At 33.9% G+C, this 72,089-nt stretch overlaps 2 protein-coding genes and 1 pseudogene across 7 annotated transcripts; all 3 read right to left on the reverse strand.

Moving 5' to 3' along the window:
• Nucleotides 1-3,566: 3,566 nt before the first annotated feature.
• On the reverse strand, nucleotides 3,567-11,150 carry LOC126700159 (uncharacterized). Of its 6 annotated transcripts, XR_007647056.1 has the most exons (19): nucleotides 10,794-11,150; nucleotides 10,308-10,407; nucleotides 8,572-8,629; nucleotides 8,341-8,472; nucleotides 7,645-8,253; nucleotides 7,396-7,542; nucleotides 7,138-7,251; nucleotides 6,591-7,046; nucleotides 6,295-6,468; nucleotides 6,103-6,206; nucleotides 5,932-6,016; nucleotides 5,761-5,847; nucleotides 5,516-5,617; nucleotides 5,299-5,436; nucleotides 5,086-5,195; nucleotides 4,930-4,999; nucleotides 4,659-4,850; nucleotides 3,995-4,044; nucleotides 3,567-3,910 (listed from the first exon to the last, which is right to left on the reverse strand). XR_007647056.1 is itself a non-coding variant. In XM_050398175.1 (15 exons), exons 1-15 carry the CDS (start codon nucleotides 8,257-8,259, stop codon nucleotides 3,882-3,884), a joined length of 2,304 nt encoding a protein of 767 aa, XP_050254132.1. In that variant the 5' UTR covers nucleotides 8,260-8,263; the 3' UTR covers nucleotides 3,567-3,881. The 6 variants fall into 6 exon arrangements, 1 of the variants encoding a protein (XP_050254132.1); XR_007647057.1 differs by lacking the exons at nucleotides 10,308-10,407; nucleotides 10,794-11,150 and adding an exon at nucleotides 8,712-8,727; XR_007647055.1 differs by lacking the exons at nucleotides 8,341-8,472; nucleotides 8,572-8,629; nucleotides 10,308-10,407; nucleotides 10,794-11,150 and having other exon boundaries at nucleotides 5,761-5,823; nucleotides 7,645-8,263.
• Nucleotides 8,347-30,577, reverse strand: LOC126700896 (terpene synthase 10-like; annotated as a pseudogene).
• Nucleotides 30,578-49,621: 19,044 nt separating this feature from the next.
• LOC126700167 (myrcene synthase, chloroplastic-like) lies at nucleotides 49,622-52,897 on the reverse strand. Its single transcript, XM_050398185.1, has 7 exons — nucleotides 52,634-52,897; nucleotides 52,256-52,532; nucleotides 51,560-51,935; nucleotides 50,959-51,177; nucleotides 50,729-50,867; nucleotides 50,369-50,617; nucleotides 49,622-50,107 (listed from the first exon to the last, which is right to left on the reverse strand). Exons 1-7 carry the CDS (start codon nucleotides 52,859-52,861, stop codon nucleotides 49,796-49,798), a joined length of 1,800 nt encoding a protein of 599 aa, XP_050254142.1. The 5' UTR covers nucleotides 52,862-52,897; the 3' UTR covers nucleotides 49,622-49,795.
• Nucleotides 52,898-72,089: the final 19,192 nt, after the last annotated feature.

A 72,089-nucleotide genomic window follows, 5' to 3' on the forward strand; every position in this document is an offset into this window, starting at 1 on the left:
TTCTCAATTTTATTAAGTGTGCCAAAATAGACAAAACGGTACCTTTGCCACGTTCAGTTGTACTCGTATTTTTTCTGACATTTAATGGTACCATTTTCAAATTGTGCAGTACCAAAAATTGCATGTGACTGTACTTTTGTCACGTTTGGTGATTCAATTATTATTTTCTTGCAAATGATGGTTCTATTATTACATTAGGCAGTATCAACATCACATTTGACCGTACTGTTCTCACATTCGGTGGTACTTTTGTCACATTCAATGATTCCTTTTTTTTTTTCTCACCAATTACCATAATATCGATGAAACCTAAAAAATGACCAAAATACCCTTAGAACCTAAAAAATGACAAAATAATCCTAAAACTAAAATAAATAAAATAATAATAATAAAAACTACTTACCAAAAAAAACCCAAAATATGACTAAAATAACCATGAAAACTAAGAAATGACCAAAACACCCTTAAAACAAACAAAATTGACCAAATAATCTTGAAACTTAAAAAATGACTGAAATTACCATAAAATCTATAAAAAAAATTACTAAAATAACCACGAAACTAAAATATGACCAAACTACCCTTAGAAAAGAAAATGACCGTAATACCCTTACAAAAGAAAATGACCATAATGGTCCCTATACATAGAGAATATCTAAAAATACCCTTACAAATTTAACAAAGAGTCAATTCGGGTTAGCGTGTCGGGTTTGTGTCGTGTTGAGATAAGGGTGTTCGACTAAATGACTCAACCATAACCCGACCCATTTAATAATCGTGTCATGATCCTTCAACCCTAACCCGATCTGTTAATAAGACGGGTTGACCTGACCCAATCCATTTGACATGCTTAATAAACGAGTCATGTTGGATTGATATAAATGTAACACAACCCATTTCAACCTGCATAATATTAAATATAACATCCATCTAGAAATAATTTAGGGTTTGTAGGGTTTAGAGATCTAGGGTTTGTAAAGTTTCAATTTCCAATTATATCCCTTGTAAGTATTTGTAATTACTCACTTTTCTTTTTAAATTTAAAAGGTATTTGACAAATCTAAAATAAAATGAATATTTATTTGTTATACGAGTTAAACGGGTTATGTTAAGTGGGTCATTTCGGGTTGACACAAATAAATTGGCGTGTCAAACGTGTCTATTGTGGGTTATGCAGGTTGACCTACTTATGACACGTTTCTTATCGTGTCGCTTTCGGGTCGACCCATTTATGACCCAAACCCATTAAGGCCCAACCTTAATACGGAAAAACCCGTGTCGAGTACGTGTCGTGTTTGCGGGTTGAGTCGAACATTAACACCCCTAGTTAAGGGTGTGCATGGGTTGGGTTGAGAAGTTTTTTCAACCCAACCCACCATGGTGGGTTAAAAAAAAATCCAACCCAACCCATCATAAGGGTTCAACTTAACCCAACCCAACCCACGTGGATCGGGTTGGGTTGGTTGAACTCATGGGTTGGACAACTTTTTTTTTTTTTTTCCATTATTATTAAATTGAGCATTAGACCAACACCACTATAATTAAAAGAAAATTTATAACCAAATAATCATGAGCATAACGGCAAATAAATACAAACTATATAAGAAAAACTTAGGGTTTGGGTTTTGTACATGCAAGTTAGATTTGAACTTATATAAAGGAATAAAATAAGTTATCTAATAGTATATTTACATGAAAAAGTTTTAAGTGACAAGGATGCTTGCTTTGACATGACACATGTTAGAGAAGAAGAAAGTGATAGCAAGAACGTAAAAAGGACACAAGAAGTACATGGAAAACCCTAGGAAAAGGGATGAAAAACCACGGTTTGAGCAAAAATTGAATGTTCTTGCTTTGTTCAAATTTGTATTATGTGGGGAAAAGAGGTCACTCTTGTACAATAAAGGTGTTCTTCCTTAAAGAGAGACCTTGTTTTCTACCTTCCTATCTTATCAACTTTCTACTCTCTTCTTCAAATATTTACTAGGGTTTTTACCCTAAAATATAGCTGAATGTTCCTCTTATAATTTGAGGAATATGGCTAAGTATAAAGATAGGTGTCAAGTCATCATTTCTCTATTTTGGACCTTTCCATAGTTGTGATATGGAAAGCTGACTAGAGGATAGAGATTATGCCAACGTGGCACTGAGACTTGTGGGTAGGTGATTTTGTCACTGCTTGGGAAACAAGTCATGGACATTGAGAGGGACATCAAGAGTACTGTGAATGATACATGTGTCTCTAAGGTAGTCCAACATGCATTCAACCAATAAGGGGTGTCCCTATAGTTGCTGACCTTAGAAAGTCACTATCTCCTTTTTCGTGAGTACTTGAGTCCCATGTTAGGTGCATATTTTACTTTCTTCCCAAAGTAGTCATGCATTTGGCACGGACCAAGAATAGGATCTTTTAGCCAATGCTTCCTCTTCCTTTGCTCACAGCCATTCCAAGTGTAGGGTCCAGATCCAATCACATATGCATCTGGAGCCAATACAATTGCAGCACTCAGACTCACTAATATTCCAGAGAACAAGGGCAAACTTATTGTGGTAATAAGAGAAACATATATTCTAATTCCATTTGGTTTGTATCATGTTATGATTAATACCCTTAAACTATTTTCATCAGAGCCAATTGATTTTGCATAAGATAGCTTCAGGATATGCAAACAAATTATAAAGATCAACTTTATTTGTCTATTATCTTATTCTTCTTTAATTCACAAGATTTATACATGAAATGCGATTAAGGTTATATTCTGAAAAAATAATTCTGTTTCCAAAATTCATTTCTCTACACATCACCAGTTTTGGTTGTGAAAAAGCTTCTAACTCAATCAACACAAGCAAATGGTGTTCTTTATTATCAACATCTCTAGTGTTTATGTTCTTATGTAACCAATTTGATTCAAGTATTAATGCCCATAAATGGCTGTTGATTGTTTGAATTTCAAACTATTCATCCAAGTTTTGGGGAGCGACACTTGTCATCTGTCCTGTTTCAAGAGCTGAGGAAAGAAGCTGAAAACATGCAACTAGTTTCAGTTGACTAAAGCTTTTGATTGGCTTGCTCAACAAAAAAGGAAAGCTCTATTGTGGAACTACAATACTACATATATGCAACAATGTATTTTCTTTTTAATGTTTGGTAGTGGGCTAGAACTTTGTTTTGTTGTAGCATAATAAACAACTGAGGTTGATATCAGATACTATGTACTAAAACTCAGGGTCTTACATGTGTACTTGAGTCATGTGGTTCAATATAAGTGTTACATGTAACAATTTACAGCTATTGGCAATTATGAGATTGTTTTTTACCTCTCTAAAGTGGAGCTTGATAATAACGGTCGTATTTTTTTTTTATTATTATTTTTTTGTTCCAACTTTGGCATGTAACAATTTACAGCTAGAATACAAACACAAACAAAGATTGTTCATGAAAAGAGCTTCCTGGACACAAACATAAGTCCAGACTTCATTATGATTGGTACGTAAGAACCTTTAGACAACGGTAGCTTTCACATGGAGAAGCTTCATTGTTTCTTTAGGACATATCTCTTGCATAGAATATTCAAGCTTTACAACTGAGGCTTTATATAATGCTTATATTGCAGTATAAATATTAAGTATAATAATTCCTCTAGTGTTATATACAAAATGGATTAAATTTAATAATGTGATTACATTCACTTAATAATGTGATTATACAAAACATGTGAAAAAAACATGTAATTCCTCTAGTGTTGAAATATTATATTTACATGTGAACAAAACATGCTAGTTGCCTAGGCTTTATATTTGTAGCATTCTTCAGCCATAGAGATATTTTTTCCTGCCTAGCTCTGACATTGACAACTGCTCCACAAATTTCATCTCCATGATCAAATTCTTATCCAACCATAGCTAGCAACTAATTCCAGCACATTCAGAAAATTAGATACCACATAAAAATGTTGATTAGGAATTTAAATCACTAGCATGGTCTGAAACATACTGTATATAGCCAACAGGTAACAGATTTCCCACCAAGATCCAAACACTAATCTGCATAAAATACAACCAAATCACTTACACTTATTACTCAAGACACAATCTTTAATAAAATATACCTGAAGATGAAGTGCAACTCCAGCACTTATTATTCAAGACACAATCTTCAATATAATATATATTTTGCTTCTAAGCCAAAAGAGATTGCCAAAATAGTTAAGAGTACTTGCTTTACCGCATTAAAACTAAAAACTATAATTTATCACATTGTACTCAATATTCTACAAGGAAGACACATATTTGCTAGTCTGGTAAAAAGGCCATAAACCTTCTCAAGTACCTCTAAAAAACACTAAAGTAGCCAAAACTCAAGATGGGTCTAAAAAGAAACTCAAAAACATCAATTACTATGATATGACCTTTACACAAACCAAAAATCTGTTCAATGCTTCAGATGAAGAGAGTGGGGAGATGTCAGAAGCTCTTTAAACCAAGCAGCTGAAATCAAAACTGTTTGTGCACACAACACAAACGTATGTGCAAAAAATAAAAATTCAGCCTCACATTCATTAGAAAAATAAAAAACAATTTACTAAATTGCTGTATGAAAGATAAAAATTCAATCTCCCATTCATTAAAAAAAAAAATCAATTCACTAAATCACTAACTCATAAATAGTATCCTATTCATTCTTTTATACTAATCTTTGAGTGACCGTTATACTAATCTTTGAGTGACCGAAAATATTCCTGTAGTGGAATGTTTCCAGCAATTTCAACAATTCTTGAACGTTGATCATTATTCTTTGAAAGCACTAGACTTGCTGCCAACTTGTACCGTAAACGTTCCGACCAGCTCTCCTACAAATAATTAGACATGTAATTAAGTAGTTTAAACAAATTATGTGAAAATTTGTATTTAATTCAAATAATTTTTTACCAAAAGGGGTAAATGCCTGCTGGAAGTATTTGTAAACATGTGTTTTATAACATACATCCTGCAATCATACCTGAAAAATGAAAACTGTTAAAATTCTGCAATTTGAAAAATGCATAGAATAGTTATCCATATGTACTAGTACAATTTGGTACCTACCCATTATTTTGTTGAGGATTCGAGACGGGTGATTTCAATTTAAATGTGGTAATACTATCAATATACTTGTCTTTCTCCAAAAAACTCAACAACTTATCAAGGCCTGTAACCTATTGCAAAGTTGGATTTTAACATCAGTTATTTTTAGTACAATACCTAACAAAATTACATTAAAAACAATCATTATTGAGTAGAAAGAGTAAGAAACAATACCACAGTTTTAACATTTTTTGTTCGAATGACTTCACTAGTTGTGCTTTGCAAAGAGTCCAGTATATATATAAATCTTTTTTCAAAATCAATGACACATAAGTACCAATGACTATTATTGTCATTCATAGGGATAAAAATCTACAGGTACAAATGAACAATGTATTAGCATGTGTCAATGTAGTATACATGTGTGTGTGCGTGCGCTAAGTAAAATTACCCGTTCACACTTCACCAAATTTGACATATACTTGTCATCGTCCCTATATGTCTTTTTAAACCATTCTAGTGTGGGATTGCCATCTTCTTCGAGCATTTTTTGCTACAAAAATATATAAAAATTTCAAAAAAGTAAGGTATTAATTAAACACTACAAGCACAATCCAAAACATATATTCAAGATAAATAACTTGTGTATTAATTAAACACTATAAGCACACAAACCAAAATATTACGAAAACTTACAGCAAAATGCATTGGCAAATACCACACAAACATGTCTCTATATCTGTTCTCTTCCATCCTCATCTTGCAAACGAACAAATTAATAATCTAAAATACAACATAATTGTTATAATTATTGTATAAATAAACAGCACAAATATTTATTAGTGTATTTAAATTTCATACACTAACCTGATTGCTTATCCATTGCTTAGGGAGCAAGGTATTGAAAGCTGCACGATCACCATATTCATATTTCATGGAAACAAGAACTTCACTAAACATTATTCATTGACAAATTCTTATGTTAGAGCTTATTCAATAAATTCATTATTTTTAATACCAACTTCAAAAAGGACAAACCTCTCTTCAAAATTTTTATTAAAAATGTAGTTACATATGATCTTCTCCATTTCAGTAAATGGTTTGAACTCATTCATATCCTCGCCATCACCCAGTCTAGATTCCTAAAAGAATATAGTATAATCAAATTAGCATATAACAATATGTTGTATTCGCACCCTTATATATCAATGTACACATTCATGGACTTACCTGCAATGAATCTTTGATTTCTTTCCTCTTTTCGACTTTTGGAACTTCAACTTGTGATGTGACAATTGGGCTACGTTTTTGTGATCTGGTGACTTTAGGCTTGCTAGAAGGTGTAACACGTGATGCTTTAAGTTGAACATTATGAGGGAAAGTTAACTGCAGCATATCCACATCCTGTGCAATAAAAAAAAAAAAAAAAAAAAAAAAAAAAAAAAAAAAAAAAAAAAAACTCATGTTGCTACTAAACATCCTAAACACATTTAAAATAAATAAATAACAAATACTAATTCACTTACCACATTATGAGATAAGGGTGTTTTACTGCCAGGTTTTTGATTAGATTGAGTTAGCCCAGCAATGGGAACATTGCAGTCTTCCTCCATTGACACCATCTTAGATACTTTTTTAATGTGCCCTGTATCATCTTGATCCATTTTGTCTTGAACTGGAGATGTAGACTCTATCTTAGATTCGTTTTTAGCACATACTGTATCATCTTGATCCATTGTGTCTTGGATTATATTTGGAGATGCAGACTTCATTTCTTTTTTAACATCTACAATATCATTTAAGTTGAGGTCATTGGAATGTCCACTATGTTCCCTTGCTGTTTTCTTTAACTCCAAAAGAATGTCATTCTTAAATGTGTCCAGATTGTTTGCAATGTTTGTCACGGTTTTCTGCATGACTAGCATTTCATCTCTAAGACTTGTTATTGATTGCTCAATTCTACAAATTGCTTCAACAGAATCCTGTGGATTAATTTATAGGTACAATCATCAACAAATGTCTAGCACCAAATTATCATCAAATTCATAAGATTTATTGGTCAAAAAAAGATACCATATTTCGCTTGTCTTCATGTTGAGATGGCATAGCATGAGATTCATTAATATCTTGTTTCTCTAGTGGAATACTTTCTGTCGCGTGTCCACCATCCATTTGTGTTACAACCAACTATGATATAAAAAAAAAAAAAAAAAAAAAAAAAAAAAAAAAAAACAAAACAAAAGTGTCAACGACATGGGGATAATAATTCATATATAAAACATATTTAACTTATTTATAAAAAGTCAAACATTAAAAAAAGTCAATTATTACCTTAGGACTGTCAAAACTTCCAATTGACTGTAATTGAAGCATCCTTTGGTTAACTTCTTTTTTCCCCCAATAACAAACACGTGGTCGAAGTCGTTTGGACACATGTTCAAGATTTGTTTCAACATTGACATGCTCAAAATAAAACAACTGCAATATGTATAAAAGGGTCATAGAAATTTAGTCAAAAGAGTCATAGAAATTTGAAAAACAAAATCATATTCTTGAAAGTAACTATTTTCTACAACTTACCATTAAAAATAGCAAGCAACCATTAACGCCAACACTATTCTTTTCTTTATATTTGCGCACACCTCGAATAAGAAAATCCAACACCAACTTCGCCCAATTCAAGTTTTTGAACTCATCAATATTAAGGAGAATTGAGATAAAGGACCGTTTGATATAAGGTTTTGGAGTGGGACATAATAAAGTACCCAATAGAAACAGCAAAAAACAACCAACAAATTCTTTTCCAGATGTTTTCATCTCCTTCAGCTTACCCTCTAAGAGGTTAATTGGTATATCCCCTACCACATTTAATCCATGTTGTTGGCATATATGATTTATCTCTTCAGCACTTGCAACAATAGACACATCTACCCCACTTGATTTTATTCCTAGAATAAATTCTATATCTTCAGTGGATATTGGTAACCTCCTTCCACAAATATCCAATGCACAAGAATTGTGGTCAAAATGATCAACTAACCATTTGCAAAAATCTCTATCCAATTGTATAGACCTTAAATCCAACATACTACCAAATCCCATTTCTCGAATAACAAATCTTTGTCTTTCATTTAAATTTAAAGCCATCAAATGAACACGATTAGGGGCACACCGAGTATATAATGAACCCTGCATTATATAATGAATAAAAAGGGTTTCATTATGAAATTTAATACATAGTCCTGAATGCTAAAAGTTTCATAGGTAAATACTTACTTTACGTTATTTGCGAGGATTATTATGTGACAAATTAGCATATTTTTCAGAATTCTCACGTGCTTCCTTCTTGTACTCTAATTTAGAATCTTCATCAAGATTCATCCACTTTTCTCTAATCTCCGTCTTAACCTGTAATAGATATTCATACTCAATAAAGATCTTCATGAATATGTCATGTCAACTAAACAATAACAATAACCTAAATACTATAAGTATTATTCAACTTACAGTTGTGCTTATCTTAGTGACGATGCCTTTAGCTTTCATCAATTCTATTTGCTTTTTACTGAAAATCCAAATTTAAATTATTTTAAATATAACAATAGGAAATATATTATAAATGGATATATAATGAAAATGAATCTTACTAATAAATTAAAAATGGTCCAACTGGTCTTTTCCGGGGGGGGGGGGGGGGGGGGGGGAACTTGGGCAGCACCCTGGTCTTCAATCTTTTCCACTATCCCCATACTCCTATCTCAATATAACATGAAATAAAAACAAGGTAAGCCATAACATACATTTGAAAAAAAAAAAAAATCACAATTGAAAGCTGTGGGAATTGCAAACTTTTTCCTTGCAAACTTTGTCCTCGACAACATAGATGATCAATGTTTTTTATTTTTTTATTTTTTTATACAATATAAAAATTCTATTATAGCCTAATCTAAGTGCATATGTGTGTGAAGTTTCCTCTTGGAAACTTAAACCCTATCCTTTATCCTCCACACCCCACAAATACTTATACTTGTGGAGTGACTACCGCACAACTTAACATAAAACTTATATCATAAAAAATTAGAAGGCATATACAAATGTTATAATGGATAATAGAATCAATTTTAAAACTAAGATAAATATACCACACTAAGGCTATCTTCATCTTGTGATAATGACAAAAACACATCAGCTATTGATTTGGGTGAACACATGTTCACCTTGTGATTATGATGAAGATGCAACAACCTATTATGATATACCACCCTAAATCTCTTTCACACCATGCTACCAGAACTGCAATGACATTCACCACCCCCAACTCTATCATCATAGCCAAAAAGTAAAGTCTAAGAACTCATTAATCAAAAAAACATTTAGTGAGCAAAGCCTTACTCTAGCTTGATGCACTGTAAGTGCCAACTCTGTTTCACTTGGATGTACTGAGCCATGACATTAGGCATCATTTTAAGAGATAAATAAATAATTACATACACTAAGGCAATCTACTAAGAAAGATTAAATAACTATGACAAAAGTCTAAAATTTCCTATTGCAGAAAATGAAGTCTAAGAACTCATTAACCAAAAAAACATTTAGTGAGCTGAGCCATATTCTAGCCTTATGCACTGTAAGTGCTAGCACTGTTTCACTTGGATGAACCGAGCCATGACATTAAGCATCAATTAATAAGATAAATAAATAATTACATACACTAAGGAAATCTGTTGAGAAATTAAGATAAACTTCAACTAAACATTTTTAACGTGATTATCTTAAGAGATTTTTTGAAAATATTTTGAGTGAAGAAAACATTAAGGCAAATTGTGTAATTGACTTCTAAAAATAAACTCTTGATCACCAAATCTACAAAGCATACATGACACTTTTACCAACCACCAAGGAGTAAATAGTCTAATCAATGGAAAATTCATTGGTTGGACAAAACAAAATGAAGCTTTTTTTTTTCATGCACTTGTTAATCAGTTGAGATTGAGTACAATTCTTAAAAGGGAAAAATCATAGTACATCAACATATATTTGATCTCAGAAGTGTAATTTTCCTTGGGTTCTAAAAACACTGCTTCCATAGAATAAAGTCGTGAGAAAGCTTTTGAATTCATTTGTGCAGCAAATTTATTTTGTAAACAATGACCATTCCAAAATTTATACGAAGAAAAAGTATGAAATGGGAGTTCAGGTAGAAAAATGTAGATTCATTTAGAAGAATTGAGGCGGGGCCTTACCTTCACCTTCAATGCCAATTTATTTCCAGAACAGTGACTACATAAATAACTTCATCGTACAATGAAACTTCTGGACTCGTGTGCTAAATTCCAAGACTCACTGATATAAGGACCAGTACCAAGAAAGTGAGCATAACAGGGAAATTAATATGGGGAACATGAAGAGAAAAGATCTAATTAATAGCAATACTGTATTTGAAATTTTACTTGGGGACCTAAACAGTTGAAAGAAAACAGCAATCATGGTATTGAAATTTTTTTTCTCAAATCGGAGGAAATTCCAAATCAACTTTTAACAAACACCACCCAAATCTCCTATCAAAATAATAAAAATAAAAACCCAAATCAATTAATAGCATTAGGGATTACTTACAATGAATAAAACTAAAGACAAATCATGCGTTGATAGTCAAAGAAACTTTAATAATCTGTATATTAGTAGTAAAATCAACTTCGTCTGTGAGAAACAGAAAGAGAAAGACAAACCTATTTCAAATATCGTCGCCGGCCGATACTGTTTCTTCTTTGGGTTTTGTTTAGTTGCCCTGGGTTCTTGTGGTTGATTAGTAAGAGAAGAAGAAGCCGAATTCTGGGTTCTTTACATAAACCGAAACGGAAGCGTGATAGAGTTCGAAGCGTGACAGAGTCCGAGGCGTGACAGAGAGAAATTTGTTTATGAGAAGGAGAAGCGCACACTTGTGGTTGATTAGTAAGAGAAGAAGACGCCGAATTCTGGGTTCTTTAGATAAACCGAATCGGAAGCGAGATAGAGTCCGAAGCGTGACAGAGAGAAATTTGTTTCTGAGAGGGAGAAGCGCAGAGAGAAATTTGTTTCTGAGAAGGAGAAGCGCACAGTAAATACTGGGTTGTTTTAGATTTTTTACTTATATATATAACTTGTTTGACCGGTAGCAAGTATTTACTCTAAATTACTCCAAATTAAATGAATGGTCCGGATCAAATTTTTATTCTTTTAACGGTTTAGATTTAGGTGGGTACCATACCCCCCAAAAAAAAGAGGGGGTATGGTGGAATGACCCATATATATATATATATATATATAAAATCGAAGTTTTTGCTGGCACCGCAATGTATTATTAAAATTTTTTTTTTCACTAAAACCCAATAATATAAAAAAAAAAAAAAAAAAAAAAAAAAAAAAAAATTCTCCTCTCTCAAACCCGATTCTTTGCCATCTTCACTGTCAATTTTCTCTCCACAACCCAGAACAACCATCAGTCTTTATCTCTAGCCTTTCTCTGAATCTAAACCCGATTCTCTGCCCATCTTCACTATCAATTTTCTCTCCACAACCGAGAACCATCATCGGTCTTTATCTCTCGCCTTTCTCTGAATCTAACAACAATAAAGAAGCGGGCTTAATCTAAACCAGGGTTGTTGACATCGCCACCGTTGAAGGCGAAAGTGGCCTCCACAATCGCCTCCTAGCCCGTCCATTAGTCCGACCTAGCCGATTGAGCCGTCCTTCAGAAAACCCGATCGTTGCTTTGTGGTGTGCTTCTTTTCCTCTTTCTCTTTCCTCTTAATTGATTTTTTGTTTTTTGTAGAGTTTCTACGTCTTATACCACAGAAGAATCATTAAAATCCTGGTATTGAATTTTTTTTAATGCAATTTTTATTGGATTTTTATTTTCCTGGGATTCTTTAATTTGGTTTTGATTCTGGGTTTGTTTTGGTTTGATGTATGGTATTTTTTGTTGTATTTATCTTACATTGGTTTTCCCTTTCTATAATTTATTATACGGGCATTGTAAACATAAGTTAGTTTTGTACATTATGAAACAGTAAACAAGTTTAATGGGTAATATAATCTTTCGGTTTTTTATATGCTAGACTGTGGAATGTTATGTTGGGGCTACTGCTATTTTGCATTTTGTGGTGACTTTATTTCTGTTTTGAAGGTTTGGGTTGGTTAGTATGGTTGTTCAAGATTGCTGAACATGTGTGTCTCATTTTAATTTTTAAATTTTTTTTTTTTTTTTTGAATACCACACAACAACAACAACAAAAAAAAAAAAAAAAACCCAATGATCTATTTAAACCAATAAAATTTGAGAGTACTACACCAGATTTTTAGTGGGGTGATTGATTGTATTAAAGTTTGTTTATTTCTCTATTTAATAAACCAATTTCGTTCGATAGTTGGAGTTAAATTCAGTTTCAATTGTTAATTTGTAATATACACATCTATATCACTGTTTGATGTCGTTTTCATTATTTAATGAATTGTCTACAATGTGTTTTATTATAGTTGTCGATAATACTCACATTGCTCTATTTCAAAAGAAAATCTATTGAAGCAACCAAGATTTAGAAGATTGGACACTACAAGTCTTGAAGGATGGGCTTTCAAGTTAGTCAAAGGTGAAGGTGATTCTCCATATTGTTTGTTCCGTTTCACTCCATTTTTTCCTCCTTATTGTTCGGTTTATTTTCTGCAAAAACAGTACAGAAGCAATGTGTATTATTTGTTGATATATAATTTCAAATCTTAATTACTTAAATCTGAGTTTAATTTGAAAATCAAACTCCAATTCTTCCCATTTTTTTTCTTCTGTTCCAATTCTTCACATGATAAGGTTGGGGCAGCCAAACATTTGTAGAGAAAAATCTTGGTAGATTCTAATTGTATTTTGCAGAATTCAATGTTAGAGTTATATGAATACCATGCGAGCGACACAATATCTTTGAAGAAAAAAAAAGCTCGACTCTTTTCTGGTTCTATTTCTCTTGCTCCCATTCACTTTGAAATTTCTGATTCCACCGAACATGTCGAGCATTCTACCTCCAAGGTCGCCCTCAACTCCCTCTCCAACCATAGTCCTCTCACTCCTTAAAGTTTGGTTGGTGTTTCAATAAGGCCTCACTCCTTAAAGTTTGATTTTCAGGATTGACTTGAAGAATTTGGATTCTTCTAATGTTTGACTATTTTTAATGTATGAAAATTTTTCATTTTGATCTTTTTCAAATTTCAATTTCCTTTGATTGATATGGATTGCAGTGATTCCTCTTGGTGGATTTCTAGATCATCCACACAGAGGTTCCGCACTCATTGTTGTTTTTGATATTATGTGCGTTCATTAATCTTGACTCATTGTGTATGATAATTTGAGTATATTCTGATATATATTCTGTTTTACAGGTTTTTTGACTATCACATACATGTTATAGGGACACTTTGTCACAAAGCTATTCAATTACTTGATTATTATTAGGTTTAATTGTAAAGAAATTAAAATTGGGTTTTTTCGATTTTAGGGAGGCATTAGTCATCAAGATTCTGCAGGCCATAAGGATACAATTGGACCCTGTGATGTGCAGGTAAAGATATATTTTGAGTATGTTGGAAAAATTTGTTGTGTTTTAAGGTCTTTTATGAGAAACAAAGATGGATTTTTTTTTGGTTTGATCTGTATTGAATTTCCCCTTTTTACAGTCTAATTAAATATTTGGGTTTGTTTTAGTTTCACTATTAATCAAATATTTGGTGTAGTTGCACGATTTTCCTGGCCCAACTTATGTTGATTAGGCCTTGGCCCAAAGCGCAACCCATAATAAATATTTGTAGAGGATGGGTCAAAGAACTTAGCCTCAGTGAACTTGTTCGGTCTAATGCATGGACATTATTGTTTGCAAAAAGAAAATAAAAACACAAGAATGGAAATTTCTCAAGTATGATTTTATTTCTTTTTGTTCCTGATACAGTTCTCCCGTCCCCTTCTTTGAGGGACTCCACTACATTATATAGTTCTCTTCTTTTCATCTCAACCTTACACCTGTTGATCATCTAAGCATCCACTTGAGCACCTGTCCCATCAGACGCCCTCATCAGTCCTTTCGTGAGTTGCAGAGGCCAAGGCGGTACTGTTCAGGTGTCTTTTCCTCATTAATGCGGCCAAGAGGGTGGTTGGGGCGCAATTAATGTGGTGGTAGCCTTCCATGAGATATTTTGGATTTAATTCTTTTTATATGTTGTGAAGATGAGCTGAAATGGCTGGGGAAAGTTCCTCGTCTGGGCTTCATGATGTCCGAGGAGGAGTTACTCCTCGGACAGGTTTCCTTGGCGCTATTGGGATTGAGTAACGCTTCATATGAGGCTTCTCTTCGGCCAGGACGCTCCTCGGCTGGGCCTGCGTTTGGAATAGCCCATCATTTTTGGGCCGGGCCCCACATTTGGATTTGTTTTAGTTTCACTATTAATGTTCTGGGATATCACATAAAGTTCAATTTTGTTGTTGTTGTTGTTTTTTTTTTTTTTTTTTTTTTTTTGGTTCTGATATGTGTTAATTGATATAAAAAGAAAAAGAAAAAAAAGAAGAGATTGTTGGCCAATAAATGAGGAAGTGTAGGGCAAAGGGAAGTTAGTATAAATTGGGGCATTGCAAAGTCAATACTCACTTTGATTGGTAATTTGGTGCCTTCTTTGTTTACTGCATAATTTATATTTTTTTAGAATTTGTTATTCTTATTCCATTGATATTGTGAGCTATAGATGGTTCTCTTAAAAAAGAACCACTATAGGCATGAGAATTACAATTTTCATAATGATTTATGCATTAGTTAGAGATAATAAGTGCTCAGGTATAATATTTCCATCATTTGTGAACAAATCCTTGGAAGTTAAGAGTTCAGTACCACTGACATCTACATTCTTTAAATGCTTTAGATATTTAAGCATGCACAACTAAAGACAAATTAGCTATGTAGTAGGAGAATTGTACATATTATTAATTACTCTAAATCACTTTTACCCAAATCAACAAACTTTGAGTTGAACAGCTAACTGAATTCAAATACGAGAATCATGAGTGTGAGCTATTATGTCCTTCACAAATTTGTTAAGAAAATTATTGGACTAGCCTTGGCCCTAATGTAGCACAAAATGCTACAGTAAATGCTGTTACCCAGCCAATTTTGACCAAATAAAATAGTTAACATCATAGCATTATGTCTTTTAAGTTGAAATTATTTTGTATTTCAAAGTTGTTTCTATGTTAACCTACTTCCAAAATGTCCTAATTCTCTATACTTATGCATTTAGACTAAATGCTGGAAGAATTGTGGTTGGATTTGTATCTAATTAAGGTAAATTGGGTCTTTTCTTTTGTCTTTTCTTTGAATTTTTCTAATTTTTTTTCTTTCATCTTCCCCTTTTAAAATCAGAATAAAACTAATATGATCTATGGACCTTCTCAAGAACAATAACTTTTAATTGTTTGCAAAGACTTGAGCAACTGAAATTATTACCTTTTTTATTTCAAAATGGTAGCAACAGTCACCTTCACCTTGCTTCATTTATAGTTAGGACATTTTGGGCCTACAAATGAATATGAGTTGGATGCCTCCTCTGCTTGATCATTTTAGAAGTCTAAGATGTTTAATTTTCTCTATCCAACTTCACTGCTAACTCTTTTGTTTTTTGTTTTTTGTTCTTATTTTTATAATAGTTATCTTCAAATTAATCTGACACTTGGTATCTTTTCTTTTCATCCATGATTCCTTAATGTGATATCTTATAATTGGAACTGTTTTTGGCTTTAAGATAGGAGAAAATTTTAAGATTCAAATGATAGAAAAATTGCCAAATCATTTTTCTCAAACTTTGTATATTATGTTTAGAATACTTTAATTTCATATTAATCTGATAAGATTTTTTAATGTTCCTGCTGCCTATGTCTTAGCTTATGTATTATGTCTTTATATTAACTAATGATATGCGTTTCTATTTGTCTCTATTTAATCATTAGTTTGATAGGCTTTTTTAACCATTAGTTTGATAGTTATATCCTATAGTGGGTTTATGCACGGAGTTTCTGACCATGGAGTGGGACTCTGCAGCTTAAAGATTGCTTTTTTGGAACAGAAATAGAGAAACTCTTTCTATATTGCTTCTTTTAAGGATTGTGATTGTTCCAATAAATTCTTTTTCTACTAGAGTCTTATTTGTCTTTCCAGATTTGGGTGCTTCGATGCTAACATTGTTCCTTTACCAATGAAGGTAAACACTGCATCCCCTCCTATGCATGTAAAGCAATATTTTTGTGGCTGAACCAAGTATATGAGAAGATAAAATCATGAAATTCATTGTTCAAAATGTTCCACCTATCTCATACATTATTTTTTTTAAAATTCCCCATCTCCAATGTGCAATTTCTTGGGGTTTGTAACGTCCTTTGAAAGTCTCTCTGTCTAGAACAACATCAAACTCATTTGACTAAGGCAAATTAAATTTGAGCTGACGTTTTTTCTTTTCATGTTTCCCTCATTAGTCGCATCTATTAGGCCTTTTTAGTTGCCCATGAATTAGACTCATTCATATTTTGTATACTACTACATTCACAAAACCAACATCTTGGATGATGCTTTAGAATTTGAAGTTGTCATTGTAGTGGATATAATGACTCATTTGTACAAAGTTATGAAATGTCACTCCTTCAATTGTTCATTGAAGTTAGTTGTCTAAGCCTTTTGTTGTAAAATTAGTACATTTAGCATTTTCTTTATTTTCATACGCTTTCGTGCTTTGATTGGAAAGTTGTGCTAATGAAGTTCCTTATCAGTTTCTATTGTATTTGGTCTATGTTTTTTTTTTTTAATATATTTTGCTAATAAAGTTTTAAATTTTTTTTTCACATTGTTTGTAGTCATATTTGATTTTCTTTAGTTGTGAAAAGTTTTTGAATTAAAAGTTTCTAGCATGTGTTGGATAGAATTCATGATAAATGTAATGTTTAATGAAAGTCACGTATAGGTTCTTGCATTGATGTTCAATATTTTCAAAATATATTGGATCATCATCCCTAAGCCATCCATATTATTTGCTTTTTGATTCATTATGATTTTTCCTTTTTTTTTTTTTTTTTGGTGTGTGTGTGTTGAAATAAATGGTATCTTTCATAATTGCTTTATCTCCTGAGTATAAGCAGTTCATGGATTTGTGTAAAGTATTCTTCCCATTGTTTCAGATGAGTGGTAAAGGGAGGGAAGTGCATACTAATTGCAAGCCTCCATTAACAGTAAAAATTTATATTGATTCGTTTTATTTCCTTCTAAATGAATTATTTTTAGATATGAATTCTCTTATTTTATAGATAATATTTTCAAGTGGAGATTAGGAGTTGTACACTGGAGATTTGTTTTGCCTTTGTGTATAAAGACCTTGGGAATTTCAAAATATTTATGTGAAAGCTATTTTGGTAGTTGTTGTATATTTATTTACTTATGCTTGAATAGTAGTTTTTAAAGTTTTCGAGAGAGGGATTGTTTATAACTTATTTGTATGAATTTAGTTATAAAATTATCTCTAAAAATAGTTAAATCATTAAATTATTATCCCTAAAGTTTGTTATGAGTTTCTTCCTTTATATTGTGCTCATGTAGAATATGAGTATCATCTACTATTCTAGATTACAAAGTATAAGGAATATATTTTTTAAATAAGTCAAAAGATGAATAAACAAAAAATATCAAATGGAATATTTGCCTAAGCATTCATTTATTATATATTTTTTGTTCATCTAGATATTTTGCAATAATTGATATACAATTGTTTAGTTTCCTTTAATGTTTGATTACATTTATAATAAAATTATACTTACATAGTATGTTTTGAGCCATAGTAAGTAGTGGTGAATTCTTATTTGTTTCAGGTGATTATTTCTCTAAGCAAAGTAAATATATATGTTTTTTAAAAACTGTCACGTGCATCGCACAGGTTAGCGACTAGTTATATATATATATATTTACCAATGTAAAGATCTTCATATCTTATCATTGGTAAAATTATTAGTTGTGTTGTATGTTTGTTTAGTTAGGAAAATATTGATTCTCCAAAATATATATATTAGGAAAATATTGATTCTACCTTGGGGCGTGGTGGGTTGGTAAGAGTCTCGAACTGGGTCACACTTACGGGTCTAAGAGTTGCCTGGTTCAAGTCGTGCACTTTGCGAAAATGATGTCCAACGACGTGGATAGCCTTAACGCACCCAGGAGTACCCCATACCATGAGTTCTATGGGTTCAAGTGGGCCGGGTTAATGACCACACGCTTGAGCCCCTTTTTCGCTTATCAAAAAGAAACTATTGATTCTCGGAAAAAGAAAAAGTTAAGAAAATATCAAATAACGACAAAAAAAAAAAAAAACAATAATGAGTGTATATGTTTAAACAGAAAAGAAATAAAAGTACAATCTCATTTTGTTGAATAGTATAATTTATCCTACTTGGTTTCTATAGGACCAGCGTACAAAAGTATGAAATCACACTGCTAACTAATTAATAATGGGTTTTACTAACGTGTGCTTTTAGAGTATACATTAGCAAACCATTTTATGAAATATTTTGTGAAAAAATAAAAAAAATTGCAAACTTTTTTAACAGTTTTTTCAATTCTCCATAACAAATTTTCAAAAATAAATTATTAATGTGTGCCCTAAGGGCATACATTAACCAGACTCATCAATGTTTGGGACTATCCAATAATTTTCAATGAGAGGTTGTTGAAAAAATATAAGATATTTTAGTACAATAAATACTGATCCCCTCTCTCATATAATATCACAACCATGAATATTTAGAAAAAAAAAATACTAATAATACTATAAATTTTACTATATAATGTTTACAAATTTGAAGAAGTGGGTCTCACATAATAATTTAGTTATTCTAGGAGATTAGTCCCACAATTTTTATCAATAAAAAATAAAATAAAAATAAAAATGGTTCGGCTTACCTCCAGTATTTTTTTAATTAGAATCTCCTTTTATTTTAATGAAAAATTGTCATATCGCTCGCTAAGAGTCTATTGGGGATTCGCTTATTTTGTTGAAACTAAAAACTTTTTACTGAAAGTACTATTACTAAAAAGTACAGTGAGACTCATGAATAATAATAAAAATAAACTGAATAGTAAAATAAGTTAAAATAGTACAGTGGAGCCCATGAATAGTGCCAAAAAGTGCAGTGGGGTCATGAATAGTAACAAAAATAAGCTAAATAGTAAAATAATTTTAATTTTTAAGTGCAACCCAAACGCACACTAACTAAATAAAATGTGGAGATTAAAACACACTACAACTAGCATTGTATATTTAAAACAAAATGACATATCTAATTTAGAAAGTACTAAAAATAAGTCAAACTTAAAATAATAAAAAATAAAAAGTACCACAATTTTTTGTCTTAAACAATTTTGATTAACAAGCTATGTAGTCACTATTTATCACTTTCATATAAAATTTTTTTTCCTTCCACTGTTCATAGCCAAAAACGTCAAGGTCACGCCAAAAAATTATGTCCACAAGTAAAGATTTCCATTTCGAAGGATAGGAATAGCCAAATAGGTAGGTGCATGGCGAACCAAGAGATAGACACACTGAATCAAATTGTGCACTCAATTGATATTTTACTGGTTTCTCAAAAAAAAATAATAATAATAATTCCGAATATCATGGCATCCCAGAGGAGCGGTGTTTCTTTCAGTGTGTAGTGTGTACACACTGTGAAAGAGTTTCAACAACTAGCTAGCTTTCATGTACAGTACTACAGTGGATCACAACCCATGAAAGCCACCACCACCTCTGGACTGATATAAAGTTCATGTGAATGGTGCAATTTTTTCGCAGTATAGATCGTCAGGTGTAGAGTAGTCATTAACAATATATAAGGACAATAGGGTAGTTTCCGCGATGAGCAGAAGCGAGAAGCGTACTTTTTTTTTAAGGATGTGACATTTAATATTATACTGATATTGACCAGGCTGTTCTGCTTCTGCCCACATGTGGGCCAAATATGCACACAAATAAAGAACTTGCGAAGACTTTGATTGAAGAAGACCTGAGCATTGGGTTTGTGATACATGTCGTTGTATCAATATTTTCACTTTATTTATAATTTAAAATTTCAAAATATATCATATTATTTTAATCTCATCACATTTTTAAATAATTTAATGTTGTATTTTTGTATTAAAATTACATAAATGTAAAGTTACAATAATGTAATATTTTAGTATAATGTAACATCACGGTGAACCAACCTTCCCATAGGAATTGAGATAACTCCTATGTGATACATAACTCTTATGTGATATTGATATCCATGCATTCTCAATGTATTCTTGAAGGCTCGGAGTATATCCGTTGTGGTACCACTTTGCCTCCAACAAATAAGCTCTTCATAAATCAGCCCACTAAAAAAAATTATAGTGAGACAATGAATTTGAATTAGTATAACACACAATGAGTTGAAGAGAAAAATGTTAAGGATCAATATTGATGAATTTAGAAATCAAGTCCATACCACTTTTTTAAGGTAACGAATGATGTTGAATCCTTGTTCCTTAAGGATATCAAAAGCCAATTCATTAACTGAATTGTGTAGAGCAAAGAAACACATCTTCATATATTCTGGGAGCCCATCCACTGCGTTGATATCCCATCTAGAATCACAAGGAGTACCGTTAACATTAAGTCTATATGTGAGAGATAGCTTTAAGGCATTCGGAACATAGCCTCATTGATGTTACAAACCTCTCAACAGCATTTGTGAAGCACTCCAGTTCATCCAAAGTGCCATATACATCATAAATATCATCTATTGCTGTTATTATTGCATTGAACACGTCCTATCATCTATTGCTGTTATTAGTGTTAGCCTATTGTGTAGGACGTGTTCTATTTTGCCATCCATGAACAAAAAAATTTATTCATTTAGTATTGCTATTATTATATTTATTTTGTATTACGTTTTATATTATAAGACAAATAAAATTAGCATTTAATATTTAATCTAGCTTCCAAAATTAATTTATGTACATTTTATTTTTATTAAAACTATTATCATACTTTAATGTGTAAACTTCAATTTATTTAAAAGAAAAACCATGATTTAAAATATTTAAAAAATATTAAGCGATTAATATAATATAAGTGATAACTACAAAATGAGTTAGGGAAAGAAAATACATGTCTTGAATTATGCAAAATTCACTTGATGAAGTTTTCTTATAAAACAATAATAACAAGCAAAACCTTAGTCCTAAAATAAATAATAAATCATGTTTTTATAGCCATTTAAGTGGGAGCCTCCTCCTTCACCACACCTTAAGATCAATTTTGATGGAGCGGTACTTAAGGACAAGGAAGAAGCTGGAATGGGAGTGGTTGTCCGTGACTCTCAAGGGAAGGTAATTGCCTCCTTAGCAGAAAAAATTCAGCTCCCATCCTCATCTAATGAAGTGGAAGCACTAGCAGCAGTCCGAGCCATCACACTAGCAATGGTCCTCAACCTACCCTCTTTTATTGTCGATGGAGATTCAGAGGTGGTCATCTCAGCCTTGAGAAAAGAGGAGGAATCCTTTTCTTCTTTTGGCCATTTAATTTCCTCAATTAAGCACTATTTACATTCATGCAATTGTATTTCCTTTTCTCACACCCGTAGATCGGGTAACTCAATAGCTCATTCTTTAGCTAAACTTGTGAGACATATTGATGAGTTCTCTATGTTGATGGAAGATGTTCCACCACAAGTCAGTGATGTATTTTAGCCCATTTTGGCTGATTTCAGTAATTTAATTCAGATGCAGGTTTCTCAAAAAAAAAAAAAAAAAAAAAAAAAATCACTTTAAAAACATGTTTTTTTAAGGTGAAATTAAAAACTATTGATATGCATTAACTTGGAACCCTCTAGAAATTATTTCTAACCCAGCCACTGGTTTAAAAAATGATATTTTATTAACGACATAACAATTGAGGTTTTATTAAAAATAAATCACTCACGCAAGGTTGAAGAAACAAGAAAACCACTGGAAACTGGAAAGTATTAATATTAGCAATGTGATTCGATTTTTGGTCAATTTTACTCTATTTCTCCTTTTTCCTGACCCTTTCATCCAAACTAGTCATTAGAGTAGTAAACGCAAGCCACAAAGACCAAGCAACGGGAAACGCCACTGGCAAAAACTGCTACAAACTGTGCTTAATGGATCAAAATACAGACCGGGGTTTGCAAAGGCTGTGAGGTATACTGTGTACAGTTCGTAGTGATGCATGTAATTAATAATTATAATTATAGAAGCATAAGAGACAGAGGAGCTAGGAAGACCAATCAAAGTACGGCTATCGATCTAAAGTAGGAAAAAAGAATGGAAAATTGAGAGAACTGCGTCACTGATGGGAGATACTCAACAATGCACAACTGAGAAAGGACAGATTTCGTTAAAGGAGCACCCTGACTTGCTTCAAGGCGCTGTGTAAATGTGGTATGATATACATCATATTGATAATTGGTTAAATTTCTATATCTGTTTTTTTTTTAAAAAAAATAAGCATTTGAAACTTTTATATAAATGTGCAAATGGGTACGTGAGTGATTTTTCATTATTTAATTTATTTTTAATAAAAACTCAATAAACATGTTATTTAAGAAAAATACCACTTCAATGATCCATTAGCCAAAAACATTATAAAATTAACGCAATTAAACTAAGGGATCAATAGCGTTTATTTTTAAAATTTTAGGGACTACACGTAATCTTTAACAACCAATAGTCCATTTTGGCTTTAAAATAATACTATGTCAGCAAGTTCAAGTGATGAACTAATGGTAATCACATTTTTTGTAATGTCCCATATATATGGTTTGAAGTTTGAACCCCTTCTTCACTATCTACCATATATATATATATATATATATATATATATATATGTGTGTGTGTGTGTGTGTAGGGACACGATTATTTAACGGCCCAAGAATGACGTTGGGCTTGTACAAAAAAGATCCCTCACAATATGATTTGTAGAGAGTGGGCTTAAAAGGCCTGCCTTTGATCACTGGGCGACGGTCTGGTCCTGGTTTTTAGGGGGACTCATGTAAAAAAGGGGTTCAGCCTGGACATCCAAGCCCTACAGCTTCGTAGCTTGAGGGATTGGACTCCTCGGACTTGGTCCGAGGAGCATTAAGGTCTTTCCCCGGTTACCCGGCAGTGGGTTTTTTGTGGTCTGCATACATCATTAAGGTGTTTTCACCCCTGAAGTATTTCTCCTGGAGGTGGGATGGGAGGCTCTCTTTTTGGCCCCCCCCCCTGTCTCTTGGCTTTCGTTCCCTTTTATACTCGTATTTTTCCCTCTCTTTAGGGTCCACGTGTAAGTTTTACCTTCGGAGCAGAGGACTTGTCCTATCAGCCCATATCTCAAGTGGTTGGGAGTAGACGTAAAGATTGAATTGCTTGGTCAAGAATAGGGGCTTGTCAGGCACAGAGTCCTCCACTACAGTAGGGGCAATCTTTTTACTTATCATATCCGTGCCTTAAGCTTATCCTTGACAATAGGTTTCCTCATATCAGGTCCTGGGCCTTGATATATAGAGCGGGCCTGGGCCATGAACTTTCTAGCCCACAATATATATATATATATAGCAACAAAATTGAAAACAAAAACAATACTAATAGTCAGCTAGAGAAACTTGGGAGGAGAGAGTAGTAATAAGATAATTAAAGTACATTTTTAGCCCTTAATAAAGTTTGGGATTGTTTTCATTTTGGCTCTTTTATATTTTAAAATTTTCATTTTGACCATTTTTTGTTTGATTATGTACTTTCTTTCTTTTTTTTGAGAAACAAATTATGTACTTTTCGTATTGGCCCAATATTTTTATTTCGACCATTCATGTTTAATTCACTTTTTGATTTGGTCCTTCATGGCCTATATAAAAATGGAATTTTAAAAAAATGACCAAAATGAAAGCCTAAATTTTAAAGCCAATAGTATACTTTAGTCTAATTCCCGGCCCAAGACAATTTGAGGCTTAAAGTGAAAATTTTTAAGGGCCAGTTTTTTATTTAAATGATATTGAATTTATTTTTTATATTATAATATTTTTTATTTAAAAATATTATTAATTCTTACTATTTAGTATGACTCATTCACCACCTAGTGTAGAGTGAGCTGGTGATACTACAAATATTACTATAAAGGTTTTACAAACTAATATGTCACTTATAAAAAGAAAGTTATTCAAATATTCATTTATTATATTGTTTAAGTTATACCAATCATATTATTGTCACATTAGTTTGTAAGATTTTTTGTAGTAAAATTTGTAGTAATTTTAGCTTTTTTTCATTCAGTTAATGATAATTGGGTTAGATTTATATTAATTCATTTTTTTGGGTAAAAATGCTATAGTTACTACAAAAAATCTTACAATTTGATGTGGTAATGAGGTGACACTTCAACAAAAGAAAAAAAAAAAGAGTCAAATTACTTCTTGTGATTGGTAACATATCAACTTATAAGACCTTCTTTTTTAATAGATAATTTCAACCTATGACATCAATTTCTAATGAGAGCTTTTTATCATTAGACTAAGACACCAATTAGTTTTCAGTATAGGTGGAGATCGATCGAATCCCAAATCTCTTATTCGATAACAATGTAATCCAAAGATAAATTTGTCAAAATTCTAAACATGCTTCTTTTCAATTTATGAGACCTATGTAATAAAATTTGTAGTATTGCTAACAGGGCTCTAATTTTTTGGACTTTCTTATAAGTGGGGAAAAAATGTACAACCGACCTCAAATTTAAATAAATAAATAAATAATCTTAATGTCCCCATATATATATATATGGGTTGAGTTCAAATTAAACTTGGTGTAATTCTAAGTAATATTACACAACCCAATAACTAGTTAATAAATTTATATTTTGAAAATTTCACCGTTGGATTATATGTTCTATATGTTCTATACATGCATGCCAATTTTTATACCAATCGGATGTTATTTACCATTCGATTGATCCTTTATCACCTTGAAATTTTGCAAGTATGGAGAATATACAAAAATAATATAATCTAACGGTCGATTTATCAAAATTCACATACAGTTAAAAAATATTGATCGGTGTAACATTGCTTAGAATTACATCAGGTATAATTTGAACCCAACTCTCTCTCTCTCTATATATATTTACACATTTAAGTAATGTTACACCACTTAATGATTTTTTTAATTAAATGTAAATTTTGACAAATAAACAATTATATTACATTATCTTTGTATATTTTCTATGCTTGCGACATTTCAAGGTTATTAAAGGTCAATTATCATGTCATCAATCAATTATTAAAATTCAAGTCTTTATAGTTTAAAATAATGAAATTTTGCAAGTATGGAGAATATACAAAAATAATATAATCTAACGGTCTATTTATCAAAATTCACATACAGTTAAAAAATATTGATTGGTGTAACATTGCTTAGAGTTACACCAAGTATAATTTGAACCCAACTCTCTCTCTCTCTCTCTCTCTCTCTCTCTCTCTCTCTCTCTCTCTCTCTCTCTCTCTCTCTCTCTCTCTCTCTCTCTCTCTCTCTCTCTATATATATATATATATATATATATATATATATATTTACACATTTAAGTAATGTTACACCACTTAATATTTTTTTAATTAAATGTAAATTTTGACAAATAAACCATTATATTATATTATCTTTGTATATTTTCTATACTTGCAACATTTCAAGGTTATTAAAGGTCAATTATCATGTCATCAATCAATTATTAAAATTCAAGTCTTTATAGTTTAAAATAATGCATAAAAGATGAATTTATAGACTAAACAGTAAATAACATCCAATTGACATGAAAATTAGCATGCATGCTAAAAACATATAAAGCATGTGAAGAATCTCATGTATAATTTTAAGTAATATTACACCTCTTAATAACTTGTTATTGAATTTATATTTTAAAAATGTCACATGTGTGCATATTGGATCCATCAAATTGAGTTTTTTTTTTTTTTTTTTGTGGCTGAATACAAATTGAGTATGTTTGATAGAGTCGAATTGAATGCACAATATATGTCCACTTGTGTGAACAAGAGAAAAGCTTAGACCTAGACGCATAGTACAGTTGTACTTTCCATATATGTTCTGGAGTCTGGATCCGTTGTATTTAACCATGTGCAACGAAATGAAGGATCCAATCCAATACTGTGATGTGCATGTGCCACACTGACCAGTTGTTTTTGTTCACATGGCAATATTAGATGTCGGTTTGGACCGTTGACACATCCAGCACGTGATTTAAGTTGTACTTTGAACCTTGAATTTATAGGTCCAAGTCCTTGGGTTTTTTTTTTTTTTTTTTTTTTTTTTTTTTTTGAAGATGGAAATAATTCTTCTATGATCAATTAGTTGAATTATAGTTTAATTAATTGTGTCTAGTTAATAGATGCACTTTTTAAAAAAAAATAAAAATAAAAATAAAAAAGTTAATTGGTGCACTTTAAACATTCATTAATCATTTATTTTAATTATTTTATAATAAAAAATTAAAAAAAATCACTTACTTTTTTAATTTCCCATAAAATTTTTCAAAACTGTTTATTAATTGTTTGCAGGACAGGGTCCTTAAAAGAAGAGATGTACAAAAAAGGGCCCAAAAGCTTAATCAAAACCTGCTACCAAGGTTTGACGCGAAGGCTATGACGCGAAGGCTGTGACGCCAAGGCTATGACGTGGGATATCATCAAACCCAAAATTGTCGTGTCTTTTGGTTTTTCTGGCCACGAAAAAGTTCATAATTTTTGCGCCGCATGATGAGTTGTGCGACAACTTGGTGACGAGTGTCTGGTATATGTATTTAAATATATATTTTTAATTTTTAAATAATATTATACGTATTTTGATATATATTTTATTTATATGTATTTTTTAAAAATACAAATAAAATTACTAGAACAACATTATTAAATGGCCCCTAAAAATCAGAACTCAGAGAAAATTCAATTAGATTTTAATTGAATCTTAATTGTAGGTCATATGTCTCATTTAATTTTAAATTTCTATACCAAGTGAGTTATTAAGTGTAAAAATCAAAAAGTCCAAATCCAATTAGATTCTAATTTTTTTTTTTTTTTTTTTTTTTTGAGAAAGAGATTCTAAATTCAATTTCAATTAGAATCTAATTTTGCACCACAAGTCTATCTAATTTTTTAACTTTTGTGGCAAGTAAATTATTAGATACAAAAATTGAACAGTCTAAATCCAATTAAATTTTAAAAAATGAAAAACCATTATATATTTTAGAAATGTATGATTTAAAAAGGGGAAATTACAGTGGGTTCCAGTTAGCTCAACTGGTAAAATCTCTGATGATTGTATAAGAGATCTGGGGTTCAATCTTCGCCTACACCAAAACTGATTGGTGTCTTGGTCTGATAATAAAGAGCTATTATCAGGAGCGGACGCCATAGGTTGAAATTCTCTCTCAAAAAAAAAAAGGGAAATTACATGTTGCCCACTCGTGGTTTACTCGAAAAACATTTTGCCTACCTGTGGTTTAAAAATTGACACTTTACCCACCTGGGGTAAGTTCTGTTTGTCTCCCGTTACCCATCTCTGTTAAAAGTAAGAGTAAATTTGTATTTTTGCTATCCTTTTATGTCTCTCTCTTCTCAAAACATAAAAATAAAAAAAATCAGCGAAAAGAAAATCTAAAAGTTAAGAGCCTGTTTGGTAGAAGAATTTGAGTAATGTTGTTTGTATTTTTTTGAAATACTTGTGGGTGAAGCTCATTTGGTAAAGAAGTTTAAGTAGTGTTGTTTGTAATTTTTTGAAATAGGTGTGGGTGAAAAAGTGTGTAGAAATATGTGTAATGTTATTTAAAAATTAAAAATGAGTGTTTGAAATACCCTACCAAAAGTGTGTGAAAATGTGTGTAATATTGTTTAAAAACTGAAAATATGTTGCTAAAATACTCTACCAAATAGGCCCTAGGTTTTCTAAAAATTAAAACTTTAGATCTTAAACATGATATTGACCCGTCACATACGATGATTCCAAAGTTGGCTCCGGTAAAAACTATACAACCCCCCTTGTAGGGAGAAGACGAACATCATTGGCAAAAAAAGGTACAATAAATGCCCAAAAACAGTACTAAATCCCCTAGGCTATTCACACATGTCCAATTCCACAACTCATCCAATCTAGAAATTTTGAAACTAACTGGCCACCCATTGGGCTTAAAGCAACGAAAGTGCCCTTTAGATCTTGAATTACATTCAGGGCCAGGACATATTTCAATTTTCAACCAAAACCAACCCCCAATCTCTCAAAGCAATTAAGAATATCTCGTGCCGCTCTCGGGTCTCAGTAATCGTTAAAAACGTGGCACCATTGAGAATGGTATAGCAATTCAAATACAACAGGTGATTAATCTAGGGACCAACTATGAAATCCGTTAGTCACGTATGCATTTTCTGTTAATAATTGACGGTAGAGACCAAATTGATTGCAAATTGAAAATAACAAGGACTAAATTTACTGTTACCAGAATGTAGGGACTAAATTGATTAGGACTCCAAAATATAGAAACCAAAATAGTGTTTTCGCCTAAACATTACAATCCATGATCAAGTTTGCAGAATTGGGTTCTTAAAAGACGGATTTGGATCCAATGCATTGGATGCAATTACCCACTTTTTCTCTCACAAAATATTTTACCACACTCACTTTTTAAATATTTTTTACTTTACTTTATTTAATGGTTGAGATTGAAAGTTTTTTTTTTTTTTTTTTTTTTTTTTTTTTTTTTTTTTTTTTTTTAACTCTTAATCTCAACCATCTAAAGCTATTGCATCAGGGGCAATACTCTAGATCGCAATCCTTAAGCCCTTGTTTGAAAGGGGGAAAATGACAAACCCTAATAAATAATCTATCATTAGAAAGGACATAAAGTTTAATGGCTTAGGTGAGTAGTGGAACATTTGAAATGATAACCAGCTACCAAGATTGTGACACTAAGGTTATGACTCACAATCTGATCAAAATCAAAGTTTGTTATGTCAAAATAGTGCTCCGGGCTCTCACATAAGGGGGTGGGCCCCACACGTGGGTCCCTCCATGGAGCCCACCCCCAATGTGAGAGCTTGGAGCACTACTCTGGGACTATGTAAGTATTTTTCGTTCAAGTTAGGGTCTTCCTGCAAAAACATTACACACACACACTAAACTAACCTATTTTGACAACCCTAAAAAAATATTAAACACTCTAACTTGATAATCATAAGAATTCGAGTTCAACAAAAATAATAGTAATGCATGTTCACAATATTTTCACAAATAAGTTTACAACAAATCATATGTGGTAAGCTAACATCACTTTTTTGATAACCAATAACAGCTTGTCACATAATATTTGTTGTGAAAATATTGTAGACGTAGCATTACTCCAAAAATAATTCTAACCCCTAAGGGCCTAAACATAATCCTTAACCCCTAAGGGCCTAAACATAATCCTTAACCCCTAAGAAAATGGCTTAAATAACAACAATTATTAACTCAAACAAAAACAAGACTAGGCCAAACAACAAGTGAACAAATTAATTCAACAAAAATCCTATTCAAAAACAAAAAATAAAAAATAAAAATACATAATCATTCAAATTTGTAACTCGTTCCACCCATTACATAAAAATAATCGTTAATTTCATTTTTCCTAAAAAAAATGGGTAACAAGAGAAATACCGTAGTCATGAGTTCTCCTTGACGAAGCCGGCAAATATGCTATCTTTAGCTTTGCAGTCACATCAATTTTTCTCTCTTTAGTAACTTGACTCAATTGTAACAAGTATCATCTCTCTCTCTCTCTCTCTCTCTCTCTCTCTCCATTTTTTTCTTCTCTATTATCATTTCATACTCTCTCACTTTATTACTTTCAACTCAACATTCTCAGCCTCTACTTTATCTCCTATCAATCCTTTTTTTCCTTTTCTCTTTGTTAGTAGAAGGAAATTGTAATGCTTTATATATTTGCATTTTTTTTGTGACATTAATATATTTAAGTTATCTCTTTATTAAATTTTGTATCATTGAAGTGTTTTAATGACCACTCTAAAAACAATTTATAGAGTTATCATTGATTTTAAAACGATATTAAAATAGTATAAAATTTTTAAAATTATTTTAATACAATAAAATCATTTTTTTGAAAAAATAATTTTTAATAAGAACATATATAAATTTAATTTTTAGAAAAAGAAACTAAATAGTTTTTTTTTTTCCTCAGTTTCTTTTACCAACCAAAAAAAATACAAGCCACCAAAACAAAAACAAAAATTTTCTTCTCAACAACCAATTAGAACAAATGATTATATATATATATATATATATATATATATTCTTTCACTTACATAGATTTTCTCCCCAACCAAGGAAGATGACTCCATGGCCATGGTAAATGTGAAATTTGATTTTACGTGACACTTGAGTTTTTAAAACTTTTTTCTGATTGTCATGAAAAATTTATAGGGAGGTCAAACAAACTCAACTAGAAAAACAATTTTACAGTCAACATAGAAAATTAAAATCACACTCAAACTTACAAGACACAGTCATATATACTCTCAAATAATCAAGTTATTTGGGCTATAGTCTATGGACTTAAAAGGCACATAAAATCAAGCTTCACCTTTACCATGGCCATGGAGTCATCTTCCTTGATCTCAATTATTTAGTTAAGGAGAAAATGCGAGAAGGTGAAAGAAAATTTTATTTTGTTTTTAGTCATTTGTATCTACTTGGTTGGTGAGGAGAAAATTTTATAAAGTAATGTTCCATCCGCAATAATTTCACAACAAATTCTAGGTAGCAAGTTATTACTTGTGGGTGAAAAAATGGTTTTATTAGTGGGCTTAAATTAAAACCAATAACATTTTTTTTTTTTTTTTTTTTTTTTTTTTGGAGATGAAAAAACCCATAACAATTTATCACCTAATTAATTAAGATTTGTTAAGAAAATATTGTAGACATAGCATTACTAAATTCTATATTATTTTTGGTGGATTATTTATTTGATTGGTGATAAAGTACGAGAAATGGGGATTTTTTTTTTCTTAATCTGTTACTAAAAAGGATGAAAAAGCTTAATGGAGGGACTAGTAGCCAGCTACCAAGGATGTGACGCTAAGGCTATGACGTGCAATCCGATAAAATAAGCAAACGCGTTTATTCTTTGTTATGAGTGTTGTGAACATTCTAGCGTTTTATTCTTTTTCCTTACTTCAATTTTACTTTGTGCCATGTTTGGCTGTTGAGAAATTGAGGGAATATAGAAGAATTTGTGCGCGCCTAAAATGAGGCTATTGGGCCTGACCTCACTTGGGCTCACAACTTATTTGTAAAGTGGGTTTAGGATTTCCTACTTTGGGTTGTTCTCGGCACAAAGACTCAATGAAGCTACCTCTCTCTCTCTTTGAATCACTCTTTTCTCTATATTCTCTATTTCCTTGAGAACCTTTCAACAACCCTTTTCTTCCTCAAACTTCTCATATTTATAGCTCTAAATTAGTGGAGAGATTGTGATTACTTCCATGGTTAGTGCAATGGGAGGTCCAATATCATTAGTCATAAGTGGGTGGTTAGGTGGGAGTGGAACGTGGTGAGAGTGGCCTTGGAACTTGGTTCCCACTCCAGCAAATATGCTCGGCAGCGATGTTCCCTAAGGTACTGCCGGGTATGCTAGGGATCGTGTGTTTTGAACGTCATTCTTTCTTTATTGCTCGGGAATGGTTTGCCGAGCAAGGACCAGGTGGCAAAACTTGGGCCTGCAATTTGTGTGGGTTCGGGTTGGGGTTTTGGGTAAAAAGAGATTGGGGCCATGGGCCAAGCTACTGGGTCAGAATTCAAGGCCCAAATGGATCTTGGTACCTAGGTGCCGTACATTAGCCTCCCCTTGATTCATGCCTGATTGTCGGGAAGAATCAAGGAATCCAAAAGGCACTTGTGTTTGAGAAGCTTAACAGGTGGAAACTTGGGCGGTTTTAGAAACCCATTAATGTGCTCTCAAAAGGCGTGTTGTTCCGGGCCGTTTAGTTCAGCCGTCATCATTACCTGATGGTTCATGAATCGAGGCAGCGCGCGTGTCAGTTGGCATTGGCATCCGTAAAGTTTTTTCGCTAACTGAGCCCCATTACTGTTGATTGGACGTTGCTCACCCCTCTTTAGCCCCTATAAATAGCCCATCACAAATCATTTTTTTACTTTTTCACTCTCCACTTCTCTGAGTTTTCTCTCTGCCATGCATTCGTCTATGCGCTTATTCATCAGTCCAGAGTCCCTTTCTTTCCTAGAGCCCAAAGTAAGTTTTCTACCTCTTCCTTTTACTTCAGCTTCTTTCTTCGAGTTTTTTCCTTCAATTTTAGAGTTTAAGATGGGTTATGGTTTTCTTCTGAACACTAAGGCGTCTTTATCCACATTTAGGCAAAAGTTTGACATTCCTGATGATGTGGAAGTGGCGTATTGCCACAAGAGCGAAATTTCTCTCCACAGAGGGGAAAATACTGCTTTCTTTCCCTTAATGGCGATTCTAGAGGGTGGGGTTAGGTTTCCCGTGGACCCTCTCTTACTTAATACACTTAGGTACTATGGGCTATGCCTTGACCAACTTCCCCCCAATTTTTACCTGGTAGTTAGTTTTGTCAGTAGGTTGAACCAAACATTCGATTTGCAATTAGACCACCATGATATAAACCACATGTACAGTCTGTGTGGGAACAAGAACTATTACTTAAAGGTTAGAGATATGAGGGTACGACTAATATCATGCCTACCTGACTCTAATAGGAACTCAGCCGGGGAGTTGGTCCGGGTGCGCGGCAATTGGTTTGCCTGTGAAATCCCTTGCCCCTTCTCACGGCGTGAAGTAGGTTCATACTGATCTCTAACTTATTTGTCTTTGTTCTATTTATTTGAATACTGACACTGTATTTTATTTTATTATATTTATATATATATATATATATATATATATTTTTTTTTTTTTTTTTTTTTTGTAGACAGTAGAGTGTTAACCCTGGATCTCAGGGTAGTCCACATTAGGGATCTGAATTTTTTACTCAGGTCCGAGATATTTGTTCACTGGGACGGGCAGCTCCGAGCGTCCCACCTAATCCTCGATGTCGAACCTATGTACTCTACCTGGCAACCTTTCAAGCAAGCGCTTTTGGTAGACAGTCCCCTCCTATCCTACATCGACGTTCGGCACGCAAATTTTCTTCCCCCGAGGTTCACAGTAGGAGAAGCTAGGGAACTTGGTCGGTGATACACTTGTTCGGATGAGCTTGCGCCTTTGTGGGACGAATCGGTAGAAAGCGTGTCCCGACGCCTTCAAGAACTTGCTCACGCGCCTGTTGAGAATGAGGCTCCCATTCAAGAAGAGCCCGCCCAACCCGAAGAACCCGTTGAACCCGAGGCTCCCGCTCAGGGAACCGAGCAAGTAGCTATAGAGTTTATTAACTCCTCTGACACCGAATCTGATTGTGGTGGAGACATGGTGATCCGAAATACCATGACCATTGATCGTTTTGTGCTCGGGGCAAGGCAAACCATGCAGTAACAACCACCTCAAGGCCCAGGTCAGACGCCTCCCCCCCAACCGGACGAACCTGAAAGAGGCAACGTATTACCGAGCAGACCATTACAGGTCCGGGCGATGTTGTAACCATGACTCCCCCCCAGCCATCTAAGCGTATTGTCATTCAGGAGCCACAGACTTAGGTTGGGGCAAGCGCGGCGTCTTCCTCCCAAGCAACGCAAGCATGACAGCCCACATTTCAGTTGGACGGCAAGCCACTCCCCACAAAAGCTAGTGTACGGGTATGAGAGAAAGGTGAAGGGGGTCGTGTTGCCTAAAGCTTGGTGCACGGCCTTCTTTTTCCCGAGGACGTGCACGCTTTTAAAGAGGGGACAGAAGAGTCTATGGGAAGGAGGCTGCAATGGCATACTATTGCGGTAATCTTTCATTTACTGATTTCTTACTAACCCTTATATGTATTCTTTTATTGTCATACTGATTACTGCTGCTTCATTAGGCTGCTCAACTGGTCCATATCCTCGATGGGAGGCTAAAGGAACTTTCCAAGGATGCTGACCGGGAGAAGGCTGCTAGGGAGGCGACTGTTAAGACAGCAAAGGACAAGATAAAAGCTGCTGATACTGCCAAGAAGAGAGCTACTACTGTGGAAAAGGCTAAGGCACTGGCAGAGAAGAGGTCCGCAGAACTTGTGGCGAAGCAAAATGAAGCCGATCTAAAGTTAGCCGATGCAGTAAGTCTGAATACCGCTCAAGCCGAGGAACTCGTCGACCTGAGAGTGGCTTTGGAGGCTTGTGAAAACAAGTGGTATAATGAAGGATTTGCAGACACCGAGAATTCCGTGGAGCCGGTTGTGAATGAGGCTCGGAGGTTGGGTTTCGAGGTCGGTTGGTTGGCTACCCTGCAAGCCTTGGGGGTCCCTGAAGACTCTCGTCTTAGGGATCCCGGCCAGATACCCTTCGCGAGCTTTACTCTAGCCGCGCAGAACCCCCCGGCACCTATTAACGAAGAAGAGACAGCAAGCATGAGGGAGTTGGTGGAGTAAATAAACGCTCATGTGGAGTTGGATGATATGGAAGCCACCAGTATCCCCCATGCTGGTGATCAGCCTAGCAAGGACATTCTTTAGCCCACAACAGACCAGCAGCCGACCGAGACTGCTACCCAAACACAACCTGCAAACCCAATGACTTAACTACTAGACCGGACCCTTACCACTTACATTTACTTTTCTTGTCCCTATGTATTTTATCCCTTTCAGTTAATACACCTATGTCACCGGGTTGTGGTGATTGAACAATTATTTTCTTTGCCAGGTTTCACTCATATACAGTCACCGGGTTTTGGTGACGAGACGTTGGTTTCATTTTTGTGCTGACTCTGTTGGAATAAGGTTTATTTGCTGAACATTTGCTTTAATCATACTCATGAATGCTTATTACTGCGTTGTTTTCTTCGTCATGTTCTTCTATTTTCCGTGCATGTATATCTTTCTAATGATTGGGTTTTGAGGATTGCTTCCAGGAAGGCTTGATGGCCGAGGCTGGTTTGAAGGGTAGAATAAGTTAAGCCCTCAACCACTGGAAATCCCACTCAGCATATATTTGCTCTCTCGAGAAGATGTACGGTAGGCTTCCACTACCCGGGAAGCAGGTTCCTGTCCTTAGGAGATTTTTCAATATAAGGTTTCCACATGCTCAGCGATAATAATCGAACCGGGAAGCAGGTTTCTGTCCTTAGGATATTTTTCAGTATTAGGTTTCCACCTACTCAACGATAATAATCAAACCGAGAAGTAGGTTTCTGTCCTTAGGATATTTTTCAGTATAAGGTTTCTACTTGCTTGGCGATAATAATAGAACCGGGAAGCAGGTTTCTGTCCTTAGGATATTTTTCAGTATAAGGTTTCCACCTGCTCGGCGATAATAATCGAACCAGGAAGCAGGTTTCTGTCTTTAGGATATTTTTCAACAAAAGGTTTCCACCTTCTCGGCGATAATAATCGAACCAGGAAGCAAGTTTCTGTCCGTAAGATATTTTTCAGTATAAGGTTTCCACCTGCTCGGTAATAATAATCGAACCAGGAAGCAGGTTTCCGTCCTTAGGATATTTTTCAGTATAAGGTTTCCACCTGCTCGGCGATAATAATCGAACCGGGAAAAAGGTTTTTGTCCTTAAGATAAGCTGCCCTAGTCTTTTTAGCTTCCTCTATATTTGTTAGCTGGCAATACCAAATAAGTAATAATAAAATCGAATACAACTGCAATGAGAAGCATCATCATCATATTAGCTAATGAAATGTACATATTCGGATTTACACTTTCGCACACAGATAGTCAATGATAAAACTTCTTAAGATTATGGACATTCCATGGACGGGGAAGTGGCCTCTCGTCAAGGTCTTCTAAATAGTACGCTCCCGCGCCCGCAATGGCAGTAACTCTATACGGTCCTTCCTAAGCTTGGGCTAACTTCCCGACATTTGTATCTCGCATACTCCCCACGGCTTTCCTCAGCCCCAAGTCTCCTACACTAAATTCCCTAGTCTTTACATCTCGGTTATAACGTCGGGCAAGTTTTTTCTGGTACTCCGCCAGTCGTATAATTGCCGCTCCTCGGTACTCTTCCAACCAATCCAAACATTCTACCATTAGCTCATTGTTTTGGGTGGGGTCAAATCCTGTGACTCGTGCACTGCATAAGTTCACCTCGGCTGGTATCACGGCTTCTGCCCCGTATGTTAAGGAGAACGAAGTCTCCCCTGTGGACCTCCTAGGGTTTATTCGATAAGCCCACAAAACGTTAGGTAGCTCTTCTACCCACCTTCCCTTTGCACCATCCAATCTTTTCTTCAACCCGTTGACGATTTCCTTGTTAGTAGCTTCAGCTTGGCCATTGCTCTGCGTATACGCTGCAGTGAAATACCTATTTTTGATGTCGAGATCACTACAAAAAGCGCAAAAAGCTTTACTATCAAATTGCAGTCCATTATCTTATATCAGTGAGTCTGACACCCCAAATCTTGTAACTATGTTTTTCCACACAAACTTCTTGATGTCTACATCCCAGATATTAGCTAAAGCCTTGGCTTCTGCCCATTTCGTGAAGTAATCAACTGCCACTAACACGAACTTGCAATTGCCAGTTGCCTAGGGAAATGGACCGAGAATATCTAGCCCCCATTATGTGAATGACCATGGGCTGCTGACGGGATTCAGATGACCTGCTGGCTGGTGGATCAGAGGAGCATGCTTTTGGCATCGTTCACATTTATGCATATATTCGGCGGCATCTTTCTGCATCTATAGCCACCAAAATCCCTGAGTCATCGCTCAATGTACTAATGAGCGCCCCCTTACATGACTGTCACACACCCCATCATGCAACTCGGACAGAAGCTCATTTACTTTCTCGGGGTGCAAGCACGAGAGGTACAGTCCCCCAAAAAACCTCCGGTATAACTTGCAATCTGTTGACAACTAATACCGAGCATCCACTCGACGAATCTTGTTAGCCTCTTTTCCATCATCCGGAACTCGATCTTCGGTCAAGAAGTCAATGATCGGGTCCATCCAACATGGCCTGGTTGCTGAAATCATGGAAACGTCAACCTTGGCTGTACTAACGTTATCTGCCACGCTAATACTTGGCTCCCTTATAAGCTCCATTTTGATTAGCCGAGGCACCTCCTCGGTCATTGACGACGCTAACGTAGCTAAGGAGTCAGCGTGTCTGTTCTACACCCGGCCTACTTGTGCCATTTTTGCCGTGCAAAACTTGTTCATGATTTGCTTTACTGCCTACAAGTATGCTTTCATCCGAGAATCCCGGGCCTCGAAGCTGCCCTAGACTTGATTAACAACCAACCGAGAATCTAAGTAAATCTCTACGTCCCGAGCGCCCATGCCTAAAACGGTCCTCAATCTGGCAAGAAAGGTCTCGTACTCGTCCTCATTATTAGAGGCTTTAAACCCCAATCTAAAAGAATGCTCCAACTGTATTCCTTCCGGAGTGATTATGGCAATTCCAGCACCAGCCCTCATGGCACTCGAAGCACTGTCCACAAACACTCTCCATGGGCGATTCTCTACATGATAGGCCATCTTCCCGTCGTTTTTTGGAGAAAACACCGCAACGAAATCAGCAAGGACCTAGCCCTTCACCAAGCTTCGCGGCCTGTACCGTATGTCAAAGGAACCTAGCCGGGTCCCCTATTTAGATATTCGGCTAGTGAAGTCTGATCTCTTAAACAATGACTGCAAACGATACTCGGTCAGGAAAAATACAGTATGAGCCTGAAAATAATGCGGCAGCTTCCTTGTAGTATGCACTAGGGCTAACACCAGCTTCTCCAAGGGTAGGTATCTTGTCTTGGCATCAACCAAGGTTTTGCTGACGTAATACACTGGTTGCTGTATTCCTCGGTCCCTTAGCAGTACGACACTCACGGCATGATCGGACACTGAGAGGTACATGAATAAATCCTCCCCAGACTCCGGGGCTGTTAACATGGGCGCTTGCATCAAATAATCCTTCAAATCTCGAAAGGCTCTGTCACACTCCTCATTCCACTGAAATTCTTTCCACTTTTTCAGAAGTTGATAGAATGGTTGGTAGCGATCGGCGAATTTGGAGATGAACCGGTTAAGTGCAGCTAACATCCCGGTCAATACTTGCACTTCTTTCGGATTGCTCAGCGGCTTGAGGCGATTCACGGCTTCAATCTGATCAGGGTTGGCCTCTATTCCCTGATTAGTGATCAGATACCCCAGGAACTTACCAACCCCCACACCAAAAGTGCACTTCTCAGCATTCAAGCGCAACTTGTGTTGCCGAAGTACCTCAAACACTCCCTGAAGATCTTCTACATGCCGTGCTTCCTGTTTACTTTTCACTACCATGTCGTCGATGTATACTTCAATCGTACACCCTATTTTATCCCGAAACATCCTCGTCATTATCCGTTGGTATGTGAGCCCGGCATTTTTTAATCTAAATGGCATCACATTATAATGATAGTTGGCATCCTGGGAAATGAATGCTGTCTTTTCTCGGTCCTTGGGTGCCAGGGCAATCTGATGATACTCCTGAAAGGCATCCAAGAAACTCATCTTTAGGTGTCCATACGTGGCATCTACCAACTGGTCGATCTTCGGCATAAGGAATGGGTCTTTTGGGCATGCCCAGTTTAAATCCGTAAGATCTACACAAACCCTCCACTTGCCATTTTTCTTCTTCACTATCACAATATTTGCTAGCCACTCCGGGAAGAAAATCTCCTTTATCACCCTAACTTCCTTCAGCCTTTAAACTTCCAACTTTACCGTGTCAACATGCTCCTTGGCCACTCTCTTTGGCTTCTTCTGCTTAGGAGGGAATGATGGGTCCACGTTAAGTTTATAGACAATGAACTCAGGGTCCACCCCGGGCACCTCATACGGACTCCATGCAAACACATCCACGTTCTGCATAAGAAATAACAACATTTCTACCTTATCTTGGTTCTTCATGCTCATTTCTATTTAAAAATACCTGTCAGTATCCGGTAATATTTTAACCTTCATCAGCTTCTCGGCACAACCAGCCCCCATTTCTTCTTGGGGCTCCTGTAATTGCTATAACGATGTCTCCTCGGTGGTTTCCTTCTGTTCATCTTGCTTGCCATTCCAACTAACTGCAGCAACTAGGCATTGCCTAGCCACTTGTTGGCTTCCTGTTCGATAGGAAATTTAACCTTCACGTGCAAGGTGGACGAAACAGCCCCCATTGCGTGAATCCACGGCCTTCCCAAGATCGCCGTGTATGGGGAGAACAAACAGACTACTATGAAGGTCACCATCACCTCCTTACCTTCCATATTTACAGGAAGGGAAATCTGACCCCCGGGAATCACCACCCTTCCATCAAACGGGACCAACGGCGTATCATACTTCATCAAGTCCTGATTCTTTAATCCGAGCCCTTCGAATAGGTCCGGGAACATTACGTCGACCCCGTTTCCCTAGTCTACCATCACCCTTTTCACTAAGAAGCCACTTATCTGTGCCGTCACTACCGCCGCATCATCGTGCGGCTGAATCGTTCCCTCCAGATCCTCCTCGTCAAAAGCGATGGGCCCCCGACCAACTTTTATTTTCTTCTTAGGAGGTTGTTCTCATGAGCAATTTTCCATGGGTGCCACTGTCAACACCCCTCTTCTGGTTATAGTCATACCCTCGGGGCATCATGGATGACCTCAATCACCCCTAATGGCAGTGGGAGAGGGTTCCCTTTTTGCTGAGCACCATGACCGACACCCCGGTTTCCGAAATCCACTATGAACTCTTTCAAATATCCGGCCTTCACCAGTTGCCCTAGATGATCTTTTAATACCCGGCATTGCTCGGTGGTGTGCCCCTTATCCCTGTGGTATGTACAATACAAGTTTTGGTTCCTCCGAGACGGGTCACCCCCCATCTTGTTCGACCACCTGAAGAACGGTTCCTTCTTAATCCGGCCTATGATCTTGTGTACCGACTCCTTGAACGCCACGTTCACCCCCCCCATTTGTGCTTCCAGTTCCTACATCCTCAAATCCTTCCGTGGTCTTGGGGGAAAAACGCCCTGCCAGGAACGATTTAGTAACGAGGCCTTGCCCTTACTCTGCAGCCGATCATCCTCAAGGCATTTATACTCCTCAATACGCCTCATAAGTTGCCTCATATCCTCGGGTGGCCTTTTTGTTAACGACTCCTGTAGTTCAGAATCCTCGGGCAGTCCCATCCTGAAAGTGCTTGCTGCAATCTTCTCGTTACCCCTACCAATTTCATTGTAAAGCTCCCAATACCGACTAGCATAACTCCGAAGGGTTTCGCCGACCATCATCTTCATGGACAGTAACGCGTCCACCAATTGTGGCACCCGGCTGCATGTCACAAACCTAGCACCGAATTCCTGGATCAGCTCAGTAAAACTGTTAATGGAACCTTTTCGCAACCCATTAAACCATCTTAACACCATGGGCCCAAGGCTTTAGGGAAACACCTTACACATCAGCGCATCATTGTTTGTGTGCAAGACATCATATGGATATAATGACTGACGTGCTCTACCGGGTCCGTTTTCCCATCGTAGGAGTTAAATGGTGGCCGTGTAAATCTGCTCGGCATTGGGGCCCGTTCAATGTCATTTGAGAACGGCGATCGAGTGGCTCTTCGTAAGGCGCGACTCATAGCATCCATAGCAACGTTGTAAGGCTATTGCTCCTCTGGAGAATCTAAACCTCGGTCAGCATACCCGCATGAACATGAACGGTCCCGATGTCGACGCGACTCTCGAGAATGGGAACGGTTCCTACATCGACCTAATTCTTGGGAAAGTGAACGATCCCGGCGTGGACGGGAATCGGACTGGCTGGATCCCTCCCCACATCGATTTCCCACACTAGCATCCCTCCTTTCTCGGTCATCTCGGTCCCTTCTCTAGCGCCTACCTCTTGCCTCCAACTCCAAATCTCTCACCAGCCTGCGCAACCGCTCCAACTCTTGATCTCTCTCGTTAAATTGTCCGTGCCCCGAGGCACTTGACATTGTTCGGTGAGTTTGATATAACCCCTCCCCAAGGCCAGATTATTCCTCTTCTCGCTCACACTCCCTATCCTCACGTCTTTTATGTCTTCTCTCCCACCATGTGGATTCCCGAGAAGGCCCCACAGATTCGCTTTCAGTGTGGCCTCCTGGACGTCCTTCAGAGATTTTCCTGTGCATGAGTCTCAGTCGAACTACAGTTTTGTAGGAGATTCCCACAAACGGCGCCAATTGTGCACGCCTAAAATGAGGCTATTGGGCCTGACCTCACCTGAGCTCACAACTTATTTGTAAAGTGGGTCTAGGATTTCCTACTTTGGGTTGTTCTCAGCACAGAAACTCAATGAAACTGCCTCTCTCTCTCTCTTTGAATCAATCTTTTCTCTCTATTCTCTATTTCCTTGAGAATCTTTTAACAACCCTTTTCTTCCTCCAACTTCTCATATTTATAGCTCTAAATTAGTGGAGAAACTATGATTACTTACATGGTTAGTGCAATGGGAGGTCCAATATCATTTGTCGTAAGTGGGTGATTAGGTGGGAGTGGAACGTGGTGAGAATGGCTTTGGAACTTGGTTCCCATTCTAGCAAATATGCTCGGCAGCGATGTTCCTAAGGTACAGCCGAGTATGCTAGGGATGGTGTGTTTTGAACGTCATTCTTTCTTTATTGCTCGAGAATGGTTTGCCAAGCAAGGATCAAGTGGCAAAACTTGGGCCTGTAATTTGTGTGGGTTTAGGCTGGGGTTTTTGGTAAAAAGAGACTGGAGCCATGGGCCAAGCTGCTGGGTCAGAATTTTAGGCCCAAATGGATCTGGGTACCACGGTGCCGTACAGAATCCAATCCCATGGAATGAATGTTTTAAACTTTTGGCTTTAGATATTGGCTTTTATACCATATATGAAGTTCAAGTTATCCTTACCATGAAAAAATCTTATTTTCACAACTATAGGTAATAATTGATAGTATAAAGGCTTGTCAATCTAATTTTTGACAGTAATAATAATTGACATTTGTTCTAGCAAACGTGTGTGCATTTTAATATAATTTTGAATACAGTTAATGATGCAATGGTGGATATTGGATAGTTGTTAGATTACCCTAAAGTAGTTAGACATTAGATTTCTATTGATGAACAATAACTTAGTGATTTTGTGTTATGATTCAGATAAACTTGGAAGGAATTTGCATTTTGAAAGACGCTTGAAGTAGTGGAAGTCTCGGCTTGCTAAAGATGAGGATGAGCAATAGGCTAAGGATGAGGACCAGCAAGTTGAACATGAAGAAGCTATCATTATTGGCTTTGAATGAGATGGATTCATTAGTTAGAGATAGAAATTATTAATAGCTTATTTCCTAGACTTTCTACAGTGTAGAAGATAGGATTGGGTTGTTTGCTAGGTGTATGAGTTTAATTTTATTCAACCTCTTCCTTATTGCAAGAAGATTGTCCACCTGTTTCTTAGTTTTTTCCTTATAGCAAGAAGTAATCAAATGACTGTTGCATTACATTAATTTTTAATAATTGAATACTCTAATAACCAATGTGCTTCTCTCTTTGCTCATCAAAAAGAAAAGAAAAAAAAAAACTATTGAGTCTCAAAAAAAAAAAAAAAAAAGAGTTAGGAAAATATCAAATAACGACCAAAAAAACAATAATGAATGTATATGTTTAAACAGAAAATAAATAAATGTACAATCTCATTTTGTTGAATAGTAGAATTTTATCCTATTTGGTTTCTACAGGACCAGCGTACCAAAGTATTTCACACTGCTAACTAATTAATGTTGGGTTTTATTAACGTGTTATATATTAGTAAACCATTTTAAGAAATATTTTGTGGAAAAATAAAAAAGTTGCCAACTTTTTTAACAATTTTTTCAATTCTCCATAAAATATTTTCAAAAATGAATTATTAATGTGTACCCTAAAGGCATACATTAACTAGACCCATCAATGTTTGTGATTATCCAATAATTTTCAGTGAGAAGTGGTTGAAAAATATAAGATATTTTAGTACAATAAACACCTATCCCCTCTCTCATATAATATCACAACCGTGAATATTTAGAAAAAAAAAATACTAATAATACTATAAATTTTACATATAATATTTACAAATCTGAAGAAGTGGGTCTCACATAATAATTGAGTTATTCTAGGAGACTAGTACCACAATTTTCATCAGTAAATAAAAAAAATTTTTAAAAAAAGTTTGACTTACTTTCAGTACTTTTTTTTTTTTTGGAGAAAACAATCAACAATATATTATTAAGGAAGGCTATTCAAATCAGCCTAGATGACAGATAAAAGGTCTGGTGGAACATCTTCCATCCAGACGGACAAAGGGGAGAATGAGATTGCTTTTCTAGCTAGTAAATGAGCAACCTTATTACAATGTCTTTGGATGTGTGTAGCTCTAAAGCAAGTGAAGCGCGAAGCAAGAAAAATAATATCATTGATAATGTGACCAAAGGGCGCCAAAGACCTGCTGCAACTGTTCAAGAGCTTGATCAAGACTTCGGAGTCTCCTTCAAGGACGATGTTTTCAAATCCTAGTTCCAGTGCAAACTCCATAGCTCGACGTGCTGCCAAAGTTTCCACTTCGATGATTGTGGTCGGCAGACAAACAACTTCAGACAGCGAGGCCATCACTAAACCATCATGGTTCCGTATGACTACTCCCAGACCAACTCTGTTTTCGCGTTCAAAAAGTGCGCCGTCGAAGTTAACCTTGTAGCCAATGAAAGGTGGAGGTGTCCATGCTGTCACTGTCTGTTTCGGCGTTGCTGTTACTGTTGTAGGATCGGGTAAGCAGCCCAAATTGAGATCACGAGCCCTGTTCAGCACTTGCTCCAGCGGGATAGAGGGTTTCCCAAGCCTGATATTGTTCCTTCTATTCCACAAAGTCCAAGCCATTGATGAGAACAGCTCCGGGTCCCTACCATCTACACAAATAACAAACATTATATCTAAAAAACTACTGCATTGCTTGATGGTGCTATGACACCATAGAGAGGTACTCTGCCAGAGATTCTCCAATTTTGGGCAGTGATATAAGGCATAGGCTGAGTCTTCAGTGTGCAGATTACACAGCTCACACACATCACTAGTAACCACTTGGCGTTTAAGCTAATTCGTCTTGGTGGGCAGCGCATTCTTGCACGCATGCCATACCAAGTGTTTGACCTTCCCAAGAACTTTTAACCCCCAAATCTTCTTCCAAAGGGGTTGTAGTTTGGTACCATTCGAGGATCCAGGTTCACTAGCCGTGTACTGTTTCTGCAGAAATTTATAACCTATTTGAACTGTATACTCTCCGTCCGGGCTAAAAGGCCATATCAAAACATCCTCTTGAATAGAACGGCAAAGAGGTATGTTCTTGATGATATTAGCTTCCCACTCAAAGAAATAGGAGTCAATGAATTCCCCTTTCCACTCTCGGCTGGTCTGATCAATCAAGGTGCTAACCATGGCATTATTATTTGCTACAATAGCAGGGGAGATGATTTTGTTATTGACCGCCCCTGGCAGCCACCTATCATTCCATATATGAACTGAATTGCCATTCACAATCCGCCAAACAGCCCCTCTTTTAATTACATCTCGACCCCTAAGGATACTCCTCCACACAAACGAAGCGTTACTTGATTCTTTTGCTTCCATAATACTACAATCCGGGAAAAACCGTGCCTTGAAGACCTGATAAAATAAGGAGTGATGATCATGGAGGAGTCGCCAAGTGTGTTTGGCCAAGAGTGCATCATTAAACCGAGAGAGGTCCTTAAAGCCCATACCACCTTGTGACTTTGGTTTGCACAACTCTTGCCACTTTACCCAATGTATCTTCCTAGCATCTCCACGTTGCCCCCAATAGAATTTCTGGATCAAAGCTTCAATCTCATGACAAAGAGTGATTGGTAGCTTGAAACAAGACATCGTATAGGTAGGGAGTGCTTGTGCAACAGCTTTGAGTAAAATTTCTTGCCCCGCCTGTAATAGTAGTTTAGCTTCCCATCCTTGCAATTTCTTCCAAATTCTTTGCTTTAGATTGGCAAAACTCTCCTTTTTCTTTCTACCCACAAAAGAAGGTAGACCTAAATACTTTTCATATTGTTGAACCACCTGTACCCCAAGAGCCTCTTTGATCACCTCTTGCACATCATATGAGGTTGATTTACTGAAAAAGAGTTATTTTAGCCCTATTAATTTGCTGCCCTGAGGCTCTCTCATAGGTCGCCAAAATCTCAAGCAACTTTAAGCATTCATCTTCTTTAGCCCTGCAAAAAATAAAGCTATCGTCTACAAAGAGAAGATGTGTTAGTTTAGGGCCATTTCGGCATAAAGAAACACCCTTAATATCCCCATTGCTTGCTGCCTTTTTTATTAGCCCATGAAGTCCCTTGGTACACATAAGGAAGAGGTAGGGAGAGAGAGGATCGCCTTGCTGTAGGCCCCTACTTGCCTTGATATTTTCATGAGGCTCACCGTTAATTAGAATAGAGTAGGAGGCTATAGTAATACATTCCATCATTAGATCCACCCAACAATTATTAAAACCCATCTTTCTCATCACTTTCTCTATAAACTCTCACTCCACTCTATCATAGGCCTTACTCATGTCAAGTTTTAGAGTCATGTACCCTATCTTACCTGCACAGTGATTTCTCATGTAGTGCAAAGTTTCAAACGCTACCATGATATTATCTGTAATCAAACGATCAGAGAGGAAGCACTTTGATGCTCTGAAATAAGCTGTGGCATTATTTTCTTCAACCTGTTTGCCAAGACTTTAGAAAACATCCTGTATAGAACATTACTCAGATTGATTGGCCTAAATTGTGACACTGACTCTGGATTTTTCACTTTAGGGATTAAAGTAACAAAAGAATGACCAAGGGTAGCAGGTAAAGAACCCGAATTCAAAAAGTGCAAAACAGATTGTGTAACATCATTACCAAGTAGAGGCCAATAACTTTGATAGAACAAAGGGGGCATACTGTCAGGGTCGGGGGGCCTTTAAGGGGGCCATTTGTTTCAAGGCTACTTCCACCTCCAAAGCTGTAAATTCAGAAGTTAAGCTTGCATTCATCTCAGCAGTGACTACCTCAGGAATAACATCTATAACTTCTTCCAAGTGATCAGGTCTGTTTGAAGTGAACAAATTCGTGTAGAAGTCTACAATAGTATCCCTGATTTGTTACTGATTTGTGCACCAATTACCGTCAGCATCATGGAGTCTAGTGATGTAATTTCTTCATCGTCTTTGGGAAGCCTTACTATGAAAAAACCTTGTGTTTTTGTCCCCATCTTTTGACCACAAAATTCTGGATCTTTGCCGCCACATAGTGGCTTCTTTATCAAGCAGCAAGTTTATCTCCTCTTGCAAAGTTTTCATAGGTCTTGGGTCTCCTCCACTGATAGCTCTTCTCTCTACCTTAGATAATTCTTTTCTTTTCCTCTCAATCTCACGTTTGACATTTCCAAAAGCTTGCCTGCTCCAACGTGTAAGTGCCTTACCACAATGATCTATCTTGGTGACAATTTTTGTGTCCCACGGCTCCTCCGTATGTTTTCTCCAAACTGCTTCTATAGTATTTGTGCATCCACTATCCTTCATCCACATTTGTTCAAAACGAAAGGGCTTTTGAAAACCACACTCCATCTTTTCAGGGACAATCCACAAAGCCTTATGGTCCGAGGTAGTGACATCCAAGTGATGAATTTTAGTCCCCAGGAACATTGAAAACCAGTCATTAGTAGCAACCACTCGATCTAGTCTCTCCCAAACTGTATAGTCTGCATAGTGCTTGTGCCATGTAAACGGTGCACCAACAAAACCCATATCCATGAACCCATAGTCATCAAGTACCTCTCTTAAAGGTTGCATCTGGTTATGCGGTCTGGTCCATCCTCCTAACTTCTCGGACTGTCTTGTAATTTCGTTAAAGTCGCCTGCACAAATCCATGGCGAGTTGCTACAAGATTTTAAGGTATGGTGTTTTGCCCATGATTCATATCTAAATCTCGCATCTGGTTCCCGTAGAAGGCTATAAATCTCCACTCATTGTCTTTACCCTTATTAATCGTGGAATCAATATGATTTGGAGAGAAAGTCTCCACTGATAAGTCAAAATCTTCCTTCCAAAAAATCACCACAACAGCACCACAACCCGGTCCCACCTTCTCTCATTACACCCACAAGTCCCACAAATTTTCAATATGAATTTTTTTTTTATTTTAACGAGAGATTGTCATATTACTCACTAACTACATAAAAAGTGGAGATTAAAATACACTACCACTAGTGGTAGTGTATATTTAAACAAAAGAAAATATCCAGTTTAAAGTACTTAAAGTAAACTAAACTTAAAAAAAAAGTACCACAATTTTTTGCCATAAACAATTTTGATTGACAAATTATTTAGTTACTGTTTATCACTTTCATATATATATATATATATATATATATATTTTTTTTTTTTTTTTTTTCCCGCTCCACCGTTCATAGCCAACAACATCAAGGTCACGCCAAAAATTATGTCCACAAGTAAAGATTTCCATTTGGAAGGATAGAGATAGCAAAAGGGCCGGCCCAACAAAATTTGGGGCCTAAAGCGAAAATTTTATAGGGGCCTTTTTATATGTAAACATTAATTAAATAAATTGATATACTACTAATTAAATTAAGACTAATTTGATGTAAATATAGAAATTGATGAATAATATTAATTAAACTAAGGTTAATTTCATACAGATGATTGAATATCATAGTTGAAACATAAATTTAAACAAAAAGAACTAAAAATTTTTTTTTTTTTTTAAAAAAGAAACTTACTTTAACTTGGATATATGACTATGCATAGTTAAGTATAGTTCTAATCTAAATTTTAATTTTATATATTCATTTTAAGAGAAAGAGATAAATAGATATTATTCGGTATGTAGCTTTGTAGGAGATTAGTTTACAAAAATTAAGATCTCAAATTATTAGAGGAGATTAATCATTGATGATCTATCACATTTGCAGCATTTATTTTTTTGAAACATTTTAGGGTTTCAATTGGTTTAAATTTCTACTGGTCTCCTATTTTGGAAGCCTTGTTAGAAATGAAAAAGAAAAATACTAAAGATACTACAAAATATTCACAATATAATATGATAATGATTGTAATTGATGAATTTTAACAACTTAATTTATTTGTGTTTGAATTACTTTTTTATATGATTGGTGACATGTCAGTTAAACTTAAACTTAAACCTATAGTAAAATTTGTGGTATCTTTAACATCACTCTTAAAAAAAGTATTAATTATTTAAAAATGTTATATTTTTATAAAATTTTGGGTCTTTATGGAGGGGGATGGGGCCTTTTTTTAGTAGGGAACTTTTTTTTTTTGGTTGTGGGGCCTTAGGCCTAGGCCTAAGTTGCCTAGATCAAGGGCCGGCCCTGGATAGCAAAATAGGTAGGTGCATGGAGAACCAAGAGATAGACACACTGAATCAAATTGTGCACTCAATTGATATTTTACTAGTTTCTCAAAAAAAAAAAAAAAAAAAAAAAAAATTCCGAATATCATGGCATCCCAGAGGAGCGGTGTTTCTTTCAGTGTGTAGTGTGTGCACACTGTGAAAGAGTTTCAGCAACTAGCTAGCTTTCATGTACAGTACTACAGTGGATCACAAGATTCACAACCAATGAAAGCCGCCACAACCACCTCTGGACTGAATAAAGTTCATGTGAATGGTGCAATTTTTTCGCAAGATAGATCGTCAGGTGTAGAGTAGTCATTAACAATATATAAGGACAATAGGGTAGTTTCCGCAATGAGCAGAAGGGGAAAGGGTACTTTTTTTTGAAGGATGTGACATTTAATAATGTACTGATATTAACCAGGGTGTTCTGCTTCTGGCGACGTGTGGGCCAAATATGCACACAAATAAAGAACTTGCGAAGACTTTGATTAAAGAAGAACTGAGGATTGGGTTTGTCGTTACATGCTTTTAATGCTATACATATTAGAATTATGTAATATATTAATTTTTTTTAATGTTATTATAATTTAAAATTATAAAATATATCACATTATTTTAATTTTATCACTTTTTAAAATAATTTAATATCATATTATTGTATTAAAATTATATTAATGTAAAATTATAATAACGTAATATTCTAGCATAATATAACATCATAGTGAACTAGCTTGTAAAATATCATGAATATTTTTTTAAAGAACTAGGCATTACTAGTGCAGTAAGGAAGACGTAATTAACTTTTAGCCCATAAAACACATTCATCAATGGAAAACAATACATTATTGTCAAAAATATCGTCCAAATGAAAAGGAAAAAGGGAAAAAGAAAACATTGACTAAACAGTTTTGGATAACATAGGGAATTAAAGAAAGAGGACATGTGTTAACCAATGGCTTTACCAACTATTTTTCTTATGACTTCGACTAGTATAATTGTCAAACTAGACCTTCAAGTCCACATCCTTACGTATCAATAATTAATCACATCGATTTTTGTTTACTGGAATGGGTTGAATAAGTAATGACAAAATATGACCCTTAGTTTCTTGGTTCCCAGCACCGTGTCCATCTCCATGTTGATACATGAATTGGGCCATCCTTGCAACGTTGAACGAAATATCTATATATGTTTGAGAGAAGGGAGAACTTGCAACTCGGACTTCATTCATCTTCTTGCATGTTGCACTGATCATACACCTTATGTACTCACGAGCATCTTCTTCACTAGCACCAGTTTCATTCATGTAGCATTGGATCGCTTTGGGGACATCACCTCTTTTTATCTCATCCTAAGTTTCCATGTACATATAAACATATGTTAGCATGTTAGTATGAAGTATTAGAAAGAATTCATAATAAAACTAAGCTAGTATAGTTTGTGCACAAGGATTCTATTGAAATTAATAGGGAATCCATTTCATGGCTCATATTTTATTTCTTATATCTAATTGTGTACATATTGTCACATTATTTATTTTCTTAAAATTTCATATGCCTTTAAATTTGTAATATTTAATATTATGAACTATAAAATAGATCCATTTATATACCGTAGATGTTCCAAGATCATCTGCAAGTCGTAAAATCAATGATGACCAACGGATCATGTTAGGGTACTCTTCCAAGCAATCCAAGGCTTCACTTGTTAGTGGATTTGTGACACAAAAATAAGCCTGCACCATTAAATTTGGTCCTGATATTGATATCCATGCATTCTCAATGTATTCTTGAAGGCTTGGAGTATATCCGTTGTGGTACCACTTTGCCTCCAACAAATAAGTTCTACATAAATCAGCCCACTAAAAAAAAATTATAGTGAAACAATGAATTTGAATTAGTATAACACACAACGAGTTTAAGAGAAAAATGTTAAGGATCAATATTGATGAATTTAGAAATTAAGTCCATACCACTTTTTTAAGGTAACAAATGATGTTGAATCCTTGTTCCTTAAGGATATCAAAAGCCAATTCATTAACTGAATTGTGTAGAGCAAAGAAACACAACTTCATATATTCTGGGAGCCCATCCATTGCGTTGATATCCCATCTAGAATCATACGGAGTACCGTTAACATTAAGTCTATATGTTAGAGATAGCTTTAAAGCATTCGAGACATAGCCTCATTGATGTTACAAACCTCTCAACAGCATTTGTGAAGCACTCCAGTTCATCCAAAGTGCCATATACATCATAAATATCATCTATTACTGTTATTAGTGCACCGAACTTTGCTATTGTTCTCCTAAAATATCCAAATTGTGGCTGAAACATTACTCCCATTGTCCATAAGAGACACTCCATTGGCCTATCCCTCACAAAATTCAAATTTTCTGCAAGGCCTGTGCTCTTCCACGACCTTTGTTTGAACAAAAGAAGAATACATGAGTGTTATAATTAATTATAGCAATTAATGCGTCTTTCAAGTTTAGTAAATTAAACAAAAGCTTAAAACCTAAGGTTATTAACTTATTTCTTATTTATATTTTTTATATATTGACTTCAATGTTGAACATTTATCTAGTTATCGTTATTTACTTTTTTTGAATCTTAATTTGCATTATGAACATCATAATATGATTTAATGATTAGAGATTTACTTTAATATTCATTATTACTCTTAAATTAATATATTCTTAACATATATATATATATATATATATAAATTCACATATCCCCAGTATATCGTATACTAGTTTTTCTACTTGTATCCAAACGTACCCATGCTTCTTAGTTTTTACCTTGACAATTCTTTTAGATCTTCTTGGTGGGTTGCTTGTACCATGTTGAAATCCAATTCTGCAAGCTCAAGCAAGATAGTGTTCATGTCTTCTCTTCTTCTATATATATCAATGAACCACCTTGCTTCCAACCTAAGCATCCTCCAATGTAGTGGAACCTCCAAGGAATGGCTCACTAAAGTAGAAAGATTTTTATCTTTATTCTTCTTGACATATACTTTCAGATGTTTTGTTGAGAATTCTCTTGCATCTTCTAAGATATTTTCATTTTCTATAGAAAGGAATGAGGCTTCATACAAGGATAGCATACCCTTCGTATCCTCGCAAAGGCATGCTTTGAAATTTCCTCTCTCATCCATGAAACTATTGAAAACTTCTATGAAGACCAACAAAATAATGTTAACTATAAATGAAGGATTAGGCATTAAAAATTTGATACTAGTTTTTCGATATTATATTTATAGGTTTTCTAATTAAATTTAACTATATATATATAGATGCATTAATCAACAATGTTATTTTTTCTAAATACATTAAATTCAACCATATAATTTATTGATCAAAATGACCACATGCATAGTTGAATTTAATTGGATAACCTAAGTTACAAAATCTAAGAAACTATACTTCATTTTTATCTTAGGCATAAACAGTAAACACCTACTTGTCAATTTTTTTTTTAATATGCTTTAATACCTTGAGACACAATATATCCATGTTGTCTTAAGAGTCTAAATTTAAGAGCTGTGGCATATAAATTCTTCGTCTTCCACGTGTCAGTATCACTACCATGGTCAATATTGTTGTAAAGTCCTTCTAATATTCTCTTTATTTCTCCCTCAAAGTGATAAGATATTCCCAATCTCTGCAAGATATCTATCAGCTCGAGTTGCTCTATAGGATCCACCACTTTGTGAAGCATCATCCTCACTTGTTCCTTTAACATATTATTTTGTCTAGTGCATGATTCCCCCTACATCACAAGTTTGTCATTAATGGGTATAATCAGTTTCCATTATTAACAATTACTATCACTAGAAAAATTAACAAATGAAAACAGTAACACAAGCGTACCGTATATTCATTTCTCAATGACTGAATGTAGTTATAGTGCCAATCGGTAGGTTGGTAATTTGCTGATCGCCGCAAAGTAGTGGGACTATTTGATATTTTGCTGGCTGGCATGCATTGGACAACGATGCCACTTCTGGATTTTACAAGTGAGATAGGACCTTTAGATGGGATAGGTGGTCGTCTATTGAAATTGCAGATAGGGAGTGAAGCAAGTTGGTTAAGAGCCATTGACTCAGGTCTTTGGTGAAGCTACTACGTTTTTGAGTTGAATGGGTTACTTGGGAACATATTACTTCACATGGACACCTTTATATAGCCCTTGCACCTTGACTAGGGTTATAAATTAACTGTTGGGTTTGGTCAAGAAAGAAATTCATTTACTTACCAAACGAGCTATGTTTTAATATAATATGTTTTTTTATATTTTTTAAAAATCTTTTTTCAATATGAAATCAGAAATTTGATAATTATATAGTTATTAATAGACATTGATTATGATTATGTTTGTATATAGAATTATATATTCTAGCATTAAATATTTATTATTATTGTTTTTTATATGGAATTCTAGTTTACATGGTAAGAAATTTTAGTCCCTAATATTTTAGTGCTTAAAGTTTCTCAAAAGAAAAAGTCCTCAAAGTTTTAAATTTGCCTATTCCGGCACTCCCCCTTCATTTTATTAACAAAATTTTTAAATTGTCAATAAATTATACATTTTTTAAAAGGCTAAATAAATTTTACTTAATTGGTCCTTTGACCTGTTTTTTTTTTTTTAATAGAAAAAAGGATAATTTAAAATAATAATGTCTTTTTTTTTTTCTTTTCATATTTAATTTTCTTGCCATATAGAACTCATTAATCTTAAGAGCTTTAAAACATATGTTTCTAAAAATTTCATGTAAATCTCTTTAGTAAATGCTTTTTCTTTTCATTTTCCATTAGAAGAAAATATAAGATGACTTTTATTGTTTAGGACGTGTTCTATTTTGCCATCCATGAACAAAATAAAAATTATTCATTTAGCATTGTTTTTATTATTATTATTATTTTTTTGTACTGCATTTTATCTTTTAAGACAAATAAAAGTGGCATTTATTATTTAATTATCCAAAAATAATTTATATACAATTTATGTTTATTAAAAATATTATCATACTCTAATGTGTAATCTTCAATTTATTAAAAAGAAAATCCATGATTTAAAATGTTTAAAGAATATTAAGTGTGATTATTATAATATAAGTGATAACTACCCAATGACTTAAGGAAAGAAAATACATGTCTTGAATTATATAAAATTTGTTCTAAAAAAATTATATAAAATTCAGTTGATGAAATTTTCTTAAACAACAACAATAAAAAAAGAAGCCTTAGTCCTAAAATAATAAATAATAAATCTTTTTTTATAGGCATAAATCATGTTAAAACATATTTGAAGTACACACATATATTTGATAAGTATAAATTATATGTGTGTGTGGAACCAAAACTATTGATATATATTAATTTGACGCCCTCTAGAAAATATTTCTAACCCAACCACTAGTTTAAAAAATGAATGCTATTAATTCTTCCGTTTATAATCCATTAATTTCCTTATACGAGAGAGAGAGAGAGGTTTGTATTTTATTATGACATAACAATTGAGGTTTTATAAAAAATTTACACAATAACAGGCAAATCACTCATCGAGGGTGACAGAAACAAGAAAGCCACTGGAAAGTATTGACTAAAATACGAGTCGATTTTCAGCCAATTTTACTCTATTTTCTTTCCTTCTCCTTCCATCCAAACTAAGCATTATAGTAGTAAATCCCAAGCCACAAAGACCTAAGCAATGGGAATCGCCACCACCACTGACAAACTGCTACAAACTATTGGTGAGCTCCGGGGATCAAAAGAGAGACCGGGGTTTGCAAAGGCTGTGGGTGTACTGTGTACAGTATGTAGTGATGCCTGTAATCATAATTATAGAAGCATGCGAAACTGAGGAGGATGACCAATCAAAGTACAGCAATTGATATAACGTTGGAAGTGTGAATGGAATTGGGAGAACTGCGTCACTGATCGATGGGAGATATTCAACACCAACAAATACTTTTAGAGAAATATGCACGCACAACTGAGAAAGAATAGATTTGTTAGAGGAGCACCCTGACTTGCTTCAAGGCGTTGTGTAAATGTATTATGATATACTTCATTTTGATAATTAATTAAATTTTTATATCTGGGTTATCAAAAATAAATAAATATCTTTGAAACTTTGTTATGAATGTGCAAATGGGTGAGTGATTTTTCATTTTTTATAAATTTTTTTTTTTTTTTTTTTGTAATAAAAACACTCATTAATCACATTATTGGTGGAGCCAGGATTTCAGCTTAAGGGGACAACATTAAAAGACAATAATAAAAAATTTGATCTTTATATTCGTTGAACCATGTTGAATTAGATCAACACTTTATTTTTTCAAATTCTCTTTGTGGAAAAGTATGGTCAACTAGTTGACAAGGTTCACATTGTAGATATGTTCTCCAAACTTGATCTATATCTTTAGGATGGTAATAAAAAAATTTCTTCTTAAAGAAGAATCCGAAGGATGATTTGCAAAATCTACCTCAATATAAGTTTGTTTAGAATTCTCAGGACTCATTATTACATTTACGATTCCCCACAATTCAATTAATTACAAATATATATTTCATATATTAAAACAAAAAAAACAAAAAAATGGCCCATCCATAGTTACTAACAGTTAAAGTAAGAGATTAATCAGAAGACCAAAAGTTTAGACATCTAATTTGATTACTAAAAATAACTTGAGATGATAATTTAATCTAAAAGTGTTAAAAGTATAAATGTACTTCAAAAATTATAGCTTTGCTTCCTTTTCGAACTGTTTTTTCCCCTCTGTTCTTCTAAGTATTAAACTTTTAGATTTATAGCAAAATTCGAACTTCCTGTGAAAAAGTAAGATATAGAAGTGAAACAAAAAATATAAAGGATGCGGTAAGGTTTTGGTGCCGCACAAGCATGTACATTTTATTATTATTTTGTTTAGAATTTGAGTCACACGGGCTGGGTTTCAGTGAGGAAAAAAAAGTCAGAATAAGTGAAAATTTTAAAATAATTTTTTTAAAAAAAAATTGACGTGAATAGGTATATATATATATATATATATAGGTTTTACTAACGTATGTCTAAGGGCATATGCTAGTAAACCATTTTAGGCACAAGCTTGTACATTTTATTATTATTTTGTTTAGAATTTGAGTCACAAGGGCTGGGTTTCGGTGAGGAAAAAAAAAAAAAAAGTAAGAATAAGTGAAAATTTAAAAATTAAACTAAAAAAAAAGTGACGTGAATAGGTATATATATATATATATATATATGGGTTTTACTAACGTATATTTAAGGGCATATGTTAGTAAACCATTTTAGAAAACTTTTTTAAAAAAAAATGAAAAAAATAACTTGTTGAGTTGACAATTTTTTCAAATTTCCATAAAAATTTTCCTACAATTGGATGGTTAAAAATGTGGTAGGTATAACTAAAAAGAAGAATGAGAGTCTCGTGGCATTAAATTAAAATGTGGTAGGTATAACTAAAAAGAAGAATGAGAGTCTCGTGGCATTAAATTCTATGTGAGAGTTATTGTTGTTTTCTAGTGGGAGATGTGTTTTGTTTTACATTACTTCTCTACTTCTCTGTCTTTTTCTATCACGTGAACCACGTAGAGCATTAGCATCCAAAGATGCAAAAAAGTTATATTTTACACCTTAAAAATCTACTTTATCTATTTTACCATTTTATTTTACAATTCACCCTACATCCTAGATTCTATTTTTACATACAATTTATTAAAATAATATAAATTACAACATTAAATAATATAAACAATTGAAATCTATCTCTTCTCTTCCCTCTCTCTTTCCTTTTTCTTTTTCTTTTTTTTTTTTCATGGAAAATTTATAGGGTGGTCAAACAAACTCAACAAATATATATATATATATATATATATATTTTAAAAGCACTTTACTGTCAACACAAAAAATGAAAATCACACTCAAACTCACAAGTCACAACGATACTCTAAAATAATCCAAGTTATTTGGGCTATAGTCTATAGACTTGAAAGGCACATAGAATAAATGTTCACCTTTACCATGGTCACGGAGTCATCTTCCTTGATTTGGGTTGTTTGGTTAAAGAGAAAATGTGAGAAAGTGAAAGAAAATTTTATTTTGTATTTAGTCATTTGTATCTACATAGTGGTGAGAAAAAAAATTTATAGAGTAATGTTTCATCCACATCAATTTTATAAAAAATTTTAGGTAACAAGTTATTACTAATGAGTAAAAAAATAATTTTATTGGTAGGTTTAAATTAAAACTAATAGCAATTTTATTAGAATAAAAAATTAATAACAATTTATCAACTACGATCTGTTAAGAAAATATTGTATGCATAGTATTACTAAATTCTATATAATTTTTGGTGGTTTATTTGTTTTAATCGTTGAGCAAGTATGAGAAATTGGGGGGAAAAACTATTTTTTAATCTGTTTCTAAAAAGGACTAAAAAGCTTAATGAAATGACCAGCTAACAAGGTTGTGATGCCAAGGCTATGACGTCATGTTTATGTTTTCTCCTTTTTGTAAGTAAACAAACGTGTCCTAAAACAAACGTGTCCTACTGTCCTGAATTAAGCAACGTGGGCCACGTGGAATTCAGACCTTCCAATGGAAACCAATGGGCCGAAGACCTCACGGGGTCAACCGTCAAGTGACCACATTTCAATTCTTCCTTGTAATTCGTAGGGTCTTGTATTAGAAGTGCACTACTTTATACGCCATATATACAATTTTGTCTTTCAACTGAAATCGTGTAATTTTTTTATAATTTTAGTTTAAAATTTGTAATTTGTATGTAATAATTGTAAACTAATTATTTTTGTATGTTTGGATGTATAATAACTAAGAGAATAACAAATATATTATATTTTGAAAATCATCTCTTATATATATATATATATATATATATGTGTGTGTGTGTGTTTTGGTGAGTATAAAATAATTCTAAGTATGTTTGATAGAGTCAATTTTTTTTTTATATATAGATTTTCGATGTATGATGTTCATTTTTAATAATTGTGCTCTTTATCATCAGACTAAAACACCAATTAGTTTTTGTTGTATGCGAAAATTAAACACCAAATCTCAAATTCAATCATTAAAAACTTTACCAATTGATAGAGTCGATTTTTTTTTTTTTTATAGAATACTAAGTATTTTTTACACACACATATAAAAAGAGGAGAGAAGGTTTTTTAAATATTGAGAGTTGAATTGAATGCACTAACATATGTCCACTTGTGTCGACAGAATAAACAAGAGCAAAACTTAGACCCGGTACCTCTAATATATGTACTTTGAATGGTGACAACTTTAGCCACATGCGATGGAATGACGTGTGATGTGCTCCAGCCGTTGACTTAAATTGTAGCTTGGATCTTTACTTTATAGATCCAAGTCTTTGGATATTTAAACACCCACTCTAACAACATGTTTTCAGTTTTTAAATAATATTACACGTATTTTTCCATACTTTTTTACCGACATGTATTTTTACATATGTTTTCAAACACTTATTTTCAGTTTTTAAATGCATGTACCAAACACTCCTTACTTTTTTGTCTTTTTTTTTTTTTTTTTTTTCATATTCTAATTAATTAGATATGATTTATTGGGTTTAATACGAACAAACAAGTCACAACCTAGGCCAGCATAGTAATTAAATGTCAATGTCAGGCCTTAAGAGCAAATTGTACCAATAATTAATAAACTACTGGGCCCTTAAAAGCCGGATTTGGATCTGGTGTATTGGGTGCAATTACCCAGTTTCTCTCACAAAATTTTTTATTACACTCATTTTTCAATTGTTTTTTACATTATTTTATTAAATAGCTAAGATTGAAAGTTATTTTTTTTAATTCTCAATTTCAACCATCTAAAGTTATTACAACAGGGGAATGCCTTAGATCTAAATCCTTAAGCCCTCAGATGAGAGGAGGGAAAAAGACAAACCCTAATAAATAGTTTGTCGTTAGAAAGTACCAAAAGTTGAATGGCTTAGGTGAGCCGTGGAATAGTTGAAATGCTAACCAACTACCAAGGTTGTGATGCTAAGGCTATGACTTGCAGTCTAATCAAAACCAAAGTTTGTTATGTCAAAACAGTGCTCTGGACTCTCACACAAGGGGTGGGCCTCCCACGTGGGTTCTCCCATGCAGCCCACCCCCTATGTGAGAGCTCGGAGTACTAATCCAGGACTATGTAAGTATTTTTTGTTCAAGTCAAGGTCTTTCTGAAAAAATAAATTATATATATACACAAACACACTAAACTAACCTATTTTAACCATCCTAAAAAAATATTTAACATTTTGACTTGATAATCACAAGAATTTGGGTTCAACAAAAATAAGAGTAATATTATATCTATAACATTTTCACAAATAAGTTCACCGCAAATCCTATGTGGCAACCTAACATCACTTTTTTGCTCACTAATAATAGTATGTCACATTATGAAAATGTTATTGACATAGCATTACTCCAAAAATAATTTTAGCCCCTAAACGACCTAAACATAATCCTTAACCTCTTAAACAAAAAATAAAGGCTTAAATAACAACAATTATTCACCCAAACAAAAACAAGACTAGGCCAAACAACAAGTGAACAAATTAATTCAACAAAAATCTTATCAAAAACAAAAAATTAAAAATACATTATCATTCAAATTTTTAACTCGTTCAATCTGTTACAAAAAAATAACCTTTAATTTCATTTTTCCTTAAAAAAATGGATAATAAGAGAAATACTGTGATCATGAGTTCTCCTTAACCAGCAACTATGTTATTTTTAGCTTTGCATTCGTAGCAATTTTTCTCTCATTAGTAACTCAGCTCAATTGTAACAAGTATTATTTCTCTCTCTCTCTCTCTCTCTCTCTCTCTTATCATTTCATGCTCTCTCACTTCTCAATTTCCGTTTTATCTCTTATTTGTACTTTTTTCTTTTTTCTTTTTCTCTTTGTTAGTAGAAGGAAATTGTAATGATTTATTTATTTGCATTTTTGTGACGTTAAAATATTTATGTTATCTCTTTATTAAATTTTCTATCATTTAAGTGTTTTAGTGACCATTCTAAAAAAACATTTCTAGAGCTGTCACCAATTATTAAAAAAAAAAAAAAAACTGAAATAGCAAAAAAATTTATAATTATTTTAAAAGAATAAAATCATTTTTTGAAAAAATAAATTTTAATAAGAACGGATATAAGTTTAATTTTTAGCTAAAGAAACTAAACCGTTTTTTTTTCCTCAGTTTCTATTACTCACCAGCCAAATACACACCACCAAAAAAAATAATAATAATAAATTCTTATCACCAACCAATTAGAACAAATGATTAGAAAAATTAAAATAAAATTTTATTTCACTTGCTTAGATTTTCTCCATAACCAAGGAAGATGACTACATGGCCATGGTAAAGGTGAAACTTGATTTTATGAGACACTTGAGATTTTCAAACCTTTTTCTAATTGTCATGGAAAATTTATAGGGTGGTCAAACAAACTCAACAAATATATACATATATATATATATATATATATTTTAAAAGCACTTTACTGTCAACACAAAAAATGAAAATCACACTCAAACTCACAAGTCACAACGATACTCTAAAATAATCCAAGTTATTTGGGCTATAGTCTATAGACTTGAAAGGCACATATAATCAATGTTCACCTTTACCATGGCCATGGAGTCATCTTCCTTGATTTGGGTTGTTTGGTTAAAGAGAAAATGTGAGAAAGTGAAAGAAAATTTTATTTTGTATTTAGTCATTTGTATCTACATAGTGGTGAGAAAAAAAATTTATAGAGTAATGTTTCATCCACATCAATTTTATAAAAAATTTTAGGTAACAAGTTATTACTAATGAGTAAAAAAATAATTTTATTGGTAGGTTTAAATTAAAACTAATAGCAATTTTATTAGAATAAAAAATTAATAACAATTTATCAACTACGATCCGTTAAGAAAATATTGTATGCATAGTATTACTAAATTCTATATAATTTTTGGTGGTTTATTTGTTTTAATCGTTGAGCAAGTATGAGAAATTGGGGGGAAAAACTATTTTTTAATCTGTTTCTAAAAAGGACTAAAAAGCTTAATGAAATGACCAGCTAACAAGGTTGTGATGCCAAGGCTATGACGTCATGTTTATGTTTTCTCCTTTTTGTAAGTAAACAAACGTGTCCTAAAACAAACGTGTCCTACTGTCCTGAATTAAGCAACGTGGGCCACGTGGAATTCAGACCTTCCAATGGAAACCAATGGGCCGAAGACCTCACGGGGTCAACCGTCAAGTGACCACATTTCAATTCTTCCTTGTAATTCGTAGGGTCTTGTATTAGAAGTGCACTACTTTATACGCCATATATACAATTTTGTCTTTCAACTGAAATCGTGTAATTTTTTTATAATTTTAGTTTAAAATTTGTAATTTGTATGTAATAATTGTAAACTAATTATTTTTGTATGTTTGGATGTATAATAACTAAGAGAATAACAAATATATTATATTTTGAAAATCATCTCTTATATATATATATATATATATATATATGTGTGTGTGTTTTGGTGAGTATAAAATAATTCTAAGTATGTTTGATAGAGTCAATTTTTTTTATATATATAGATTTTCGATGTATGATGTTCATTTTTAATAATTGTGCTCTTTATCATCAGACTAAAACACCAATTAGTTTTTGTTGTATGCGAAAATTAAACACCAAATCTCAAATTCAATCATTAAAAACTTTACCAATTGATAGAGTCGATTTTTTTTTTTTATAGAATACTAAGTATTTTTTACACACACATATAAAAAGAGGAGAGAAGGTTTTTTAAATATTGAGAGTTGAATTGAATGCACTAAGATATGTCCACTTGTGTCGACAGAATAAACAAGAGCAAAACTTAGACCCGGTACCTCTAATATATGTACTTTGAATGGTGACAACTTTAGCCACATGCGATGGAATGACGTGTGATGTGCTCCAGCCGTTGACTTAAATTGTAGCTTGGATCTTTACTTTATAGATCCAAGTCTTTGGATATTTAAACACCCACTCTAACAACATGTTTTCAGTTTTTAAATAATATTACACGTATTTTTCCATACTTTTTTACCGACATGTATTTTTACATATGTTTTCAAACACTTATTTTCAGTTTTTAAATGCATGTACCAAACACTCCTTACTTTTTTGTCTTTTTTTTTTTTTTTTTTTCATATTCTAATTAATTAGATATGATTTATTGGGTTTAATACGAACAAACAAGTCACAACCTAGGCCAGCATAGTAATTAAATGTCAATGTCAGGCCTTAAGAGCAAATTGTACCAATAATTAATAAACTACTGGGCCCTTAAAAGCCGGATTTGGATCTGGTGTATTGGGTGCAATTACCCAGTTTCTCTCACAAAATTTTTTATTACACTCATTTTTCAATTGTTTTTTACATTATTTTATTAAATAGCTAAGATTGAAAGTTATTTTTTTTAATTCTCAATTTCAACCATCTAAAGTTATTACAACAGGGGAATGCCTTAGATCTAAATCCTTAAGCCCTCAGATGAGAGGAGGGAAAAAGACAAACCCTAATAAATAGTTTGTCGTTAGAAAGTACCAAAAGTTGAATGGCTTAGGTGAGCCGTGGAATAGTTGAAATGCTAACCAACTACCAAGGTTGTGATGCTAAGGCTATGACTTGCAGTCTAATCAAAACCAAAGTTTGTTATGTCAAAACAGTGCTCTGGACTCTCACACAAGGGGTGGGCCTCCCACGTGGGTTCTCCCATGCAGCCCACCCCCTATGTGAGAGCTCGGAGTACTAATCCAGGACTATGTAAGTATTTTTTGTTCAAGTCAAGGTCTTTCTGAAAAAATAAATTATATATATACACAAACACACTAAACTAACCTATTTTAACCATCCTAAAAAAATATTTAACATTTTGACTTGATAATCACAAGAATTTGGGTTCAACAAAAATAAGAGTAATATTATATCTATAACATTTTCACAAATAAGTTCACCGCAAATCCTATGTGGCAACCTAACATCACTTTTTTGCTCACTAATAATAGTATGTCACATTATGAAAATGTTATTGACATAGCATTACTCCAAAAATAATTTTAGCCCCTAAACGACCTAAACATAATCCTTAACCTCTTAAACAAAAAATAAAGGCTTAAATAACAACAATTATTCACCCAAACAAAAACAAGACTAGGCCAAACAACAAGTGAACAAATTAATTCAACAAAAATCTTATCAAAAACAAAAAATTAAAAATACATTATCATTCAAATTTTTAACTCGTTCAATCTGTTACAAAAAAATAACCTTTAATTTCATTTTTCCTTAAAAAAATGGATAATAAGAGAAATACTGTGATCATGAGTTCTCCTTAACCAGCAACTATGTTATTTTTAGCTTTGCATTCGTAGCAATTTTTCTCTCATTAGTAACTCAGCTCAATTGTAACAAGTATTATTTCTCTCTCTCTCTCTCTCTCTCTCTCTCTCTTATCATTTCATATGCTCTCACTTCTCAATTTCCGTTTTATCTCTTATTTGTACTTTTTTCTTTTTTCTTTTTCTCTTTGTTAGTAGAAGGAAATTGTAATGATTTATTTATTTGCATTTTTGTGACGTTAAAATATTTATGTTATCTCTTTATTAAATTTTCTATCATTTAAGTGTTTTAGTGACCATTCTAAAAAAACATTTCTAGAGCTGTCACCAATTATTAAAAAAAAAAAAAACTAAAATAGCAAAAAAATTTATAATTATTTTAAAAGAATAAAATCATTTTTTGAAAAAATAAATTTTAATAAGAACGGATATAAGTTTAATTTTTAGCTAAAGAAACTAAACCGTTTTTTTTTCCTCAGTTTCTATTACTCACCAACCAAATACACACCACCAAAAAAAATAATAATAATAAATTCTTATCACCAACCAATTAGAACAAATGATTAGAAAAATTAAAATAAAATTTTATTTCACTTGCTTAGATTTTCTCCATAACCAAGGAAGATGACTACATGGCCATGGTAAAGGTGAAACTTGATTTTATGAGACACTTGAGATTTTCAAACCTTTTTCTAATTGTCATGGAAAATTTATAGGGTGGTCAAACAAACTCAACAAATATATACATATATATATATATATATATATATATTTTTTTTTTTTTTTAAAGCACTTTACTGTCAACACAAAAAATGAAAATCACACTCAAACTCACAAGTCACAACGATACTCTAAAATAATCCAAGTTATTTGGGCTATAGTCTATAGACTTGAAAGGCACATATAATCAACGTTCACCTTTACCATGGCCACGGAGTCATCTTCCTTGATTTGGGTTGTTTGGTTAAAGAGAAAATGTGAGAAAGTGAAAGAAAATTTTATTTTGTATTTAGTCATTTGTATCTACATAGTGGTGAGAAAAAAAATTTATAGAGTAATGTTTCATCCACATCAATTTTATAAAAAATTTTAGGTAACAAGTTATTACTAATGAGTAAAAAAATAATTTTATTGGTAGGTTTAAATTAAAACTAATAGCAATTTTATTAGAATAAAAAATTAATAACAATTTATCAACTACGATCTGTTAAGAAAATATTGTATGCATAGTATTACTAAATTCTATATAATTTTTGGTGGTTTATTTGTTTTAATCGTTGAGCAAGTATGAGAAATTGGGGGGAAAAACTATTTTTTAATCTGTTTCTAAAAAGGACTAAAAAGCTTAATGAAATGACCAGCTAACAAGGTTGTGATGCCAAGGCTATGACGTCATGTTTATGTTTTCTCCTTTTTGTAAGTAAACAAACGTGTCCTAAAACAAACGTGTCCTACTGTCCTGAATTAAGCAACGTGGGCCACGTGGAATTCAGACCTTCCAATGGAAACCAATGGGCCGAAGACCTCACGGGGTCAACCGTCAAGTGACCACATTTCAATTCTTCCTTGTAATTCGTAGGGTCTTGTATTAGAAGTGCACTACTTTATACGCCATATATACAATTTTGTCTTTCAACTGAAATCGTGTAATTTTTTTATAATTTTAGTTTAAAATTTGTAATTTGTATGTAATAATTGTAAACTAATTATTTTTGTATGTTTGGATGTATAATAACTAAGAGAATAACAAATATATTATATTTTGAAAATCATCTCTTATATATATATATATATATATATATATGTGTGTGTGTTTTGGTGAGTATAAAATAATTCTAAGTATGTTTGATAGAGTCAATTTTTTTTATATATATAGATTTTCGATGTATGATGTTCATTTTTAATAATTGTGCTCTTTATCATCAGACTAAAACACCAATTAGTTTTTGTTGTATGCGAGAATTAAACACCAAATCTCAAATTCAATCATTAAAAACTTTACCAATTGATAGAGTCGATTTTTTTTTTTTTTTTTGGGAATACTAAATATTTTTTACACAAACATATAAAAAGAGGAGAGAAGGTTTTTTAAATATTGAGAGTTGAATTGAATGCACTAACATATGTCCACTTGTGTCGACAGAATAAACAAGAGCAAAACTTAGACCCGGTACCTCTAATATATGTACTTTGAATGGTGACAACTTTAGCCACATGCGATGGAATGACGTGTGATGTGCTCCAGCCGTTGACTTAAATTGTAGCTTGGATCTTTACTTTATAGATCCAAGTCTTTGGATATTTAAACACCCACTCTAACAACATGTTTTCAGTTTTTAAATAATATTACACGTATTTTTACATACTTTTTTACCGACATGTATTTTTACATATGTTTTCAAACACTTATTCTCAGTTTTTAAGTGCATGTACCAAACACTCCTTACTTTTTTGTCTTTTTTTTTTTTTTTCATATTCTAATTATTTAGATATGATTTATTGGGTTTAATACGAACAAATAAGTCACAACCTAGGCCAGCATAGTAATTAAATGTCAATGTCAGGCCTTAAGAGCAAATTGTACCAATAATTAATAAACTACTGGGCCCTTAAAAGCTGGATTTGGATCTGGTGTATTGGGTGCAATTACCCAGTTTCTCTCACAAAATTTTTTATTACACTCATTTTTCAATTGTTTTTTACGTTATTTTATTAAATAGCTAAGATTGAAAGTTATTTTTTTTTAATTCTCAATTTCAACCATCTAAAGCTATTACATCAGGGGAATGCCTTAGATCTAAATCCTTAAGCCCTCAGATGAGAGGAGGGAAAAAGACAAACCCTAATAAATAGTTTGTCGTTAGAAAGTACCAAAAGTTGAATGGCTTAGGTGAGTTGTGGAATAGTTGAAATGCTAACCAACTACCAAGGTTGTGATGCTAAGGCTATGACTTGCAGTCTAATCAAAACCAAAGTTTGTTATGTCAAAACAGTGCTCTGGACTCTCACACAAGGGGTGGGCCTCCCACGTGGGTTCTCCCATGCAGCCCACCTCCTATGTGAGAGCTCGGAGTACTAATCCAGGACTATGTAAGTATTTTTTGTTCAAGTCAAGGTCTTTCTGAAAAAATAAATTATATATATACGCAAACACACTAAACTAACCTATTTTAACCATCCTAAAAAAATATTTAACATTTTGACTTGATAATCACAAGAATTTGGGTTCAACAAAAATAAGAGTAATGTTATATCTATAACATTTTCACAAATAAGTTCACCGCAAATCCTATGTGGCAACCTAACATCACTTTTTTGCTCACTAATAATAGTATGTCACATTATGAAAATGTTGTTGACATAGCATTACTCCAAAAATAATTTTAGCCCCTAAACGACCTAAACATAATCCTTAACCTCTTAAACAAAAAATAAAGGCTTAAATAACAACAATTATTCACCCAAACAAAAACAAGACTAGGCCAAACAACAAGTGAACAAATTAATTCAACAAAAATCCTATTCAAAAACAAAAAATTAAAAATACATTATCATTCTAATTTGTAACTCGTTCAATCTGTTACATAAAAATAACCTTTAATTTCATTTTTCCTTAAAAAAATGGATAATGAAATACTGTGATCATGAGTTCTCCTTAACCAGCAACTATGCTATTTTTAGCTTTGCATTCGTAGCAATTTTTCTCTCATTAGTAACTCAGCTCGATTGTAACAAGTATTATTTCTCTCTCTCTCTCTCTCTCTCTCTCTCTCTCTCTCTCTCTCTCTCTCTCTCTCTCTCTCTCTCTCTCTCTCTCTCTTATCATTTCATGCTCTCTCACTTCTCAATTTCCGTTTTATCTCTTATCTGTACATTTTTCTTTTTTCTTTTTCTCTTTGTTAGTAGAAGGAAATTGTAACGATTTATTTATTTGCATTTTTGTGACGTAAAAATATTTATGTTATCTCTTTATTAAATTTTCTATCATTTAAGTGTTTTAGTGACCATTCTAAAAAAACATTTCTAGAGCTGTCACCAATTATTAAAAAAAAAAAAAACCTGAAATAGCAAAAAAATTTATAATTATTTTAAAACAATAAAATCATTTTTTGAAAAAATAAATTTTAATAAGAACGGATATAAGTTTAATTTTTAGATAAAGAAACTAAACCGTTTTTTTTTCCTTAGTTTCTATTACTCACCAACCAAATACGCCACCAAAAAATAATAATAATAATAAATTCTTATCACCAACCAATTAGAACAAATGATTAGAAAAATTAAAATAAAATTTTATTTCACTTGCTTAGATTTTCTCCCTAACCAAGGAAGATGACTCCATGGCCATGGTAAAGGTGAAACTTGATTTTATGAGACACTTGAGATTTTCAAACCTTTTTCTAATTGTCATGGAAAATTTATAGGGTGATCAAACAAACTCAACAAATCTCTCTTTTTTTTTTTTTTTAAAAGCACTTTACTGTCAACACAAAAAATGAAAATCACACTCAAACTCACAAGTCACAACGATACTCTAAAATAATCCAAGTTATTTGGGCTATAGTCTATAGACTTGAAAGGCACATAGAATCAATGTTCACCTTTACCATGGCCACAGAGTCATCTTCCTTGATTTGGGTTGTTTGGTTAAAAAGAAAATGTGAGAAAGTGAAAGAAAATTTTATTTTGCATTTAGTCATTTGTATCTACATAGTGGTGAGAAAAAAAATTTATAGAGTAATGTTTCATCCACATCAATTTTATAAAAAAATTTAGGTAACAAGTTATTACTAATGAGTAAAAAAATAATTTTATTGATGGGTTTAAATTAAAACTAATAACAATTTTTTTAGAATAATAAATTAATAACAATTTATCAACTACGATCTGTTAAGAAAATATTGTATGCATAGTATTACTAAATTCTATATAATTTTTGGTGGTTTATTTGTTTTAATCGTTGAGCAAGTATGAGAAATTGGGGGGGGGGGGGGGGGGGATGATCAGCTAACAAGGTTGTGATGCCAAGGCTATGACGTCATGTTTATGTTTTCTCCTTTTTGTAAGTAAACAAACGTGTCCTAAAACAAACGTGTCCTACTGTCCTGAATTAAGCAACGTGGGCCACGTGGAATTCAGACCTTCCAATGGAAACCAATTGGCCGAAGACCTCACGGGGTCAACCGTCAAGTGACCACATTTCAATTCTTCCTTGTAATTCGTAGGGTCTTGTATTAGAAGTGCACTACTTTATACGCCATATATACAATTTGTCTTTAAACTGAAATCGTGTAATTTTTTTTATAATTTTTGTTTAAAGTTTGTAATTTGTGTGTAATATGATAATGTAATAGACAACGCCTTTAAATTTTTATCTATTTATGGTATGTTTTTGCATTAGAACTCCATTTTTTCTTCTTTATTTATGTTTTTTTTTTTCAAATGTTTTAAAAATAAAATGTACTAATATAATTAATAAATATTTTTATAATTATTTAAAACAATAAAATCATTTAAAAAAATAAATTTTAATAAGAATGGATATAAAATTATTTTTAGAAAAATAAACTAAACTTTTTTTATATCAGTTTCTCTTTCATTCTTAGTTTATTACCAATCAAAAAGAAAATACAAACCACTAAAAAAATAAAATTTCTTCTCACCAACTAATTAGATACAAATGATTAATATATATTCTTAGGACTCAATTTGTAACGATCCCAAATTGATATTAGGTTCGAACGTTAAAGGCCCAAATAATAAATTTGTAGGGAGTGGACTAAAAGGTTAGGCCTTGGTGAACGGACAGTCATTAGTCATGGTGTTCATAATGATCGCACAGGGGTGAACTGAGCATATCCCAGAAGACATTCTCCTCGGCACGACCTGGATGGCTTCGGTCCATGGACCTTGTCCGAGGAGTTTAAGGTTCTTATTACCCCTTTTGTGCTCGATCCCTCCCCTCCTTAGAGACGATGCATCATCCTCCTTTTATACTAGTTTTTCCCCTCCCTCGAACGTCCACATGTAGGTTCAGTTTTATAGGGCTGATACTTGTCTTATCAGCCCATACCCAAAATGGTTGAGGGTGGTTGTAAAAGCTGAAGAGCATGGCTCTATCAGGCGCAGAGTACTTAATTGCAGCAATGACAGCCTTTCCCTTGTTCTTTGTCGCCACACTGTTCAGGGGTCTTTTCCCCATTAAGGCGGCCAAGACGTTTGTTGGCGCATTCAATGCGGAGGTGACAGTTTTTCCTTGAATCGCTCCTACACTGTACTCGCCCTTTCTTCTGGGAGCGCTCTAGGGGCTGCCTTTGATGGCGTGCCGTTCCTTCCTTCTAGGTTTAGGGACGCCGAGGACAGGATCCTCCTCGGCTATATCTCTAGGCCATTTGAACTTTCGTTACATGTCCTCGGCAACACCTCTCCTCGACATGGGCCTTGGGTCCTAATAGAAAGTGGGCCGGGATCACAAATTCTCTGGCCCACATATATATATATATATATATATATATATATTCTAGACACAAACTAGAGGCCTTTTTTTTACTGTCCTCTTCCATAATTGCTTCACATCTATCAGTTCTCAACCTCATCTATTTAAAGTGAAAACGCCTTGCTTGCCGCCTTCATTGTGATTGAATTATGATGATGAATATAATTAAAACTCAATAAATATAAAAATTCGATATGCAATAACTTTTAGGGTAAAATGTTATTTTGGTCTTTAAATTTTATCAAATCTTTTTTTAATCTCTAAACTTTAAAACATTTTTTTTTCTCTAAACTACTAAAATTTCGTTTCTTATTCCTAAACTATTAAAAATATTTCACATTTTGTACTTAAACTTTAAAAAAAAAATTACATGAAAACATTATTTTAGTCCCTACATTTTAGAGTTACAGTCAATTTGGTTCCTACATTTTGGTAGCAATCAATTTGGTCATTGTTATTTTCAACTTGCAGTCAATTTGGTCTTTATCGTTAACTCACTAAGAGAAACTGTTTCTATGGCCAACGAATTGCACAGTTGGCACACTAGACACTTATATGGTTACTAAAACAAAAATAATTAATATTTATTAATATATAAAATTCCACAACAACATTTAAATTAAAAAGAATTAAAAAAAAATTATTTTCTCAATTTTAAAGATTAAAAACAAAATGTTAATTTCTCAAGACCGTATTTTTGTGGCTACTAATTACAAAAACACAAATCAAATTTAACAAAAAATCAATCCATTTTTGGATTGGAAAAGTTGGATAATCATGGCAATGTGAAGAAGAAAAATCTGGGTTTTCCTCTAAATCTGGGTTTTCAACTCATTTTGAAGGTAATGGCCACCACTGGTCCATCACTACCATTAACTTTCAGCTATGTAAATTAGGGTTGTCCACTGGTCGGTCCGGGTCGGGTTTGTGCCCAACCCGAAACCGACCCGACCAGATCAGGTGGGCAAACTTTCAACCCACCGCCGACCGTCAGAGAAGTCAATTCGGATGAGTTGGAACATCAACGAGCGGCGGTTGGGTTTGGTCGGAGTTGAGATCTGGAAAATAAAGAAAATCTAGCTAGAAAATGATGAAAATCGGCCAAATCCTTTGAGTTTTCGCTGAAAATAGCCAAGATCTCGACTAGATCCGGCGAAATCTCGCCGGATCTAGCCAAGAACTCAACTAGATCTAGCGAAATCTCGCCGGATCTAGTCAAGATCTAGCCAAAATACATCTCAAAACTCGCCGGAATTATCAAATAACGCCAAAATCTGGGTTTTGCTTGCGCGGAATCTGGGTTTTGCTTGCCGGAATCTGGGTTTCTCACCGGATTATGGGTTTTCGCTAGTCGGTTTTGATTTTTCGGATTTTGGGGGGGAAAACCCGCCAACCGTCCCGCCGGTTATGGGTTCTGGAGGCGGAGACCCGCCGCCGACTATCACCAGCGTTGGGTCGGCCGGTACTCGGGCCGGATCGGACGATTTTTGCGGGTGGGTCGGGTACCTGTTTTCTGTGGACAGCCCTAATGTAAATAGCAAGAGAGAGAGAGAGTATTATAACCAACCTCATAGCCACATTTCGATTGGACTCGCCGATTTTGTCTTCGTATAGACAATGCTCCTCGATGACGTTAATAGCAAGAAGATGACAAGCAAACAGAGATGGTGGTGGTGGTCTGGGAGTGAGCGGATCTGACAACAATGGCAATGGCGAAGCACAACACAACCAACTTTTGGCCCCTATGCAACAAGTGTTTCTCACATTCGCAGAAATTCACAACTCTCAAACCCATCTAACAATTCACAATCTATCATGTTCTCTTTCTTCAACAACACCTAACCCAAGAAGAAGTGTTTGATTTGGGATTTCAAAATGAAGCCATAACCCAGATTTGGATAAGCAAAATGCAAAACCTAGATTTGAGATTTTTTTTCTTTCAAATTTTACCTCTTTTTTTTTTTTTTTGCGAAACTACAATATTGGTCCTTTAAGTTTACCTTATGTGCGTAATTGGTCCCTCAAGTTTGAAGTGAGCACAATTGGTCCCTTAAGTTTTAAAACTAAGTTGTATTAGTCATTTTATTAATTGTCGTTAGTAATGTTGCTTACGTGGCTAACGGAATAATGATTTGTCATTTTTTTTTAATGATGTGGCATTTCTTTTATTAAAAAATTCCAAAATGCGAAGTTGGATGAAAGAAAAAGCTAAAGCAAAGCAAAAAGCTTGCAAAACAAAGCAATGGCTCTTTGGTATCAAACAACTCCTCCTCCTACATTGAATCATATCTCACCCACTCTCAAACTCAACTCATTACGCTGCACCTGCAGCTACAACTTGTCTATTCCGAATTCCAGACCCACCCACATACCCGAACTTGAACCCGAACCCATATTC

Source organism: Quercus robur, chromosome 9 (genome assembly GCF_932294415.1).
Source record: "Quercus robur chromosome 9, dhQueRobu3.1, whole genome shotgun sequence".
Classification (NCBI taxonomy): Eukaryota; Viridiplantae; Streptophyta; class Magnoliopsida; order Fagales; family Fagaceae; genus Quercus; species Quercus robur.

Coding starts and splice junctions, on each gene's coding strand:
- LOC126700159 (XM_050398175.1), bottom strand. CDS start 8,259: ATGCAGGGTTCATTATATACTCGGTGTGCCCCTAATCGTGTTCATTTG. Junction 7,252..7,395: donor GAAGTTTTGACAGTCCTAAG/GTAATAATTGAC, acceptor TTTATATCATAG/TTGGTTGTAACACAAATGGA. Junction 4,851..4,929: donor GCAGGCATTTACCCCTTTTG/GTAAAAAATTAT, acceptor AATTATTTGTAG/GAGAGCTGGTCGGAACGTTT.
- LOC126700167 (XM_050398185.1), bottom strand. CDS start 52,861: ATGGCTCTTAACCAACTTGCTTCACTCCCTATCTGCAATTTCAATAGA. Junction 50,868..50,958: donor TTCACAAATGCTGTTGAGAG/GTTTGTAACATC, acceptor GTATGATTCTAG/ATGGGATATCAACGCAATGG. Junction 50,618..50,728: donor TTTGTTACCTTAAAAAAGTG/GTATGGACTTAA, acceptor ATTTTTTTTTAG/TGGGCTGATTTATGTAGAAC.